Source organism: Lissotriton vulgaris, chromosome 2_1 (assembly GCF_964263255.1).
Source record: "Lissotriton vulgaris chromosome 2_1, aLisVul1.2, whole genome shotgun sequence".
Lineage (NCBI taxonomy): Eukaryota > Metazoa > Chordata > Amphibia > Caudata > Salamandridae > Lissotriton > Lissotriton vulgaris.
This window is the reverse complement of record NC_141687.1, coordinates 762,070,332-762,142,420: the sequence shown is the minus strand read 5'-3', so window position 1 is coordinate 762,142,420 and position 72,089 is coordinate 762,070,332. Positions and strand designations below refer to the sequence as shown.

Genomic DNA, 72,089 nt, shown 5'->3' with positions numbered 1-72,089 from the left:
ATAGAGGGAGTGTCTCAAAATACCCTGGTGCTCATTTGTGCTTTATGGAGGGATGTGATCACACTGTCTTCCACGTTGGCGATTTCACACCTAACCTTAAGCTCTTACATCACCCAAAGAATCACTTGTTATCTCCCAAGTCAAGCTGAAAGTGAGACTGCAGGCTCATGCTTCAGTAAATACCACCCCATCTCTCTGCTCACCTTCCCAGCCAAAGTCCTCGAGAAGGACATCAGCCGCTAACTTACAGAGCACCTGGAGTTTCACTGTCTGCTGGACACTACCCAATATGGATTCCACACCAACCACAGCACCGAACCCACACTGATTGCAGCCACAGGTGACATGAGATCCATCCTCGACCAAGATAAAATGGTGGCCCTGATCGTCCTTAACGTCTCAGCAGCTTTCAACACAGTATCACATCATACCCTGAACAGAAGGCTCCACAATATCAGAATCCAAGGAGACGCCCGCAATTGGATCGCCTAATTCCACACAGGCAGAACACAGAGTATCAACCTCCTGCACTTCACCTCAGAACCTAAGAACAACATTTAGAGCTTCCTTCAAGGCTCATCCCTCAGCTCAACCCTGTTTAACACCTAGATGAAGCCCCTAGACAACATTGTAAGATCACATGGTCTAAACACCATATCCATGCCAACGAAACCCAGCTCATCATCGCCTTATCAGCAGACGCCTCCAGTACGCTTAATAAACTTCCACATGTGCATGACTAACATTGATAATTGGATGAGGAATAACTGCCTACAACTCAACATAGACTAGACGGAAGTGCTGATCTTTGGAAGCACCTCCCCATGGAATGACGCATGGGGGGCCCCCAAACTAGGACATGCACCAACATTTACCGACCACACCTGCAACCTCAGTATCATTCTGGACAGCAAGCTCACCATGCAAAAACAAATCAATGTAGTCCGATCTACCTGCTTCCTTATCCTCTGCATGCGCAGCAAGATTTTCAGATGGAGAACATTTATAGTTCAGCAAAGCTTTCGCCCAGCTGAGCTTGTAGTTACCCTGCTTCATTTAGAGGCAAGGGATCCCCTGGGTTTCCAACAGTGAAGTCTCCACAGGTTCTCCTGTCAGAAACCTTTGACCCAGTGGGACTTTCAGTACAGAACCACCAGGTCACAGAGGCAGCCATGTTGAACTATTTAGTAATGTGTGTCTTTTAGCTAATGTGTGAGGCATGGAGGACTCCTACAGAAAATTCAAGAAAGGACCTTAATTAAGCACAGAGATAAAACTTACTGTACAAAAGAGCCTTTGTCATTTTGCTGTTCAGAAATACAGCTACTTCGTTGGGTCTGTCTCTGTAAATCGAAATGGAGTGCTAAGTGGGTCAAGAAACATAGAACCTCCCCTTCTCAGCATCCGCTGCACTGGCATTTGCAGTGCAGGCACAGAGATCCCTGTCAGGCCTGGAGGAGATCTAAATATGACGGGCGGTCCTCTGCCAGTGCCAGCGCCGGGGAAGGCATAGGACCTGGTTGGCTGCAGGACCTGCACAATGTGCTAAATCAACACACCGTTGGAAGAGCGCAAGGTTGAAAGGCTGTCAGGAAATTGTCTTCCGAGAAGAAGAATAAAGGAAGACTGCTCCAAGAGGAAAAGCATTGATAGTGGAATCAGCCATCAAACTGTAGTATCTTGACAGCTTCACAGGTTGGCAGGACGTGATGAGGATGCAGTTTCTACAAGAGGAGACCAGGGTCAACATTTGTTTTATGAAAGGCGCATTTTCTTAATATGGATGGACACACAATGGGGAAATGTTGACGAAAAGATTTGAGACAAATTTACCATTGTGCAGGGGATGTTTTTTTAATCATAGTGTGCTACTGCTGGTCTTTGATTCAAGTGGAGATACTACTCGCTGCTCTGTGTTTTAGATTGTTTGAAATTACCTTTTAATTATTAACTTTAGCATCAAGGTTGACTCTGTCTTTTCAAGGCATCATGCCCAGATGGTCCAGTGTCAGGTTAGGAAAGACCGGGGAGATACTAAAAGTCTGATAACTCCCTACCTATGTAGGGTGTTCTTCACAAATGCCTGTTGGTTTGTGATGTGATGTGGGTGGCACCTACTTATGAACGCATGTTCCAGCATTGTTCCAAAACAAAAAGCATTGTCCCAGCCTTTGAAATCTGATTGCTTTCAATGTGAGGAAATCCTATGTTACAGGCACAATGGCCATCTGTACAACTTGGGCCTGAGCAGTGCTTAATTTCTAAAAGAATGAGTGCTGGCGCCCAAATCTCAGCTCAGAAGCTTGCGGCCAGCACCGGCACGCAGGATTCCAAGGCTGGGCAGCCTTGAATACACCCTAGGCCTTTTTAATCCACTACCAGACACTCTCTGTCCCTTTATCTCACTCTTGTGAGTTCCTGCTTGCGTTCACCCTTTGTGATGTTTTTTTTTCCTGTCTTTCTCTTTCTCCTTTCGGTTCTGCATGATTTTCCCTCCTTTGCATTCTGTAAATGGCAGAAAAGTGAAAATAAATGCTGGTCTCCAAAAATGAGTGCAGATGACCAACCACCGGCTCAAATTAAGCATTGGGCCTAAGACTTAGGAATTTAAAGCTTGACAGCCAGCATGTGAAATGCAGGCACATGATGAAGACTGACCTCAAAAGTAGGATGTATGGCATTATATAGTTAACACAGAGTGTCAGCATTTTAGGGCCTGCTTGGGATTAATAAGTATCTGGGCATGTATGGTGCACCACCGGCCACTTCGGTGCAGCTCCATTTATGATCGTCCATCATGGGCTTTATTTCTAGCCCAGGCCTTCATATAACTTGAAGGCAGGCAGCCAAAGTCACATCTTATATGTGCTCCTCGCAGGTTTCGCAGGGGGGATCAGTTTGTATCATGCTACTGCATAGATTCTATGCCATAGAATGTAGATGGGTAACATGGAGTTTACCGAGAATTCACAAGTGAACTCGACAACAGGAGTCCGTCAGGCTCCGCCTCAAAGTACTCTCCACCAAGAACAGCCAGACCCAGGTGAACTAAGGCTTTGAGTCGTTGCAAATTGATGCAAATCAGCGCAAACCGACGCACAGCTATTTAATAGTCAGCGCAAGAGGTATTTGTAGTAGGTTTGGCTCTGCACTGTTTTCCTTTTACTGCAGACCAGTGTAGCCAATTTATTTGCCTCTCTGAATCAAAAATTATTATCTTTGCCCCTAAGGTATTAAAGGTCGTTATAGTGCAACCCTGGCAGGTTTAGGAATGGGAAGGCAGGGAGTCAAGAAGAACCACACATTATGAGCACCTCGGGCTGTATCACTAAAGCATCTGCTTGTAGCTGAGGCAATCATTGGCCTCAGTTACATTGAGGAATTCCTGCCTTTCCAGGAACAAAAAAAAGTTGCAATATCTTAAACCACAGAACACCCATGACCGGATGTTGCCTGTTTGAAAGAGAGGCAGGGTTGTCCCTCGGCTCGTGCTGGTGCCGCGCGCCTGGGATATAGTTGCAAAGACTGCACAGAGGCCTTTGCCGGGCACGGACAGGATGCGGTGGGCGGCGGAGGCATTGCATGGAGGCCACGAGGCAAGCAATGAACAGGGCGCGGCGCCGCTAGAGCTGTGAAATGGATTTATCCGACGTGACACGCGTTTGTGTCGCAAACCACGAAACAGCGCACTGCGATTGGTCAGCATGAATGAATCTCGAAAAGTCGGAAAGACCCACGCCCCCCTCCACCCTCTATACAGGTCGATGAAAGGCCAGAAGCGCATATTAATGTCCAAACGTTGGTTTCCGCAACTTAGATTGTACTGTACGCCCACATTTCTTATATGGATGTTTCCCTACAGAAGGCATCTTTCTAGCAGCATTTGTTTTAAGAGGAGAAATAGATTAGCTTTTCACTAACTCTGTCAGGGGCGGCCTTAGGCATATGCAAGCTGTGCACCTGCACAGGGCCGCCAAACCCCAGGGGCCGCCACGCCAATACATATCCTTAATATAATAATCCTCTGAGGATGGATACATATTTGCGTGGCGGACCCTGGCAGGGATTTGGCGGCCTCGTGCTCTGTTCCACTTCCAAACACTGTGCCCCCCCCCCCCCCCCTCTTCCAGGGCCCTTCCCGGACCCCCTCTTCCGGGGCCCCCTACCTACGCTCCCTGCCCAGGGCCGCCATGAGCCTAGAGCTGCCCCTGACTATGTGGAAGAGCACCTTATCTAAGTGTTCTTTGTAGATCATAAACCTTTAAGTAGCAAAAAGGGCTTAATTGTATTTAAAAAGAGAAATACATGTCTCCAATACTGAAATCTGAGCAGCGATCAGCTCAGAAAATGCATTTGTTTTTTTGGGTAGAAATATGTGGACAGATTTATTAAGAATCCCGGAGACAGCAAGAATATGCCATATTTACAAAGATATGGTGCATTTCTGCTGTCTCATAATGCTGGCTATGTGCTACCTCGCGCCAATGGGTTAAGACAATATCATTCTTAATGTAAAACCCATATATAGTATTAATTTGACACTAACTAGTATATGTCAAATTACAGTACATTGCAAATCTCAAGCCATTCTCTGGAGATAATAATTCCATATGTAAAAGCACAAATAAAAATAATAACAACTTTACTAAAAAGGACAACCTATGTGTATTAATAAAATGTCCTTTAATACCTTTTTTAAACAAGCATTTACAATGCAATAGGTTTCGCAGCATTAAAGTTTGATGGATAAGAAGCAAGCAAATGAAATAGACAAGAACGCCACTGAATGCTAATCAATGAGCGGACCTAAACCCCAATCTAAATTTTGGTATTGTCCACAATATGTCCTGACAACAGACCGCTACAAGCTGGATCTTAACACACATACATACCTCTGTTACAAACCAAATTTAAACATGTTTGTGTAACAAGATGGTGTACTAACCAACCAGCTGGACCAGTAATGCAAATTGCTAATTTACTAAGGAAGGATAGCAAGACGGGCATATAAAGACATGGATTTAAGATTAATTGCTGACTAAGCGGAGGTTAAGGGAGTAAAAAAAACGAAATCATTATTATTAGATATCAGTTCATGAACCTGATATTTTCGATCAGCTCAGGTAAGCTGCGAGGAGTAGCATTAAGTGTCACAATGAGATTCAAAAGGAAGTCGAAGCAAGAGTTTTGTTTAGCCTCTCTACCTTACTGAGCTTCTTCTACTCTCTTCCTTACTGAGCCACTGCTGCTCTCTGCCGTACCGAAATTCGGCTACTGTCTACATTAGCGAGTCTCTGCTACTCTCTACCTTACTGATCCTCTGCTACTCTCTACCATACCAAGCCTCTGCTACTCTCCACCTTTCTGAGCCTCTGCTGCTCCCTACCTTACTGAGCCTCTGCTACTCTCTAATTTAGCAAGCCTCTGCTAATCTCGACCTTAGTGACCCTCTGTTACTCTCTATCTTACTGAGTCTCTGCTACTCTCTACCTTACCGAGCCTCTTCCAAATAAACAGTGGTGTCATGGAATTTGAAAAGCCTACAGTTGTTTAGAACGTGGTGAAATGTAACTGTCATAGATGTAGCATCCTGCTACAATAAACACAGACACGTGTGTTTCTCTAAACTGGAGCTTTATTCATTGCCTCTTACTCCTGCCCTGTCCCTACTCTAACTGACCAGTTCCTTTCCCCCGGCTCCTCCTGTTCCTGCTCCTCCTATGACTCCGCCCCCCAACCACTAGACTACCTCACACAGCTCTACATCTCCCCCTTTCTTAACAAAGTGAGCTTAATGTCCTCAGTGTTCGCAGTTCTTCAATCCACCACACGGGTTGGCGGACGGTCTGTTCTTCAAGCCTCAGTAGCGTCGAGTCAGTGGTGGGTTTGGCTTTGGTCACTCTTTCCGGTATCTTGATCAGGGCGTTCTTGACCACAATGCGGGTGAGCTGTTCACTCTCACGGTCTGCAGTCCTCATGTTTCTTTCTAGTGGTGTAACAGTTGGTTCGGGTGCTCGGTCCCTTTCATGAGTGGACAATGTTCTAGTCCTTTTATGGGCACCTGCGCCTACCCTTGCCCCCTCTTGTCTTGTCCGGCCGAGGGCGACACTGTCGTTCACCTCTGGGTCATGCACATCAGACAGTACGGTATTATCTGACGAGACTGTCTTGGTTCGGTTCGGTAACTCATGCACAACCTCGGATTGTCTGACGAACTCGTTGTCTATCTGTGCATGGGCATGTTTTTCACTCATCCGATGATCTCTCTCTACTGACATGTCCGGCTTTCTCTGCGGACTGGCTGGCAGGTCCCTTCCCGTCCGGTGACTAAGGTCCACTGTCTCTGTTTTCCTTTTATAGGTCCTTTGAGTCAGCCTTTCGGACCCCTTCAGGGGTGACGGTGTCTGGTCCATGTCCGGATATGTTTGTGATTGACATGACAGATTGCCTTGTGGCGTGGCTGAGTAATCAGAGACCTTAGTGTGTGTTACGTTACTCTTGACAGGAAGGGTGCCCTTTGGTTCTATGGCGCGTTCGGGTGGTTGACGCCATGGCTGTTGTCGGGACCATGACTTGGTCGACTCACGGGATCGGACAGCTGTGCTCTCTGGGTCAGAGAAGTCTCTTGTTGACCTCCAGGATCGGACGGACGCACTCTCTGAGTCAGAGGAGTTCCTGGACATGGACGTGCTTTCTGGGTCAGAGAAGTCTTTTGTCGACCTCCAGGATCGGATAGATGTGCACTCAGTGTCAGAGAGATTCTTCTCCCCTTTCCTTCTCCAACGTTTCTCTGAAACTGTCTTTGGTAATGGATTTTTGAAGTCCGTAATCCATGGCGAATTGTTCTTCCCCTTTGAGTTGTCGTTGAGATGTTTCTCCGTGTTCCTTTGTTGGAACGTCTTCAATGCCGTCCCATTTGGGAGGTTGTTTGATGATCCTGTGCTTGTTCCTTGTGCTTGATCCCAAGCTTTTGCCTCATTGTCTTCTTGTTTGGTTCGTTGCAATGGAGGATCAGTCCGTCTTGTGCGACCTGTTTCTCCTTCTCTCTTGTTGGATGCTCCAACACTTCTGATTTGAGTTGTATGTGTTCTTCGGCCAGATGTTTCCTTGGACTCGTCTTCACTGCTTGTCGACTGATGTTTCTGCGCCGACTTCCGGTGTTGACCAGTGCGACCCCTTCTTCTCTGGTTATTCTCTCTCTCCCACTTGCTGTGCCGGATGCCCTCTTGTCCAGGGGTGCGATCTGCACTTGATGCTCTTTCCCCATCAGAGCATTGTGTGTCATACCTTGAGTGACTCCTTGAGGAACTCCTGGGAGGTGAATGACTTCTTGGAACGGTCTTTTGGATGGTCGCCTCTGGGTCATCTGACTCCGGGTAATCCTTGGTTGACTTCGAGTGGTCGGATGTTGAGGAGTCTGACCCTGAATAATCTGTGTCACTTTCTTTGTCACTGTATCTTTCCCGTTGTCTTTTTGCTGGTCTGCCTTCCCTCTCTCTCCTTTCAGTTCTGTTTGTTTTCTGAGTTCTATCTTCCTCGGTATCTTGATGATTTGCGCTTAGGTGCACGTCCTTCAATCCTTCTCTTGCTTTGATTTGCATTCCAATTTCGGCCTTCTTGATGATCTCCTTTAACGACCAATGACCTTGCAGGATCTTACGCTTTGTGTCAGGGTTTGTGCACCCTTCAACGATCCGAAGTCGAACCGCATCCTCATTTGTGAAAGTGTTGAAGTGGCAACCTCGTACCATACTTTGCAAATGAGTGATGAAGTTTGGCAGCGGTTCGCCTGGTTCCTGCCGTGCTGTATTGAAAGCCATGCAATTATGGTCCACATCTGTCTGTGCGTTGAGATGAGCACAGAGCTCCCTTTGGAGTCTTTTATAGATTTCGGTGTCCTCCTTGGAAAATGTCCTGATTGGGCATCGGCCCTCCGGACCCACCAAATGGAGGAGTAGTAGTAGACACTTCCTCTCTCTTTGTTCACCATTGGCTTTTAAGAAATCTTCTAGTGCTTCGAGCCACCGGTGTCGTTTGAGACCCGAGATCCAATCATCAGTCTGCATCGCCGGGGGCGGTACTTCACTGCATGGAGTGACCCGCCGTGCTGTGTCTCCACCCGCCATGAGAGAGGGAGATTCTGGTCAGGGTCTTTGGTTTGGTCGTTTGCTTGGAGATTGATGGTCTTTGTAGCCAACGAAGTATGCGTCGGCGAATGAACTTGGATGGTACTGCTCTCTCCGGGGTCCTCTGTAGGACTGCCCTCCTCTGGGTCTGCTGCAGTACAGTCCAGCCGCTCTTGTCTCTTCGGTGCTCTTCAGTTTGCGCTCAGTGTCGTCGTTATCTGTCTCTTGCATTTGCTAATGCTTATTCCATTGTGCCGTTGTCGTTGCTTGGTTCTTGTGTTCGCTTGTGCCTCTTGTTGTACAGACACGTGTTGCTTCAGTGCCTTCACCACTGCGCATTCGTTTGCGTTGCTCAATGTCCACGTTGCCACCCGTGCTGACATTCGTTTTTGTCAACGCATGTGTGGTAAGTAACTCTTGTGGTTGCCCGTGCTTGTTAGTTGGTTTATTCTCGTGTGTGCACGTGCTTGTTCTGTTTCAGTTGCCAATCCGTGTTCATTGTTGTTCACGCGCCGTTATCCACGTTTGTGTGTTTGCCTTGCCACTGCCTCTTTCTTGGCATTTACCAGTGTATGTTTATTGTCATGTACCAAGGCTTGTCGACTGCATGTGTTTGTTTCCTTTCGTCACTGCTTGTTGTTTCTATTCGCCACGACTCGTCTGTGGGCTCTTGACAGTATTTGTTTGTTCCTTGCCAATGCTTGTTAATTTACTTTCGCTGATGCTTGTTTGCATGCAACTGCCAATGCTTGTCTGTGTGTCTCTTGCCTTCGCCAATGCTTGTTTGCATGCATCTGCCAGTGCTTGTCTGTATGTCTCTTGCCTTTGCCAATGCTTGTTTGCCTTTACACTTGCCAAAGGTTGTTTGCTGTCTTTAGTGCATTTCCCAGTGCTTCATTGATGTTTCAGGCTCTTTGCCTGACTTCAAAATGGCCGCCGATGATCCCTCGCAGGGGATTGGCCAATGCTGCCTGACTTCAAGATGGCCGCCGGGAATCTCGTTTTCAACGAGATTTTGGTCGTCTCTGCTCCTTCCTTCGACCGGAGCCACACATTCACTCGGGGCTGCAGTTTTCCACTCAGCACTCGTCGTTTTCGGCCGCGATCCACCGCCAGAGTCACTGCTGCAGGTGAGATTTCTTTCCTTCGTCTCTTGCCGCCGGAGTGGGCTCCCGGTTGGCTTTTGGTTGTCTCTTGTCCACTCCTCACACGTGGGGTGATCTTCACTGCTACTGCCGCCGGGTGGGCTCCGGTGGGCACGCTCGAGCCTCCAGGCAAGTGGCGAGCTCCGCTCTGTTCGCCGCCGAGGTGGGCACTCGGTGGGCGTTTTCACTTGCGCTTCTGCCGCCGAGGTGGGCACTCTGTAGGCGCTTTTAGCTCCACGCTCCAGCCCCACACGCAGGGCGAGCTTCAGGCTAGTTGCCGCCGGGGTAAGCTCCCGGTGGGCACTTCTGTTCTTGTGCTCCAGCCCCACACACGGGCGAGCTCCGACCCTCCTACGCGCGACGGCGCTCCCACGCTCATTCACGGCATTTACCGCTCCACGCGGTCATGGAGGTTCAGGGCCGGCTTATCACTCACGCTGACGGGGAACAGGGTCACAGGGTCGGGCAGCGTCACAGGATCAGCACATGTCACACAGGGTGCTCAATCCCATCCTCGTCGCCAGCTGTAGCATCCTGCTACAATAAACACAGACACGTGTGTTTCTCTAAACTGGAGCTTTATTCATTGCCTCTTACTCCTGCCCTGTCCCTACTCTAACTGACCAGTTCCTTTCCCCCGGCTCCTCCTGTTCCTGCTCCGCCTACAACTCCGCCCCCCAACCACTAGACTACCTCACACAGCTCTACAATAGATACAAAACTCACCACATGCAAAATGGCACTGATTACATGTGTTCTGTTTGTGTACTAATAAGCTGAACATGGATCAAAAATACACCAGTCACACTGTGCATGAAACTACAATTCCCAGAATGCCAAGAGCATTTGGCCACAAAAAAAACAGAGGTAGCTGATTTATTCACTCTTGACAAGGGAACAAACATTAACTAAAACCATTGAGTTGTGAAATATCCCCATGCATGGTCACGTTCATTCACTGGTAGGCGAGCTAGTACCACTAAACGTTATAGCACAATATTTCTTATAGCAGGTATGAAGGGAATTCTGCTGTTCAGACCAGGCGTTGCGGCAGCTACACAGTTTATAAAATGAAGGTGCGGGGCCCCTGCACCAGGTGATCTTGGGAAGCAAGGGGAGGGTCTGTCTTAGAGAGGAGCGTGATCTCACGTTGTATTTTTAGCAGTCTTTTGCTTTTATTCTTCGCCGCTTCTCCCGCCCTGTCTTCTCCCTATCTGGCCGGTGCTTGCAGGAGGCTGCTGTAGCCCGAGGGGACTCTCCTCACGCATACCTCTGTTGACACAGTTCCTGCGCAGTGCGCGATCTGAAACGCCACATGCTTAGGGACTGCTGGGCTCGCGCTGAACCTCGGGAGACCCCAGGACTGCCGCTTCTCACCTTCATTCTTCAATGGAAAACCGCTGAAAACTATGGGTTCCCCCGAAAAGCAGGTACAGCTATCCCCAAAAATACCTTCATAAATAGTTTCCTTCTTTGTTATCTTTAAAACTCGTCTTGCGAAGGGGTTTCCTGGTGCAGAGAATTTTTTTTAGCAAGTCCTTTCCACTGTGGTTTCCTACAAGACAAAATCCTAACAAGTCAGGTCCCGGGCCGCGCTGTGATTGGCTGACGTCACGGGGGTGTCCCGGGCCGGCAGCCAATCGCAGCGCGGCCCGGGACAAAGGGGCGGGGCTTACAAAAAGCACCAGAAACGCCCCCGAATCGCGTTTTCAAGAGAAAGCGCGATTGACAGCCTCTGTCTCCCAATGGCTAGCCTCCATTTATGGAGCTAGCCAATGAGAGGCAGAGGCTGTGCCGACATCCATACTGAAGACAAAAGTTTTCAAACTGGGAGGGGCACTTCGTGCCCCTCGCCAGGTCGAAACCTAAAAAGTGCAAAGGCATGCACGCATCTTCAATCGTGCTTATGAGTCATGATGCTACATCAGCCTAGAGTGATCACGGATGCACGCACAAGTCTCCAGCCATTTTCCCCCCACTTAGTATTCAAAATGGCAGATGCCAATCTTGGAGCGCTAATTCAAACAAGGAGAACACAAGCAAGTGTGTGTTCTTAAAAAGGAACTGCCTGGCAGCAAGATGCAGCTCTTGGGCCTAGCAAAAACACAAAAGGCATGTTTTTATTGTGTCTGACAGGAGTGGCGGGTCAACAACAGAGGAGTGGGGGCATGGGGGAGAGCAACTGGTGAGTGAAGGGGCAGGCGAGCAAGAGAGTAGCTTTAGGTATAGGGAAAGTGTAAAAAAGAGCTGGGAGGTATAGGTAGAGTAACTAGAAGGGGAGGAGCAGAAGGGAGTAACGATGCACATGGGAGGGAGGTGTACTTGGAGGAGAAGGAGCAGTAGAGGGATACATACCAGAAAATGAAGGGACGCCATCAAAAAAGAAGCAAGCAAATGAAATTGCCTGGAAAGCCAGCCCGTCTTAAGCAATAGACTGGCCCAAAGTCCACTGTAAGCATGAGTGTTGTCCCAATATATATTTTTGACAAGAATGACACCTAAAAAGGGCAAGCATGTGGGAGGAATGCTTTACGTATTTGCACTTTCTAGGAAGAAGTGTTTTGGCAGGTTAACATGGGCTTGATTCTATTATCTTACTGGTCCTGACACTTTTGGGGTGCCCCGGGTGTTGGAGTTGCGAGTAATGCCGTTAAACGTAAATGTGTAAACACAGGGGTGTATGATCTGGAGTCCTGTTGTGCAGTGCAATGAGTATGCCGATGCCGCATACACTGAGGTACATTCTCAGACAGTTCGAAAATAGCCCCGGTGTCAATACCAGGCATTAATTCCAACCCACACCACTCTGTGGGGAAGAGGTTGGCCTACACCTCAGAGTTCAGTCAGTTTGATTGTGGCCTCCACTACAATATCTACTCAAATGGCTGGGTGCTATTCAATCCATATATTTCCTATCGTCAGCGTTTCACCTGGCCACCCTAGTACTGTACAGCGACTGTAAAATGGCAGGTGGGCACTGAACTGCGAAACTTGTGAAAATAGGAGTATAACTTTAGTGTAGGGGTGCGATCACTGTTGCGGGGGAAAGAAAGTGGACCTGACTGAGTCAATGCTTTTAAATGAAGAGACTGGAAATGTGAAATAAAAGGATGGTTTCCAAAACGCTGGCTCGCCCTTTTCTGGCCTCCACCGCCACTAAAATGGCAGCCAGGCTCGCAGTCCCTGCACCTACTATATATTCAAATGAAAACAAGCAATTTAAAACCTGAAACTTCAGCGTTTACAGCACGTGCAGCAGAATCTCTATATTCTGTTTATAAAACAGTTGAGCGTGATCTGCGTCGGACTAATGAGGAGGTGCAGTATAGAGGTGCCTATATGCCGCCGCGTAATTAGTGCCTAGGGAAATCAGGAGGGTGTGCAGATAGCACTTCGAGTTGCGGCTTAACATTTTCTGAGCAATTATGGTAATACGCAAAAATATGTTTCTGTTTAAACAAATACAACATATGCAGAGAGAAATAATTCTGTGTGGGCGCTCCCTGCTGCAAGGCTGCCAACACGCTCGGTCTATGGTTACACGACTGTGTTCAGATTCCTCGGCGAAGTATGCCAAGGCAGAATTAAAGAGTGTTTATGTCAACAGTGTGCCACGGGCTGCGCGGGGACTGTATATTGTGGCACTGCGAGCAGCTCTGACGGGGATCCCTGGTGAGTGAATCCTACGGAAAGGGAGCCGGCAGGTCAAACACCTGCTGCCGCGATCTGGCCCGGGCCCGAGATCGAACCGGGAGAAAAACGGCTCGGCTCGTCCACGGTCCCTAAAATGAGCACACTGAGAGGTGGATATAACTAAAGCTCCAAGTGTACCTTGTCTTTGTTTTTACACATAATTATGCAGGGAAACCCAACTCTTTCCGTCTGTACTTTTGAACAAGAAAATAGAACACAAAAACATGGTAATACGCAAAAATATGTTTCTGTTTAAACAAATACAACATATGCAGAGAGAAATAATTCTGTGTGGGCGCGCCCTGCTGCAAGGCTGCCAACACGCTCGGTCTATGGTTACACGACTGTGTTCAGATTCCTCGGCGAAGTATGCCAAGGCAGAATTAAAGAGTGTTTATGTCAACAGTGTGCCACGGGCTGCGCGGGGACTGTATATTGTGGCACTGCGAGCAGCTCTGACGGGGATCCCTGGTGAGTGAATCCTACGGAAAGGGAGCCGGCAGGTCAAACACCTGCTGCCGCGATCTGGCCCGGGCCCGAGATCGAACCGGGAGAAAAACGGCTCGGCTCGTCCACGGTCCCTAAAATGAGCACACTGAGAGGTGGATATAACTAAAGCTCCGGGCCGCGCTGTGATTGGCTGACGTCACGGGGGTGTCCCGGGCCGGCAGCCAATCGCAGCGCGGCCCGGGACAAAGGGGCGGGGCTTAAAAAAAGCACCAGAAACGCCCCGAATCGCGTTTTCAAGAGAAAGCGCGATTGACAGCCTCTGTCTCCCAATGGCTAGCCTCCATTTATGGAGCTAGCCAATGAGAGGCAGAGGCTGTGCCGACATCCATACTGAAGACAAAAGTTTTCAAACTGGGAGGGGCACTTCGTGCCCCTCGCCAGGTCGAAACCTAAAAAAGAAGAAAAAAACATCTTGGGTATCAAATCTATGACATCTTATTAATAATGCTGTTAAAAGCTCATTGCCCACTCTTGCGTATTAGCGATTCCGAATGCGAGAGAGATTTCCTTCTGGAGATGGCGGATAAAATAAAAGTAGAAATCATGTAGCATATATCCAGACTATCTAATGCCCATATTTGCTTAAAAGCCTCCTGGTAATAGACGTATCTTCCAACTTTAAATAGCGGTCATAAAAAAGTTTTTCCTACCTCGTTATAGAATTTACAAAACAAGATAAGATGCATAGTGGATTGATTTGATATGCCATCCCAGGGCACGTAGGAAGCATCTGCGACCATTCATTAATTTTTAGGAATTCAACCAAAATGTGTCAAATGCCTAGATGTAGGTCTGGTCAGATATACTCTATGTTGCACATTTCGCACGAGTCGTAAGTAATTTGGTATTCCTTCATGTATTGACCCTGAGGTAGCTACGGACTGCGTTCTTATTGCTCTCCCGGTTATTCCTTTCTACTTCTTTTCTTCCCATTAAAATAATTTTTATCAGGACTTGCCTACACAGCGCGCATGCGCTGCATAGGAGGTGACCTCTTGGAATTGTTCAGCTTTTTTGGCCAAAAACGTGCACATTTTGCATTGCTTTCAAATGGAACGTGTGCACGTTTGGCATTTCCCTTGCGGGGGCGAACTTTGGCGACATCTGTTTGTAATTATCTTGCAAACACATGGTGCTCCTGCTCGCTCCCCCAAGGGAAACGCTGTGTGTTTCTGGCACGCCATGTCAGTTGCCTTATAATTTGATCCCACACCGCACGCTCCCTGGAAGCAGTAATCATTTTTTTTTCTAAGCAAGAATGAAATGTGGCGACCTCGTTGTGTGTGCCCGTCTTGACATTGACATCAATGCTCTGCCCGGAGCAGGTGGGGGCGGGCAGAGTATTCCTGCACATCACAGGAGCAGCTGCTCGGATCAGGCCTGCCGCTTTGTGGGTGGGTGAGGGAGGCTGCGGCTTCAACTAGTGTGTGTAGGACGCAGGGTTTCTCCTATCTGACGCTTCGGCACCCTGTCAGGTGCATGAAACGATATATAAATGCACTTACTCTTCAATACAGAGGTAACGCTGGCACAGAGTGGCAAAATGTACCTCATACGCATCCCTCCTACTCTCTGTTCCCCTCAGCAGCCCTTGGGTTGCTGAAGGCACCCTGTCAGCCAGCCATGCCAAGGGGGCTATTTTGGTGAGCAGACTTCTGGACTTCTGGCCCCTTCCAGTACACAGTGGCTTTGGTGACTAAACTTCCATCGATAAAAGCCTCCTGACCTGTACCTACGTCACTAATAAGTTCCTACCCGTGTCCTCATTCTGAGGTCCTTCGTTCTCGTGCACCACGGACCTTCCCGTGAGTGCGTCCTCATCGAGGACAGCCGCTTGGCCTAGATCTGTGTCATCGGTATTTCGATTCTGGTGGCTCCGTTCAATGATCGCGTATCATCCCTATTACAAGAAGAACGGTCACGTTGGACACCGTAGCAACCACGCTGTATCACGTGACCACCATATCATGCCACCGCGTCCTGTTTTCGTATGTATTTCGATACCCCATGGGAGACGAGGCATAGAAATACTACTGCATATCGAATTTTAGGATAATACATATTTCGATGTCTTTCCAAAATAGATATGAGGGAGGCATAGACATATTGTATGTGCTATATTTTATGGGCTGAGAATATTTCTTTGCTGCTTTAAGTAAGCGAACGGTGGTGTACAAACAGTTTAAGCTTAATAAAAGTTGGATTTTTGTGCCGCCTAATAACCGGCAGTACAAAAGGGGGTGATGTCTGAACTGGGGTGGCAGAGTGGGCTAAAGAACGGTGATGGATTAAACCCAGATCTTTTGACTGGATGTGAGTGTTTGATTGGTTCAGATGCTCCGTCCATTACCACCCCCTTTTGTATCGCCTAATAACCGGCAGCATTGAAAAACTGGATACTCTACTAATCTGACTCAAGTCCTGGAATATTGGGGTACAGTATATTTTGAATACAAAATAATACGCGTTCCTTACAAATTAGGGCCAGAGATGGAATTGCAAATCATCCTGGTGTTCCATGGTTGGTGGTAATTAGGTTGTTTTTGCTTTCGAGAAGAAGCACAGAAATACAGCCTTTGACACGGTGCTCCACCTTACTCTCTTGACCGACTGAAATACAGAAGACAGCGGTGTTAACCCCTTAGCAGATTTTGGTCCTCCTGTTGGAACTGTTTCTGTATAAAACATTCTAAATGATGATTTAAATTTAGACGTTATGAACAAATTTGATACTACGGAAAGGACAGACCTAGAAAGTTTAAATTATAACAGGTTATTTTTTACTTATAAATCATACAGTAATCGGTTAATATAGTCATAATGAGTGAATCAGTGTTTCATAGTGCAATGCTCATTTAAACTACAGAATCAGTCAAGTAACAAAGTAAAGTTTAGATCAGCAAAATACAGCTTATAAAATGGGAGAGCAATCCAACATGGATTTGCCTCCTAAGGTCATTGGGAAAGTGGTCGCTAACGCACCCAAAAAGTCTGTATTTTTTAGGGTACTGAACAAAGGATTTCATACATTCATCACAGTTGTACACAAATTAAATCAATCAGAATTAACCAGAGTGAAACAGTTGCAAGAAAATATATTTCAAAAGTCTCACAGACACCACCTGTATTAAAACAAACATTGCTACATTTTGTTAGCAATTTTGTTTGGCATTGTTATTTGCAATGTCAAAAATGCATGGCTAAGCTTATAAGGTCCCAAATGCGAGATCTATTGGCTATCCCAATGCTTGTTTCCTTCTTACTATCACACAGAATGATGATAGGATCCTCAACTCTATTATTCTTCATCCACCATTTTCAGTAGGCTTTCAATATGAGGCAGCCATGGGATCCTTTTCCCAAACTCCAATGCCAAGCAATCTGTTTTGATATCTTTGGTAAATTTTGTTCCCACTCTACCCCATCATCTGTGCCAGAGCAAAACAGGGATTATTTAAACGGCAACCTCCAAAAAAGGTACAGCTATAATTCCTTATGCACAATACAGGATGAACTAGACTTTGGGACCCCCAAAAGTCTATCTAGAAAAAGGTTCTCTTGGGTCTGTAGAGGGGCACTATTTACCCATCCCCACAGCGGGCCCCATAGCGAACACCTGGGAGACATTTGTGTTTGTATAAAAAAAAGTAATTCTCTTATAGGTTTATTGCCTACTTTGGCCGAGAATCTAAAAAGAGCTTCTATACATCTTAAAATTGTCAATTTTCAACGCTTATTCACATATTCTGCGAATGCGACCAACTAATACTTATTAAAAAAATGATCTGTGAATTCTGGGAGGAAGTGTTTGCCCATAAAATACCCGACTCCCCTACTCTATATCTGCTAGGTACTGATAATACACTAAGCCTGTGCAGGGAAGAAGAGGACATGCTTTTTATAAGCTCGGCAGTCCTCAGGGTAATACTAGCAGCACGGTGGAAAACTCAGATCCACCGAGTTTTCAAATGTGGTTAGCACGCCTTCTCGGGGTCTTCAATCAGGAAAGTGCTATCTATGCCACTAGAGGGCCAAGATCCGCTATGCGTGGTATGGCGATCTGGCAACCTATCACTAATTGGAAAAGGAGGCTTAGCACAGTATGATTGTATGATAATGACTTACCCTAATATCTCATTTTATATGCCTTTTTTATTATTATTCTTTTTTATTGTTTTCTTCATTTTTATTTCACTTTCCCTCTCAATATGAGAATGAAAACAAATCAAACATGAAAGCCATTGTTTATTGTATAATATTATTGTATTTCGACTACTTTTTCTTTTGTATGTACCTGTTTTATCTGGTTCTGAAAAAAAATGTTATAAAAAAAAAAATCCATTTTCCTGTTTGAAAATGCGTCCCGCCAGGCGCGCAACACCCATTTGCCTCAAAGGGCTTCAGCCCCCCCTGTTGTGTGTGGCAGCCCGGGATGAGACACTTCCCTGGCCTGCTCACAGCCGCACCCGACCTTGTGCATGTTAATGGGGCTTTGTTGTTGTTTCACCCCTTCTAAGAGCCCCTGCAGCTCGACTCTGCCGATTGCCTAAAGATTCAGCCGCCCCAAAATTATTTCTTAGCCCCCCCCCCCCTGAAATTTGACTCTAGTTGCACCTCTGTGTCCCGCATCTTCCATTGCTGGTAAATTGTATACTAAGAAATGAGAAAGTTTAGGTTTCAACCAGGCCCTCTCCTTTAATATGGTGATGCCTCTTTTTTACCTTCCCCTTTCCACACACCATGGTAAAAGTTTTCTTTAAATTAATGTTTATGTCTTTTCCTTCCATATAAGTCGTAAAGGCGTCCATCAAAAGTTGAAGCCCATTTGCGGTTGTAAAAATCAATACTGCTTCATTGGCATATAGTAGGATTGGAATTTAACAATGTTTTACCCTTAGTGCATCAGCCTTCACTTTTTGTAGTGTCTCATCTACCCCCTTCATATATAATGAAAATAGAAGAGGGGCAAAAACACAACTGTGCCGTATCACACAAGAAACCTTAAAACTGAAAGTGCATTCCCCTTTTGTTCTGTAAGGTACTCGAGTATTCAATTGTGCATATAATTGTGAAATGAAGGTAATAATCCCACGTGGTGCGTCTAACTCTATCAAAGGTTTCCAGACATTAGCGTGGTTCACAAAATCAAATGCACTACTTAAATCTGCGAAGTATAGGTGTACATGGCCCTCTTTGAACTCTAGATTAAAGCAGAGACTAGACCACTTACCAGGAAGTGCTTGATTCCACAGCCATATATTTCCTGTTCATAGAGTCTTATGTCTCGGTGTGGTGGTAAGAAGACTGGAGTTTTTTTAATCTCTTTCAGCTGTGCTGGGAATAGCACTGTATACTTCATTTATTTTTAAGGTTCTCTGACTTTGGCCTTGGTGAATGATCTCTAAATATGTTGCATCAGAAAGGCGAGATCAGTAAACAAAATTAAAGTTTTTGTGTTGATAACCATTGCCCTTTTTCCTCAGCACGGGCAGGATAAAGTCCGGGTCATGGTAGTTTAATATTTGAATAATGAATGATCGAAGGCCCTACCAACGTGTTTGGAGAAAACATCCCATCTACAATTAGAAAACACAGAGCCTGGTTAGTGTCCTCTAATCTGCAATTAAGTGCTGTGTGCAAGCTAGTCACTCCCACTCGCTTCCTCTGCTATGTGCTGAATCCCAAGGTTTTCAGTGACACCCCACACTGACCTCAGCTAGAACTCTGGTCCCCTGTGGTGCAACCCACATCCTTTTTTTTATTTTCATTTTTTATTTTTTTTATTGACAAACTGCTGAGAAAAACATGCCAAATTATATTAACGGAATAGAGCTTGTTACATTTTCGTATTCAGTTTTCAGTTTCCACTTGGAATACATTAAACAGTAATAATTCATGTTAAACCAACAGCTAGGCAAAAACAACAGAGATAGACAATAAATAAATAAAGCAGCCAGACTTTAACCAGATAAGCATTGTTACAATAAATATACATACTTCAAATAAAGTTTCCCCATATTTTCTCAATTTTTTTTAGCGAACAAGCTCCTCTTAGTTTTGCCAGGGCTGACTCCATAGAGTGAATTTCAATTACTAAAGACCACCATTCTGAGATATCAGGAGGTTTAGGGCAAGTCCAGGCTCTGGCTAGTGTTAGTTTAGCACAGGATAAAAGGATCGTGACCAGAGCTGGAAAAAGTACGGGGGAGGAATGCATATCAAGCAGAGCTGTAACCGCAGCAATGGAAGGTAAATAAATCTTCTTGATTTCCAAAACTTTATGTACTTCCCCCCAAAAATCCCTCAGAGTTGGACAAGAGAACAACATGTGTTCCAGGTCTGCTGCATACATTAAGCATTTAGGACATTTGGTGTGGTCACTATGACTACTATTAAGAGACCACTTCGAGATCTTTTCTGGTGTATAATATAGCATGCATGTTGCTCTAAACTGTTGCAGCCTTAAACTGGATGATCTTACTGAGTTGTTAATATTGGATAAATATTGAGTTATCTGTTTTGGAGTGATATTTAAGCCAATTTTATTGCTCCATTTCCTTGCCAGTATTAAACAGTCATCAGATGTAAAAGCACAGAGATTTCTATAAGCATCGCTTATAATCAATTTATTTTTGGTTGCATATAAACATTTCCTAATATCACAGTCTAAGATGTCATAAATTTGTTTTTTTTCGTACCAGAAAGTTGTGAATTTGAAGATATTTAAACCTGAATGTTTCCGGCAAACCATACAAGATTTTAAGTGTTTGGAAGTCTAGGAACCCTTGTGCACCGTATAAGTCCCCCAAAACATTAACTCCCTGCATGGACCATCTTAGGGCCACGCCATCGTTAAAGATTCCAGGAAAACCCGGGTTACCCCATAACTGTAGTTTCGGATGATAGATGGTGGTCTTACAGAATGCTAGCATATTCGTCCAAATCCTCACTATCAGCCTGATTCATCAAGCTGAATAGCGCTCGCAAAGGGCCAGATTCTGAGAATCTGGCCCTTTACGAGTGGGATTTTTGCATTTGGGATTCATCATCCCAAATGCAAAAATCGGTAATAGCGATTTCTCTATTTTGCGAGGAATTACATTTAAGGAATCTCTATTTGAGATTCCTTAAATGCAATTCATCATCCATTTTTAAATAGCGAATTCGCAATTTCGGCCCGCTATTTACCGCAAGGTCAAACCTCGTGGTAAATAGCGAAAACTTGGAAAAATGCTTTTAAAAGCATTTTTCTTAGTTGCATGTTGCAAACACACATGTCCTTTGGACATGTGTGTGCGCAACACCTGTTTAAATTTGCATTTAAGGGGTGCTACAGGGTGTCCTTTGGACACCCTTGGCACCCTTTAAATCGCTATCTTATTTGCGATTAGCAAAATGCTAATCGCAAATAAGGAGTACTCCCCATTCATTCCTATAGGTTGGCCCATAGGACTGAATGGGGAGTATTCCTTATTTGCGATTAGCAATTTGCTAATCGCAAATAATGAATATGTAGGAATCGCATTTTTTTGTTGCGATTCCTACATGAATCCCATTTTGCGAGCCTGTAATAGCGATTCCTTATGAATCGCTATTATAGACTCGCAAAACGGGTCGTTGATGAATCAGGCTGTATGTCCCTTGCAGTCTTAAATTTAACCCTTTTAAAGTAATTGGGGTCGTTCACTCGAAATAAGAAAAAGTTTGAGTCAGCTTTTAGCATGAATAAATGAAAAAAAAATGTATCTTCTCTGTTAATCAGGGAACGAAGACGCCTGATAAATGAGGACCAAAAATATAACTTAAAATCAGGGAAATTGAGACCACCCTTGTCAGTTCCATTCTTGAGAAGTTTCAACGATCTTCTGGCTTTTTTGTAGCCCCAGATAAAGTTACTGAATATTCCGTCCAGTTGTTTGAAAAAAGAATTATTTAGTGCCAAAGGAATGGAGCGGAATAGATACAAAAATTTTGGTAGTACCTTCATTTTAATTAAATTGATTCTACCGATTAAGTTCAGGGGCAGTCTGTGCCATTTCTTCAAAATTAGAGTAGTAGATTTAATCGGTTCGTTATAGTTAATGTTGTTGATTTCCCGTATTTTAGATGTGATTTTTATGCCTAGATATGTAGCGACTTTACAGATCTCCGGGGTTGCTACCACAGGTGCATAACTAGCTATAATTTGCGTCTTGTTTATGTTTAACCTATAGCCAGATACTGTCCCGTATTTACAGGTCTCAATGGAAATCCCTTTCAATGCCTCTGTGACATCAGATGAATAGATGGCAATATCGTCAGCGTATGCCGTAATTTTCAATGCCTGTGTGTTAGACTTAAAGGGTATAATTTGTGATTGTGCCTGAAGTGCATGTAACAAAGGCTCAAGTGAGAGGGCAAATAGTAAAGGTGACAAGGGGCAGCCTTGGCGGGTGCCCTGAGAAATCAGAAAATCTGACAAAGTCAGCCCCCCGTAACTGATACAGGCAAAGGGGTTGTCATACAGTGCCTGTATCCCCGTTAAAAAGTTCCCTCCGAACCCCATTTTTATCATAGCGTGCCAGAGGTAGTCCCACCCCACTCGATCAAAAGCCTTCTCGGCATCCAGCAAAATCATAGCGAGTGGGGTGGACTCTGTCTCTGCCACGTCAAAAGCCGTTATGGCCATATTAACATGGGTGGTGGTATCTCTCCCGGTCACAAACCCATGTTGCTGCTGGTTCACAATTTTGGGCATCAGAGGAGCCAGCCTTGTTGCTAAAATTTTCGCAATAATTTTAGCGTCAGAATTAATCAGTGAGATGGGTCTGTAAGACCCCCTCTCCTCCTTCGGTTTTCCCTTTTTAAGGAAGAATATTATTTTGGCCCTATTCCATGAGCGGGGAGCTATTCCAGTTAGCCCAATAGTTTGTATAACTTGCAGTAGAAGGGGTGCGAGTTCCTCTAAGCAGATTTTATAGATCTCGAGAGGGATAGTATCCTCCCCTGCAGCCTTCCCTCTGGGCAGAGATGTAATAGCTTGACAGAGTTCAAGCTTGGTTATATCTTCAGACAGTAAATCGATTTCTGTAGAGTTACTGAAGTTAATTGAGTTCTCTTCTATGTAGTTTTGTATTGAGGCAACACTAGGTGTACATTCCGGAGTATATAAGGAACTGTAGAAATCAACAAACTGTTCTAATATATCGCATGGTTGGTCATAAAGCTTGTTATCAGAGCCTCGGATATTCGTGATCATAGTGTTGGCTCTGTCCTCAGCGACTTTCTATGCCAATATTTTTCCGATTTTGTCCCCTCCCTCGTATTGCGCAATCTTAAATTTATGTATGTTGGCACTATTTTTTTGAATAAATTTGGCCTTGGTTTTAAACTTTAATTGGCTTAGCTTAGTACATATTTCCGTTACCGTTGGCAGATCTGCTTGTAATGCTGACGCTAGCAGTGCTTCCTGAGCAGCAATATCAGATATCAAGGTTGCATCAATTTTACGTCACTCAGCATTTTGTCTGAGCACATAAGCCTGAGTAAAACCCCGTATGCTGGCTTTACAGGCGTCCCAGACCATATTGCATGTAGTAGAATTCTGATTATGTTCTATGAAGTCAGTAAGATGGATTTTTAACTGAACAATATAAGCTGAGTCTGACACTAAATACCTGGGAAAAGAAAATGGTCTGGGACCAGTACGAGTGTGTGAGGTAGAGAATATCATCATTATAGGGTTATGGTACGAGGAGATTCGAGGGCATACCACCATTGAGCTAGAGTTCAGTAAATTATCATTAACTAGAGCTAAATCCAACTGGGAACATGACTTATGAGGTGCTGAATAGTATGTGTACCCGGGGATATTTGGATATAGACACCGCCAAACATCTTTGATATTATGGATGCAACACAGGTCTAAGATAGAAATTCTAGTTTTACGCATCCGCTGGAAGCTTCCGGGCCTAGTGGTGTCTTGATGATAATCTAGGATGCAATTGAAGTCTTCCATTATGATTAGCTCCTTTTCCCAATCCAGGAGTTTTATATTTATTTAATCAAAGACCTTCGGTTCATCTTGTTTAGAGGGATGTATGACATTACAACGCATGCCTTTACCACGCATGCCTTTACAACCCGGTTTTTACAACGAAAACCTTTACAACGCATAGCGCTTTGGGGTGCTGGATAGTGAATAGTTTAATTTACTATTCCAACTCCAGTCCCCGTGGACACTAGGGAAGGTGTTGGATAGTAAATTACACTTATTCCCTATCCTAGAGCGCCCCCCAGCGCAATGCGTTGTAATGGTTTGCGTTGTAAATGTTGCGTGGTAAAGGCACTGCGTGGTAAAAGTTGCGTTGTAAAGGATGTTTCCCTGTTTGGAGCCATACACCGCACATATGACATATTTTTTGTTATCAATAAGCATTTGAACAATAGCCCATCTACCATCCTTGTCGCAAGCAGATTGTAAAGTTTCTGCCCTTAGTCGTTTGTCCTTAAGAATAGCTACCCCTCTAATAGAGGCCCCAATTGTGGTACAAGTTAGAGTATCGTAACCCAGTTGGCTCAGCAGTTTTTTATCCTTGCCAGCAATATGCGTTTCTGATAGTAACACTAGATGAGGATTATGTAGTCTCAACTCCTCTGATACAAGACGTCTTTTATTTTTGCTATTTAGCCCCAAAACATTCCATGCCAAGCACCTTAGTTTATACATTCATAAAAAAAGAAATTCGTCAAGTGAAAAACATCTGTCCAAAAACCACATAGAAGTGAACATTTACTTAGTACTTTATCTTTGATAGCATGCTCCCCCATCAGGTTGACAATCCAGTTTTTCAATTTTTTATCCCCCAGCACCTCCAACACCCCCCACCCTGCGGAGAACATAGAACCCCCTCCCTCCACCCCCCAATCTCCCACCCCTCCCGGGAGGAGACCCCTTGAGCTTCCGCTGCCGCTGAGGTGGCAGCACCTACGATAGGGTACCTGGTGTTACCCCCCCCTCTGAAAGAAAAATAAAAAAACAAAAGGAAAAAAAAAAAACCTCCCATAGCATTTCTTGTTGTTATGTAAGCCTAATGGTGTTTCAATCTAGTATACTATCATAGTTAGAGATTAGCTCTTACTTAAACTAGATAGGAACGACTCAGCCTCTCGGGTATCACTAAAAAATACGCGCGACCACTTTTGATGACCTTAAGACGGGCGGGTTCCTGAAGAAAATCCTGCCCCCCAGTGGATTTAATAGGATCCATCAATTTACGCATTTCCCACCGTCTATCCATAGTGGATTTGCTGAGATCAGATCGTGTAAACAAAGAGAGATTCCCTATGGTTATAGGGGTGTTAGGCGGAGAGGGGTAGGACAAATGCCACAGACACAGGAGACTTGAGCCTTATACACAGAGGTCTCATCCCTGATGTTCGACAAGCCGGGCATTGATGTTGCATTTAAATCTTGACCTTTAGGCAAGGAACAGTGCAACAGAGGTACTACATTCCCATAACCGGTAATGAGCATATGATGCTGATATAGGTTTAACTGTTTGTAGACTTCACCATATAGGTCCTGATGAATCGCGTGTCAATGTACCATAGCGAGAAACATGTTGACCGATTTTTACACTTCCTAGTCTAGTCTAGAGCCAGGAAACATTATTTTCCAGCAGACCCAGACTAGCTTCCACTTTTAATTGAAGCAAGGGACCGCCCGAATAAAGTTGTTTCTGGTACCCTTTGCTTCATTTTAATTCACGTTTTGTCTACAACCTCCTGGCCCCACACCCGCACTTCACCCATAGGCAGTTGGATTAAAAGATCTCCGCAAAAGAGCCCCTCTTTGAGGTGTGCCCGTCGGGGATTGCACCGCCTACCCGACGAGGAGCACTGCCTATGATGAAGCATGACACCTGCAAAGGTGTGTGAGGCAACTATATCCAACATAATGGATACCCAGTGGTAGGGTTACACATTTTAACTTCCACGTTCCCACTTCCTTGTGACCAGCACACTAATACTTATACTCACCCTTACTAGGAACAGCCTTGTCCATCTTTTTTGATACAAAAGAGTGCTTTTCCACATACAAAAGACCATCGATTAAAAGCAGGTGGAAACCATGAGCAAAATATAGAAATCTTTCGAAATGGCAGCACTCTATGCTGTGGTGACATAAATGTGCATCCTAGGTGCATAACAGGGGCAAAGGAGAAGAAAGGAAAATGTTTGTTTGAACAGACAGAGGAGAACGGGTACACTATGGACAGGTTGAACAGGCAGTTCTTTATGGATATTATAGAAGAACTCAACAAAATTATTAGGTGTCCAACAAACGCCATACCCACACATATAATGCTACTTTGTTGCCTTCACCTTCTAGCCTCAGGTAGCTACTATGGGACAGTAGCAGATGTTCAAGAGGATATCTCAAAGTGTACTTTCTTGTATTTGTGATAACTTCTTAGATGCCATGTTATCAAAAATACATTTCAATATTTCTTTTCCAAGCACCCCACCAGAAGTTAATACAGCAAAGGTTGGCTTTTATGCCATAGCTCAGTTCCCACATGTATTAGGATGTGTTGATGCCACTCACATTCAAATATGCAAACCATCAGCACCAGAGTATTTATTTGAGAATAGAAAATATCACCAGTCTCTAAATATTCAAGTAGTTTGCAATTCTGCATGCATCATAACAAATTTAGTGGGCAAATACCCATTGAGTTCACATGACATTTTCATCTTTCGTCATTAAAGCCTTTATAACGGGCTGGCAAGGGGGTAATTTGGAGATGGATATCTTCATGGTAAGTATTATTATACGGAACTGTTTATTTGTAGGGTGCACTATGCGGTTACAAACCTAAATTTTATATTTTTCTAAATGCAAGCCACAGTGGTTATTCCATTCAGCCCTGGATTATGACACCCTTACCTAAATGACAGAAGTGCAAAGGAGAACAGATACACAGAAGCATACAAGATCAGTAAAGGAGCACACATTTGGGATTTTGAAGAGGAGGTTTAGTTGCCTTTATAAAAGTGGTGGAGCATTGCAGTACACGCCTGAAAAAACATGTAGAATCATAGCTATGTGTGTTATTCTTCACAATATGGCAATGAGAAAGGGACTACTAGTTGAACCTGATGATGACAGTGCAGATGATGATGAAGAACCAAACCCACAACCAGCCAGGACAAGAGTCAACTATGGCAGTTGAAGGCAAAGCACGACAAAGTGACATTAAAAATAATTATTTCTAAGGTAAGGACTAAATAATTAAATCGACAAATATTTGAATGCTCATAATTTATTTTATTGTACTTATTATATATTTTTTATTTTGCAGATAACCAATATGAAGACATTATCTTTTTGATGTAGCCTTTATCATTATTATGTCATGATAATTGTTTTTATAACACAAATGCAACTAAATACCAAATGAAAGTGGTGTGATGTCAAATTAAAACACATTCCTCTTTCTTTTAACAGTGGTTTCATGTGCTTATCACTACTTCTGCTTCTGTGAGGCTTTTTAACAGTATGCCCGGATACTGGTGAAGTATCCTTATTAGACAACTCCTCTCTTTCACCTGGTTTAATTGGACTTTCAGTGGTGACATTAGTGCTATTTAAATCCATAACCACATTATGGATATGGGTTAAACAACCTTTCACAACATTGCTGTAATTTTCAAAAGGATCCTACAGTTTTGTTGTAGGTCTGCACAAAATATGTGTTGCATTTGCAAGCCTAGCCACAGAGCGACATATGGACTGTTGTTGCTGTCTTGAATGGCACAGCTCTTGTGTCATTAGAGCAAAACCCTGTTTAATTGTATTCAAAATACTGCTTATGGCCTTTGACATGCAATCAATGCTTTCTGACATTGCAGGAAATCCGTCATACATAGTGTTTTTTGATCCACCAAGTTTTCATTTTATTTGACATAGGGCCTTATGTTGTTTCTCCTGAACCTGAAGCATCTTATTTTCCACTCTTTGGAAATCAGCTGGAGAAGGTTTGCCAACTACCACTTGGGTAGATCTTGTGCTACTCAGACTTCTTTGGAATCAAGTACTTCCAACTGTTGTGACAGTTGTTGAAATTGATGCTGTGGCTGGTGTCAAAATATTAGGTAAACTAGTGGCAAAAAATGCAAATTGAACATTTAATTTAGTTATTGTGCTCTTGCTAGCTCATCTTGTAATACAACTCCACTTTCACACCTTGTTACATGTGAGAGGCTTGTCTCAGGAGCAGAGCTGTTTCCTTCCTCTGTTAGGGGCATTTTATCAAGCACTGCGTTAAAATTATCGCCACTTTAGTGGCAGAAAAAAGCTAAAGCGATGATAATGGGCTTGATAATATGCCCTTGAGAATTCCAATAGAAGCCCATATCCACACCAGAACATGGGCTTCTATGGGAATTCACAAGGGCATCGGCGATCATTTTATTCTTAATAATATGCCCCTTAGTGCTTTCCAGGGGTGCATCAGGAATAGTATGATCTGAAATGATTGACAGGAAAGACATCATTGAACTGTGTAAGGACATACACTTGAAGTACACATTAACAATGAGTAACATGTCTGTTCAAATGTACCATTATTGAATGATGTGAAAGAGCTATACTCTATTACTAATGTTGACTCATAACTGGAACAGGTCTTCGATACGTCAAGTTTCAGCACTGTCTACATTGACCCTAAGTGTTTGAAATATATAGTTTGAAAAGCAGGCCTTAATATGCAATTTGAGTTATAAAAATAGAAACTACATGTCACAATTAAACCTACCATGGAGTAAAACTGTAAAACAAAGTATCGCTGAAAAAAATTGAAAAACTGCTTTATCTATATGTATTTAAAGTCTTTCTAGTAAACATGGACCTTTGGCTAAAATTACACAAACCCCATATAGAAATTAAAACTTACCTTCTGAACTTATAGTGTGTTCAGATCTGTCAATGTTATTGAGACCTATCATGGCCTCGGACTGCAGAGTTGTTTCAGTTAGCTGTTCAAGTGTTGTTGCTGGTGGTTCTGTACATGGTCCACTTCCAGTACATGCTGCATCTTATGTTCTAGTCACAAATGTTTCCTAAGTGCGTGCCCGTAGGTCGTATCACTGTTTTCTTAATCTCCTACACTCCTGTTTGTCACACCAACTGCATTTATCCTCTGCTAGATGCATAAACGTATTAGCATTTTGGTTGATGCTGGAATAGTAGTAGATGATTTATCAAATAATTTATCATTTTCTTAAACACATTCTTCTGTTAATATTTCCAATTCCTGGTCACTAAATTTCCTTTTTCACTTCCTACTGTTTTTTTCCTGTGAATTGTGCCATGAGGCAGGATGACAATGGATTCTATCTTCAAACTCCAACAACCAATCAATCAACCTTGGGGCCTGATGAACTCCTCCATTCTGGAATATATATATCTGTGATGGAATTAGTGTGAGCCAGAGCACCATTCACAATTAGAGAATGTTAATGAATCCTTATCTGCAATTCACAGTTCTTAAATAGCTAACCATAATGAATCGCTATTATAGGCAACGGCCAAATTGTACATGCTATTTTGCGAACTCTTAATACCGATTCAATACTAATCAGTATTACGAAATCTCAAAATGAATAATAGGCCCCAGATATCTACTATCCCACTTCTGGAAGGATCTGTAAAATAAATACATGTACTACATGTAACTCTTAAGGAATGAAATCAACAATGTACACATCTGTAAATATATCCACTCACATGAACCAGCGTGTTGTCTGTCTGTGGCACATAGGACCAACGAAACCATGGTGGATGTATTCCTATAAAAGCCACTTCTTACCATCTTAAGGATATGGACCTACATTCACTATCACATGTTCTGGTTAGATATGCCCAAGCATCATGTACATCCATTGCCCTGGCGTTATGTCTTAAGTCTCATTTAAGTGTGGAACGTCATGGTGTGCCAATAGGCATAACTTCTATGACAGGCACAGTGACAATGCTTTCATATTCACACAAATGCCTACCTGCACAAAATGGATGCTGTGAGCAATGTAATCTACCAACACAGTTTCACATATCCACACGCCTTTCTCTGCAATCCTGACAGCAAGATCAACCAGGTATGATAGACTCAAGTACTTACACTTAAGAACTACAAAGGTGCCCAAATTATGCATGCACTGACAAAATGCAGATATTGATGCCCAGAGTCCTCCTGATTTAGCATCATACCTGTTAGAAATGGGGGTCTCTAGTTAGTAATGGTTTGCACCTTTCTCCAAATAGGGACCCATCTTCCTAGACAGGGTAAGGGGAATACACTTCTAAAATAACCCCTGCTCACCCCCTTGGTATTTTGGCATGAGCTGAGGAGGTGCCTTACTGGAGAAGAGATGATGCATTGGTTTCTTACTCCATGTGGAGGTGATGAGTCGTCATCTTACTACATCCCCAACGATGCGACAGACTTGACGCTTCGATGCGATGTGGGATGATCCGGTACGATAGAATGCGTGAGAACCCAGGATGTGCTGCGATAACTTCAGCCACGTCCCCTCGATGCGTCGGTTTTTCCACAACAGGGCCTGTGTCAGAATTGATGCGGTGATCTCGGACGGTGGAGATCGGTGCATGGGATTCGTCGCATGGCAGATACTTCAGCCGCGAGCAGGCACTGCCTTGATTCTTCACAGAAAAAAGGAATCCAGCGCAAGATTCATTCGCGCCCCCCTGAAGTGCCATCGTTGAGACATTTTTCCAAAAACTGAGCCCTGACACCACGCTCCAAAACATTGTCTGACCGTCCGGCGCTCTGTCCTCTAAAGTGCAAATGGTGCACATGCATACTATAGTTGTGAGGTCCTGATGAGAACCCCTGCACCTAATAGGGGTTCGAAACGCGTAGACCGTTTATGCACACCATAAGGACTCTATTCACTAAACAGTTGTTTTATAACAGACCAAAACACTAAATTAAGCAAACATTTGCCCTTGGTGTTTATAAAAATTGATTTCTGTGAATTTCTAATCATGTTTGCATGTATGTATGGTATGGTTGATGAGAGAGAGTGAGATTTGTATGTGAAAACATTTTTTTTGATTGTTATTCTTTTCACTGTTGTGCACCATTTCTTGTAAATACCAATTTTATGTGAATTGTATTTGTAATGCTTGTCTTTTGACAAATTGTTTAATGTTTGGTGAATTATAACCAACAAATTGCTCTTAAAAACAGTGTGATAAATAAAGAAGATTTATTCTTGACAAAACTGTCCCCCTGTGCACTCAGTTCAGCTCTTTGTGTCGAGTGACTCCTCTTGAAATAATTTGCAGTATTGGCTTCCATGTTGTTGTTTGATGCTTAGGAGGCTTGGCCTTACTGTGGGAAGCCCACACCCAGTGTTGTTTTCTCGTTGATTCTTCAGCGGCGGCTATGGATCAGAAAATTCTTTTCGCACCACTGCGATGCGTTGATTTTCACAGTTCCTGTAGTTTCCAGTCCCAAAACAACCTCCAGATATCCAGGACACTGGCAGTCACCTCTCAGCAGGTCAGAACTCCCAGCAAAGGAGTTCAGCGGGGCGCTGGGGGGTGACGTCTTTTTGTCCCTGTGACTTCCGAACAGGAGGCAAGCTCTATTTCAAGCCCTTGGAGATCTTCCTCAAGCAGGGGACACAGCACACAGCAAAGTCCTTCTCCTTTCCTTGGCAGAATGTAGCCACTGCAGGCCAACCCCAGACAGCAAACAGCACAGGGGCAGTATTCCTCCTCAGTTTCCCCAGCTCTTCTCCTTGGCAAAGGTTCCTCTTGATTCCCGGAAGTGATCTAAAAGTCTGGGGTCTGGGTCCATCTTTTTATAATACAAAATCATGTGTTCTCTCTGGCAGAGAATCTTTGTGCCCAGCCAAAACCAGTTCTGTCCTCTCTGGTGCAGCTACCTGGTAGGAGGCGGAGAAAGCATTGTCTAAGGCAGACTAAACCCATTCAGGTGTGAAAGAAATCTCCTCTCCCTACTCTGAATGCAGCCCAGGTCTATTCAGCCTAGCCATGGCCTGACTCCCCCTGGAAAGGCAGGACACACCCAACCCCCCCCCCCTCAAGTGGCTGTCTGAACAGAATGTACATCCCCAGAGTCTGTCACTCCAAAGCCAGACAGTCAATACACAACCTGGCAGAGGCACCCTGAATGGCCAGGCAAGAAAATACCTACTTTCTATAAGTGGTATTTTCAAATCCAGAATGTAAAAATCACCCTCACTAAAAGATGCATCTTAACATTCTGAGTTCAGGCATATCAAGCTTTTTTTCCTACCTTGTTCCCATGGTCAGTTATGCTTATAAGATGTTATAAGCAAACACCCCATTCTATCCTATGGGACAGATAGCCTTACAATAGCGAAAAACGAAATTGTCAGTATTTCACTAAGAGGGCATGCCACACACATCAGGGCATGTCCAGCCTTTCACATACACTGCACCCTGCCCACAGGGGTGCCTTGGGCCTACCTTAGGAGTGACTAACATGTAAGAAAAGGGAAGGTTAGGGCCTGGCAAGTGGGTGCACTTGTCAGGTCGACATGGCAGTACCAAACTGCACACAGACAATGCAGTGGCAGGTCTGAGTTACATTTAAAGGCTGCTTATCTGGGTGGCACAATCAGTGCTGAAAGCCAACGTGGAGCATTTGGTTTACAGGCCATGGGCACACACAGTGCAGGGTTCTAGGGACTGACTAGTACATCTAATATGCCAATCATGGAATCACCAATCCATAACAACAATTTACAGGGAGCACTTGCACTTTGGTACTGAACAGCAGTGTCAAAGTGCCCAAAGTATCTAGACCAGCAAAAACGAAGTGCAACACACAACAAAATAACAATAGGTGAAGGCAAAAATACAGGAGAAACCCACACCAATGATGCCAGGGCTAACACGTCCCCCCTCCAGCTGAAATGTGGGGAGAACTACTCACCTTTTTGGGAGTTCACTTCACTAAGACTGAAAAATCTGGACGGACCATCAGCATTGGCGTGTTCTGTATCAGGGTGGTGTTCCACTGTGAAGTCCATTCCCTGTAGAGAAATGGAACACCTCAACAACTTTGGATTCTCACCCCTCATCTACATCAACCATCTGAGGGGCCTGTGGTTGCTCTGAACCTGGAAGTGAGTCGCAAACAACTAGAGCCTCAGCTTCTTTAGTGTTCAGACCACAGAAAAAGCCTTGTGCCTAATCGCACTCCTCCTCTGTGCCTGTGGAAGTAACCTCCTGCTAATGAAAGCTACAGGTTGGTCTAGGCTCTACTCATTCAGCCGAGAGAGCACAGCCCCCACACCATGCTATGAAGCATCTGTCTGCACCATGAATTCCTTTGAGAAGTTGGGTACCTTGAGCGTGGGCGCTATGTACATGGCAGATTTCAGGGCATCAAAAGTTTTGGGCAGGTGTCAGTCCAGTTCACCATCCTTGGCTGCTTCCTAGAAGTCAGCTCTGTCAAGGGGGCAATAATGGCTCCATACCCCTTGACAAATCTCCTGTAATATCCTGAGGGGCCTAAAAAGGCTCTCACCTCTCTTTGTGTCTTGAGGAGTTCCCAAGCCAGAATGGTTTCAATATTGGGATGTAGGGGTGCCACCTGGCCGCTCCCTACCTGGTGTCTTAAGTACACCACTGAACACTGCCCGATCTGGCACTTGCTTGCCTTGATCATGAGGCCTGCCCTCTGCAGAGCCTTCAACACTTCCCAGAGGTGGGGCAGATGTTCCACCCAAGTGGCACTGAACATTGCGATGTCATTGAGGTAGGTGGCACTGAAATCTTCCTGTCCAGCCAACACCTGGTTGACCAACCTCTTAAAGGTGGCAGGGGCATTCTTCAACCCAAAGGGCATCACTTAGAATTGGTAGTGCCCCTCTAGGGTTGAAAGCGTAGACCTCTCCTTGGCTCCATCGGTTAAGTCAATCTGCCAGTAACCAGACGTTAAGTCAAACATACTGAGGTACTTGGCAGCTCCCAACCAATCTATGAGCTTATCAGCTCTGGGAATGGGTGTGCATCAGTCCTGGTGACTGAATTGAGGCCTCGGTAGTCCACACAGAACCAGAGTTGTGGTGTGGCACTGGGTGCGGCAGTCTTTAGGACCAGAACCACTGTTCTGGCCCAAGGGCTGTTTGGGGGCTCAATCATCCCTAGTGCTAACATCTTGGAGACCTCCTCCTTGATGTAAGCCTCGACCCTGTCAGTTACTCCGTAAATGTTTGTGCTTCACAGGAGGATTGTCCCCAGTGTCCACATCATGGACACATCACTGAGTGACACCAGGGATTAGGGAGAACAGATAAGCAAACTGTCCCAACTGTTGGCGGCAGCCACTCTGCTGTTCAGGGGTCAAGGTGGGGGAGAAGGTTACACCGTCCACTGACCCATCATGTTCCTTATTAGACAGGAAGAGGTTCATTCTCCCCCTCCATTCCGGCATCTGTTGCTAGGAACATGCCACTTCGGACCTCTCCAAGTGGGGTTTAAGGCGGTTCACGTGTTGGAGACTGCAACTCCACCAGGTAGGTGACTTCACTCTTACACTCCACCTCCTCAAATGGCCCGTCCATTTATCTTGGAGCGCACAAGGCTCCACTGGGGCCATGACCCACACTTTTTGACCAGGCTGAAACTCGATCAGAGTGGCATTCTGATCATACAACTGTTTCATCTCTTCCTGGCTGGCTTCCAGATTCACCTGAGAGAGTTGCCTGAAGCATTTAGCTTGGTTCCTGAAGGCCAGCATGTAGGTATATATATCCTGGGGAGATTTTTACTGGTGTGGAAACCATCTTTTATTAGTGATAACTAATGTTTAAGGCTCCAGGCCCTGCGAAACATTATATAGATGCTTGCTATTTTCTGTGACTTACAAATAAAGCTGCTTTTATAACGCAAGGCTTGCCCAGGAAAGATACAAGAACTGAGCAGGATACTAGCTTAGCCACAAGTATTTCAGCATAGCACATTTAGAAATATTTCTGGTATGTGCTATGTTATTGCAAATTAATACATGGAAAAGTATCAATTCTAATACATTGCATTACAGTAGAAAGTCCCAAGACTGCCACGTACTCAAAACACATGGTCAGCAGCAGTATATCTCGGACCATAAATGGTATAAAGCAGTCTAGGCCTTTCTTGATTGGACAAGTATTCATATGGTTAATTTGTGCTATGCGCATTATGACGCTGTTTCCTTTGTGGTTTTTCTCAATTAAAGCTGTCAGAAACGTCACATCTTCGGACACTCAGCGGCTATGCTGACTGTCTCAGTGCTGCACGCATTTGCATTATCTTTTTGGTTTCAAATAAATTCTGTTAATCGTATGTGCTGACAGAGATTTTGATTTGTAATATTATTTCTATATTCATTATTTCTACATTCTTTATTTCTGCTTCTACACTGGGAGCTTTCTCCTAGCCTTCTTTGACCAGACTTAGAGGTCCTCTTACAGGATACCCATACAGAAAGGTCAACGGGACTGAACCTTAAGGACTTCTGCAATACCTCTCTTTAAGCAAACAACAGGCACGGTAAGAGGACGTCCCACTTACGCCTCATGAGTTCACCAAGACCCATTATCATACCCTTCATGGTCCGGTTGAATCTCTCACCCAGCCCATCACCTTTGGGGTAGGTAAGGAGTGGTGAACTTGTAGGTAACACTGCACTCCTGCCATTGGGACTTCATATACTTGGATATGAAGTTGGTACCCCAGTCAGATACCACCTCTCTGGGGAACCCCACACAGGAGAAGATCCCCATAAATGCTTGACCTAACATGGGGGCCATCAAAGTCCTGGGAGGGATGGCCTTGGGGTACCAGGTGGCATGGTCTACCAAGACCAGCATGAACCTGTTGCCCATGGCTGTCTTGGGATCAGGAGGCCCTACAATGTCAATATCCACCCTCTCAAAGGGGGTGCTGACTGCAGGGAACGGTTGGAGAGGAGCCTTGTACTTCCTCCAACTCTTACCACTTGCCTGGCAAGTCTGGCAAGACCTAAAATGTGTCAGTTCTTACGCATATGGGGCCAGTAAAATAGGGTTACAAGCCTTTCAAATGTCTTGTCATGTCCCAAATGCCCTGCCAAAGGCACATCATTAGCCAGACCCAGCAGGCTGACCCAGGCTCAGCAAGCTTAGGCTCACTATACAGGAGACCATCATCTCAGTAAATCCAATGTGATCCAGACTGATCACCTGCTGCCTGTTTTGCAGCCTGCTGCCGCAAACCAAAAAAAGAAGAGCATTTCTGCTGATCCTGGCAGAATTCCTTCCTGGAGGGCCCCCCTTCCTGCTGCCAATGGGTCAGCTTAGGCAGGTCTCCCAGGCCGGCCACTTGCTCCCTAGCGGCTCCAGGGCATCCCCCTCAAGATTTGCTTCCTCCTGGACCGCAGGAATTTCTGGGGCCAGTTTCCCACACCCCCTGCATTTTCTTTTTCTGGCAGGCACCTCAGCCACTGTTTCACACTCCAGGTCCTCTTGATTGCCCTTACCGGCTGCCATAGAGCGAGTGGTCACACACACCCACTCAGGCAGAACCAACATCTCCAAATGAGACTTGCGCTCCACCTTCTCCAAAGGGGAACTCTCTGAATCATTGCCTAGCAGAAAGTCAACAGGCATGGCTGGCCTCTCAGCTACTTTCAAGGTACCTGAGACCCCCCACTCAAAGGGAACATGTGTCACTTTGTAGAGGCACTCCGAGTTGTCAGCTGCAAATACTGGGTCGAAAGTGTTGGGGACCACCTGCTCCTCAGACACTAGCTGACAACTAACAGCTGTCACACTGGCTCCAGTGTCTCTCAGAGCTTCCACACTATTGCCATTGATAGTAACCCACTGCCTGTATTTTGTAGTGTTATCAGGCAGATGAGCTCTTAGGACCATCTCACTGTCTCCTAAAGAGACCAGGGTCATTTCTGTGGGCCCCCACCACTCGTGGGTACCTGACTCCTCCTCCAAGGCTACAATAGCAATCTCCTGGGGTGGTGCACCCGTGGGTGCAGCTGTAATCTTTTTGGGACGCCTAGACCCCCCCTGGAAGTGACTCACCTGACAACAAGCATAACATGCGTGGGGGCCCCTATGGGTCTGCTACCTGCAGGGACCCATGGCTTCTTATCAGTGGGAGACTGGGAACCTTTAACTTGGTTTTTTGGTGGAATTACTTTGGGGCCCTTTTTGGAACTTCTTCTGTTTACCCTCGTCCCCCCACTCTTCTGCTGGGGATCCTGCTCAACATCGGTGGAGTCTCCCACATGACCTTTTAGGACCCTGGCACTGACCCAGTGGTCCGCCTCCACAGAAAGCTTCCTGACGTCAGTCAGCCTACAGTTAATCAAGTGCGGGCATAGCTCTGGAAAACAATTATCTGACAAGTGCTCCCATGCAACCAAATTATAGAGCCCCTGAAAATCATTCACCTGGCTACCCTTCGCTCAAGTGCTTAACTCCAGCTTCTTATAAACCCTCAACTTCTGCCTCTGTAGTTCTGGGGGTCAAACCATACATCCTTGCCAAGGCTTCCTTCATGGGTGCATAATACATCTGATCTTCCGTGGGTAATTCTAGCAACATTTCCCTCCTCACAGTTAGAAAGCGGATCCACAACCCCGCTCCCCAGTCTCTCTCACGGATTCTGTAGGACCTCATTGCTACCTTATATGCCTTGAACCACTGACCAATGTCCTCATGCTTCATAAAATCCTTAATAACCTCCTCAGGGATGTATAACTTCCCTTCTCCAGAAACCAATGGTGCGCTGCCACCATTGGAATTTGACTCTATACTTTTTGCTTTTAGATCCAGTTCCTTCAAACCTCTTAAATGCTCTAAGTGCACCTTTTTCTTTTCCGGGGCTATTTTCTCACTCTGAAATTTCTACTCCTTATCGTTTTTTCCCAGCCTGAGCTGTGTGTGCTCCAATGCATGCATCCTATTTTTCTCCCTGTCCTCCAGCTCTTCTACTGAAGACAGCCCCTTTGAAGATACATTGCTGCCCCCCTTCCCGGAAAGGTACCCTACCCCCAGGCAGACCCAAGAGACTATCCTGTTGTCCTTCTAAATTCTCCACCTCATCCATAGGTTGCTCGTCATGCTCGCTGGCATCCCTTGACTCCAACCAGGCCTTCAGTACCTTTTGGAATTCCTTCTTTCTGGAGAGGCCTCTTACAGAGATATTGAACTTTTTGCAGATAGCTTTTAATTGTGGCACAGTGTAGGTTTCAACCCTATCCTCTTCAAATTCAATATCCATAGATGCAAGTGATGCTGGCGTTGTCATGATAAAGTTTGTCAGTTCTCAGTTGCAAGAAAACAAAATAGTCTCAAAGAAAACGTTCCACCAATTGTATGTGCTTGCGTGATGGTCTGCACTCTACTACTAGTGTACACCAATTACTGTATGGAAGGCCAAATGAAAGTCCAGATCCTCATCACTGACCACCAATGTTAGAAATGGGGTCTCTAGTTGGCAATGGTTTACACATTTGTCAAAATAGGGGCCCAACTTCCTAGACAGGGTAAGGGGGATATACTTCTAAAATAACCCGCTGCTCACCCCCTTGGTAGCTTGGCACAAGCAGACAGGCTTATCTCAAAGGCAGTGTATAAAGCATTTGTGAATACAGTGAAAACACTACAAACGGACACCACACCAGTTTACAAAAATAAGCAATCTGTATCTAACCAAACAAGACCAAAGTGACAAAAATCCACAATACAGTACTAAAAATGTGAATCTTGAAAGGTAGAAAGATCAAAGATCAAAGACATTTCTGTTCTGTTCTAAAAAAATCTGGGCTGCAACACTTTTACACAAAATACCTTGGATGCGTCGAAAAAGGCAAGCAAAAAGGGTTGCAGGGAAGGTGATCCATCAGTTCCTTACACTCAGGGAAGGTGACGCATAGGTACCTCTTTCCGGAGGAGGTGATTAAGTATGGGCGGAAAATCCGTTCCGCTCGCGGATTTTGCGGATTTTCGGTAAATTCGCAATCCGCGAGATTCGCGAATTTCCCGTGAAATCCGCAAATCCGCAAGCAGCGGATTTTATGGCTTGCTCGCCCTGTTCGCGTGAGTTCGCGGCTTCCCAGTTCAACTTCGTGCCCCGCGAATAAGCGCTAAATTGCAGAAATACGATCTTAGCAAAACTGAAATTACTTACCAGGTTCAAAAGTTCAAGCTCATCATTAGTAGCCATTTCCTGTAGTGCTTCCTGTGGGGCCCCTCCAGAGTTCAGTTGCCTACTTGCAACTATTATGTGACCCTGCTCTGACCCTCAGAATAGTTACACATATGCCACAAAGGTCCTGAATTACAGCTAAGGGAGACAAGCAGGAGCCAGGCTGGAAGTTCAAATCCAACAGTGACACATTAATGGGGCCCTAATTCATTATTGTCAGTTGGGGCAGGGCAGGTGTTGTAACTAATTTTGCAACAATGAAAGCACTTAGCAAGTGCGAAAGATCACTAATCAGGAAGCACTAAGAAAGCAGGTGCCAGCTAAAAAAATATTCTGTGACACATTAATCAGCCCCAAATTAATTCAGGTCACTTGAGGCAGGGAAGGTGTGCTTTGCTTTGCCATAATAATGTACACTGGACAACCAGAGGGTGCTGTGATGAAACAGAGGGTGGCATGGGTGGGCCAGAGGGTGGCATGAGTAGTCAGAGAGTGGCAGTGGTGACAGAGGGTGGCAGTGATGAAGAAGAGTGTCCCGAACAGGCTGGACACGTAGAAACAACAAGTTCGCAAAACTTGCGACCCGACAGGTAAGTTCGCGTTTGCGAAATTGTACAAAACCCTCGCGAACTGGCAGAAACCCGCGCGAACACACAAAAAAAAATCCGCAAATTCGCGAGAATTCGCGGATTTTTGCGGATTGCGAGTTCGCAAATCCGCAAAATTCGCGAACGCGAGATTCGCAAAATTCGCCCATGCTTAGAGGTGATGAGTCAGTCACTTACTGCTGTGCAGGGGAGGTGATGCATTGTTTCCTTACCGGAGAGGAGGTGATGCATTGGTTTCTTACTGCGGGGGCAGGTGATACATCGGTTTCTTACTGCTTCCCCCAATGATGCAACAGACTTGATGCTTTGATGCGATGCATGACGATCTGGTACAATGCACAGCATGAAGACCCGGGATGGGCTGCGAAGTCTTCAGCTGCGTCCCCTTGATGCGTTGGTTCTTCTCACAACAGGGCCTGCATCAGAATCAGTGCAGTGATCTCAGATGGCGGAGATCAGTGCACAGGATTCATCACATGGCAGATACTTCAGCCGCAAGCAGGCACTGCGTCAATTCTTCGGGGGCGGCGATGCATCTGAAAATTCTTCTTTCACTGCTGTGATGCGTCAGAAACAGGCAATGCGTCGATTTTCACAGTTTTTGTACTCTCCAGTCCCAAAACAACCTCCGAGGTCCAGAACATTGGCAGGCACCTCTCAGCAGGTCAGAACTGTCAGGTTATACTCCACGGGATCCGGTCGTTGCACAAAGGGCTCCACCTCCTAATGTCACCAACACCCTGATACTGTATACAGGGTGTTCGAGCTATTAGGCGAGGGAAAATAAGGAGGAAAGACAAACAGGGAAGGGAAAGGAAGGGGTCCGCAGGGAAGGGAAAACCTGAAATGACAAAAAAATACCTTCATAAGCACCACTGTACACACAAAAGGCATAGAACGCATACTCGTAGTGCAATAATATTCCACCTTATTGCCTACGATCATCAACAATGAAAAACAGAAGCGGGACATGAAGCTGCTTGCTCCGGTGTCCCTCATCCGATGTGGACCGCTACTGAAGCGGGAGATATCCTTCAGCGCGGCTGAACCCAGCGCGCGCAAGGACACAAAACAATATCCCAGGAGTTCCTACCTTGGAACGTAGAAGTCAAGGGTTGGTTTCCGCACGGGGAAACCTCTGAAGCCGGCGTGCAGAGCAACCGCTCCCACACCAAGGCCGAGTTTAGAATAACACGCACAAAGGAAGCGTGTTCCAGCCAATGAAGTACTTCCTGGATAACCAGAGAGCAAACTGGGAAATGTAGTCTTGTTGCATTACCATTACGTAGGCGCAGCAAGCCGAGACCTGACAAGAACTGCCACAAAGGACTTCAGGGGGGGACTGGTGGTAAAATATGTGTGTCCCTGAGACTTCAGAAAAGGAGGCAAGCTTTCTTTCAAGTTCTTGGAGATCGTCCTCAAGCAGGGCACACAGTAAAGTCTTTTTCCTTTCCTTAGCAGAAAGTAGACACTACAGGCCAACCCCAGACAACAAACAGCACAGGGGCAGTATTCCTACTCAGTTTCTCCAGCTCTTCACCTTGGGTAAGGTTCCTCTTGATTCCCAGAAGTGCTCTAACAGTCTGGGCCCCTCTTTTTATAATATAAAATCCTTTGTTCTCTGTGGCAGAGAAGCTCTTTGCCAGGCAAAAACAGTTCTGTCCTTTCTGGTGTAACTTCTTGGCAGGAGGAGGAGGCAGCATTGTCTAAGGCAGACCAAGCCCATTCAGGTATGAAGGAAATCTCCTCCTCCTACTCTGAATGCAGCCCAGGTCCATTCAGCCCAGCCCTGACTCACCCTGGAAATGCAGGACCCACCTAACCCCACCTAACCCACCCTCCCCAAGGGGCTGTCTGAACAGAATGCACATCTCTAGCCCCTGTCACTCCTATGCCAGACAGTCAATACACAACCTAGCAGAGGCACACTGGAAGGGTAGGCAAGATAATACCTACTTTCTAAAAGTGGTATTTTCAAACCCAGAATGTAAAAATCACCCTCACTAAAAGATGCATCTTAACATTCTGAGTTCAGGCACATCTAACTTAATTTTCCGATCTTGTTATCATGGGCAGTTATGCCTATAAGATGTTATAAGCACACTCCCCATTCCATCCTATGGGACAGATAGCCTTACAATAGTGACAAATGAAATTGGCAGTATTTCACTATCAGGGAGTGCATGCATATTCATTCCCAAAAGAAAGACCTAGATTAAACTAGAGGGGACAGCAGCTATAACTAATGTTACCTCCTCTGGCTTTCTTCCAATAGCATTGCAGCATCAGAGACAAAAGGAAAGCCAAACTCTTAGATTCAAAACCCTACACCTAGGAGGGGCCCTAATAGTCATTATGTGGACCTCATCTTGGCATGTGAGTGTTAAGATGAGATCGATTGCAATATCCCCAGAGTGCTAAGTTTGGACATGTGTCTGTCTTGAGACTTAATAGGGAAACAAACATTCGGAAGCACTCAGTTAAATTGGGAAACTGATGTCATTACTTGGCAGACGTATCACATTCTGTATGTCCCTTCTAAGGTGTAATCATCTACACTATCCCTAAGGTATCACATTCTCGTCTATCGAGCCCTACCAGTAGCATTGCAACAGACATTTCAATTTAAAAGAATAGAAATTACTGAATGCCCATAACAATGGGATTTGATAGAAATGTGATAAGACGATGTACTGTCAACAATGTCGTTGTATGGTTATTACAGGAATAATCAGTTTGAGTGTGAAGGTAAAAACTTGGTGTGTGGATTGCAACATGCTTTGCTTTGTGACTGAAATTGTAGTGACACGTGTGTGTTAAAGGGTTTGGTGTGTATATGTATTGGAGAAAAACTTTCAAGTTATAATCAAGTTCAAATAGTGTAACGATATACCAATTGGGGGGGGGGGGTGAGTCTCTAAAGTTTGGAGTGATAAAATGCTAATCTTATCAAAGCATGTAACAACTACTGACTAAAATGGTTGGTCCCCCAGGTGAGAGCTAATATTCTGAATTTCTCTTCTGCCCTGAAAAACTTGCAATTCAACTGTAAGGATTGAAGTATGTGTTGTAGTAGCCTCATGAGAACTAAAACCTTCATGAGTTCGGGCCAAATGAAATTGGAGGAATAGTCTGTGTGCACAGTGATTACGTCATTTTAGGATAAGAACTAGGGGCCAGATGTAGGTAACTAAATACCGGTCGGTAACGGCCGAAAATACCGAATTTCGGCTGTTACCAACCGGTTTTTGGATATTGAGATGTAGGGGTCAAAAAAAACTTCTGATTCAGTAAATTTACCGAATCGGTAAATTTACCGAATCGGTAAATATGAAATGGAAAAAATGACTTTTGAGATGTAGGTAACCTCTAAAATACCGAATTTGCATGAAATTCGGTATTTAAGAGTCTGTATTTATCATGGATTGAAAGCAGGTGGTAACCAGGTGCAGGCTATAAAAAAAGCCCCCAAAATGCAACAGTTTTACCAGAATGGCAGCATTCTACATGATAGCAAGGCGTCAACGGCTACAGGCAGAAGGAGAGAGGGTCTGGAGAAGGGAGGAGCAGGTCTACTGGCAGAGGATCACCCTATTCCAACTAACTGAGGCAGAGATCCTACAAAGGTATAGGCTACACCCCCAAACCATCCTGGACTTGATCAGGCACCTGCACCCACTTTTGGAGCACCCAACCCCAAGGGCGCACGCCATCCCACCCCATGTGCAGGTGCTGTGCAGCTTACACCTGCTTGCCTCTTGGAGTTACCAGACTGTGATTGCTGCGGTAGGTGGGGTTTCCCAGAGCTGCCTGTCCTGTTTCTTTAGGAAGTTCCTAGAGGCCATGATGCAGAGAATGCATCATTACATCAGCTTCCCTGAAATACACACAGACCTGCTCAGGACCAAGACAGACTTCTATCAAATAGCACATTTCCCCAAACATCATCGGCTGTATTGATGGCACCCACATCCCAATTTGCCCACCTGCTGCCACAGAGTACATTTACAGAAACAGGAAGTCAACCCACACAGTAAATGTGCAGGTAATCTGTGATGCAAACTACATCATCACCGATATAGTAGGCAAGTTCCCAGGAAGTACCCATGACTCCTACATCTTTCAGAACAGTGGGATCTACACACGCCTGACAGCGGGGGAATTTTGTCGAAGGATACCTGCTAGTTAAAACACTGTGAAACACCCTGATAGATATCGCAGATGTATGTGTATGTGTGCATGTGAGTAATGTCTTTTTCATTTTCAAATAGGGGATAGTGCATATGCCATCCGCTCCTTCATCCTGACACACCCTACCTCAACCCTTCAACCCCCAGCAAGAGGCGATACAACAGAGCACACAAATCAACGAGGAACATTGTGGAGCGCACCTTTGGGCTGTTGAAAAGCAGGTTCCGCTGCCTCCACAAAAGTGGAGGGGCACGCCAGTATACACCAATAACCTGCAGTAAGATGATTGCAACTTGTGCAATGTTGCACAACCTGGCGACTAAGAAGGGCACCGAGGTGGAATTGAGCGACTATGAGGACCATGATGATGAACATGCTCTGCCTGACCCCAACACAGCAGGAGTTGCTACACCAACAGATGGCAGACACAGAAGGGCAGAGATCACACGCAACTACTTTTAAGTAAGTAAAGAGACACAGACAGGTGGAGTATGCACCCAACGTAGTTTAATATTTGACACTACGCAGGTATTCAAAAGCACAAATGTGCAACACAAATGTCATCCATGTAATAATGGTAGTCCTGGGTCACTTCCCCATTAACTGAAAAAGTCATTTCCGCCCACGCCTACCAGTGCCAGATGTAAGTGGCTGGCTTTCTTCACTGTGCGTTTGGGCTGGTGGCTCACCATGGCACCTGCTGCTCCTTCGTGTCTCCACAAGGGGGCTTGTCATGCTGCTCCTACTGGTGCTCTCCTCACTTTCTGGGACGTCCAGGGCAGCAGTTTGAGCTGTCTGTGCATTCATCATCAGCTCTACAGCACTGGTCAAACTAGCAATGCCCCTAGATACCTCATTGCTGTTGTGGGTGAGTCCCTCTTGCATGTTAATGCATCGTCTGCATAGCAGGGAAGTGGCTGTGGCCAGGCGGTTTATTGCTTTACTTTTCTGCTGCGCACGCTGCCTCTCCTCGCACCTTGCTAACATGTCCTGGTCCAGTTTGCTGCACAGAAGCTGCACTGATTGTGTCATGTCTCGCATCCCTGCAGCCATCTCCTTGTTAACATCGACCAGTTCTCTAATGCCCTTCCCTATATCTTCCACATTTGTGTTCAGGTTCCTCATCTGGCGTTGCACAGACAGGATTGCCTTCCCCGGCATCCTTTGGATTTTCACCATGCTACCCTCAAGCCCACGGAAGACACTGGGACCCTCCACATGAGCTGCTACAATGCTTTCTCTGTGCCTGCGGCGTCTGCTACCTGTACGGACAACCTCTGCACTGGACTGCTGTGTGGCAGGGCTACCTTCCCCAGGCAAGGTTGGTGTGGCATCCCCCTCTATGTCTCCCGCTGATGTCTCCATTTGGACAAGTGGGGCAACTACATGCCTCCTGCTCTTTTGTGATGCAGGAGTTGTTAGAGGCAGTGATGTAGGCAGTTCAGGTGAGGACAGTAGCAGAGGGGAACCTGAACGTTCTGGGGACGCCTGCAGATGTGGAGACCTTTCTGGGTCTTGGGATGGTGGCTGTGTAGTTGGTGCACCTGTGTCCTCTGTGACATTCTCTGCACTTGGCCCTGGCTCCTGGCTGTCATCCCTCTCTGGTGCTGTGCCTTCCGTCTCCCTGGTATGCCTGCGAGATGTCTCGCCTGTGGACAGATAAGCGTACATTAGCTTGCTGCAACTGCCTCACAGCCACTACAATTAAATAATTTTCACTTGTACAATGTACATGTTGCCTGCGCTTCACTATGTCTGAAATGATTTGCCTAACTTGTTGCTTGCTGTGCTGTATGACATGGTCCTTCATTTACTGACTACATGTCCCATAATGCATTGCTCCTGAATAGTACTACCTCTACTGGGCAGTAGTTAACTTTGCCACATAGGGTAAAGGGAAGGCTGATGGGGTGGGGGTGATTGCTGTGCATGCGTCTTACCTTTTCTGGTGGCAGCTCTGGCTGAGCCCTCTGCATCTCCCAGTTCACAGACACTCTCTGGTTCAATGGTGGACCCCACAAGCTCCTCCAGGTCAGTCAGGGGGGGGTGCACGGTTCTTCCCTCCTCCAGTTTTGTTTGCCTGTTTCTGGAGCTCAGCAATTTTCTTCTTTGTCAGGCTCCTGAGGTCATACCACCTCTTTTTCAGGTCGTCTATGTCCCTTGGAGTCACTCCTACAGCATTCACCTTTGCTTGAATGTCCATCCAAATCTTCCTTTTGGCAGATTCATCCACAGTCAGGGACAGCTTGCCAAACAATTTCTGGTGTTCCTTCACCACCTCCTCCACAAGGACCTGCAGCTCCATGTTGCTAAATTTAATTTTCCTCTTCCTCTCTGGCTGTTCCTTTTCACTGCTGCTTGCCATTTTCACAGTTTAAAAGTGCAAAACTTTTTCTGTGGCTCAGGGACTCAGCGCAGCTCCAACTGCCTCTCTAGAAGCTTCTAATTACTTGCAGCTACCTGTGTAGCCACTTCCCGGTAGGGAGGGGGAGGGTGGTAGCACCTGATTGGCTGCCTGATTCAGTTTCACTTTTATTTGCTTTCCGATTCGGTATTTACCGAATCAGTATTTACCGAATCGGTAATTACCTAATCGATAATTTACTGAATCGGTATTTCCCATTCATTCCTATGGGCCAAAAGGCCCATAGGAATGAATGGGAAATACCGATTCGGTAAATACCGATTCTGTAAATACCGATTCGGTAAATACCGAATAGCAGATTCCGATTTTTACTGATTCGGTAAAAAATACAGATGTTTTACCTACATTACATTTACCGATTCTAAAATACTGAATCGGTAAAATTCGGTATTTTAGTGTCGGTAAAATCCATTTACCTACATTTAGCCCTTGGTTGTTTGTTATTGTATAGCATTTTTACTGCATGTCACTGTAACTTGAAACATATGTACTATTTTTTACAATACATTGGTTTTCACATGAATTTGTTTTACTGTAACTTGTAGGGGATTGTTTACCAGTATGCCATAATTATATCACCATTGCTGTGGCAAATGAATGTTGAGATACCTAACTAAGTAAACTGTGGTGCCTTGCCCAGGTTCCATTCAATTGCATTTTGATGACTGATGTACGCCATGTTTGCCAGCATTGTGTTGGACTTTGTCAATTTCACATTGCAGTATTTATATGCTTTTTATTTAGACAAGTTACACCAGAGAACAAGTGAGTCATAACATTGGTTGCATCTGTCAATGTGGCTACAAACCTAAAAGTATCAGCCAGATTCATCAATGTCACATTCTGCGATTTCTAAATTGCGAGAAAAAGCGAATCGCAATTTAGAAATCACAGAACGGCATTCATGAACATTTGCGATAAAAAAATGCGATTCGCAACCGTCCGCAATCGCCGATTGCGAGCCCCCAGAATTCGGTAAATAATCGCAGAATCCGCCGATACCCATGTTGAAATTGCGATTTCGCAATTACCGAAATCGCAAAAACGGGAAGTCGCATCCTGAGCACAGTGATGACATCACAACCAGGAAGTAGGCAGGTTCCACCTCCATTCAGCAGTGAGAGGCTGAAGTACAGGCAGCAGTGTCAGAGCTCCCCTCCAGTGTTCCTAGAGGAGTACAGCAGGAGACACCACAGTGGCAAGCATGTCACAGGATGCAGCAGGAGGTTCTACCAGTGGGAGAAAGCGCAAAATCAAGTTTTCAGAGCAGGAGCTTGAACACCTCATAGAAGGAGTTTCAAAGGACCACAACCGGCTATTTGGCAAAGACTCCCGAAGGGTGCCAGAGGCCGACAAAAGGCGCATATGGCTGCGCATCCGCGCCAAAGTGAACTCCGTGGGGGTGACCCAGCGCTCGGTGGACGAGCTGAAAAAGCGCTGGTATGACTTAAGAGGGCAGGCAAAGGAAAAGATTGCTGAGAGGCTGGGGGAGCAAGTGGCGACAGGTGGAGGGGAGCCCACTGTCCCACCGAACACACCACTGGAGGACCGAGTGGAGGAGACCATCAATCCACAGGCCTGCGTGGGTGTGACCCAGCTTGACTCCTCCCGACTCACCGAAGACACACCAGGTAAGTGCCATGCGACTGCGACCCCCTGTCCCCTAACAATGTCCATGACTCCAGTGCATCCCATATCAAACCCCAATCATGCAGCCAAAGCACACCACTATAGCGCTATTGCATTGTGGGACATGTAGTCTGCCCACAATTACCATCCTGTAGCATTAAGCCTGACATGTCCAGTGAGAGTCAATCCTGCAGCGAGTCAGGGAATGGTAGTCTGCATGCATGTAGCAAGCCTAACTGTGTACCGAACATGTCACTAATCAACGTCCACTTTACATCACAGGTGGCGCTGATGTCCCCAGCACAGACAGCGAGGCCCTGGTGATTGAGGACAACATGGAGGACACGGAGGGGGACACACATCATACCCCACAGCCCGGACCATCAGGGCAAGCTGCCGCAACAGCGGTCATCCCACCACCCGCCCCTGTGGCCCGTGCCACCCCTGTGACAACAGGCGCTGCTGTACCACCATGCAGCACACAGCCACCAGTGGGGCCTGCAACACCAGCAGCAGGTCGCCAACCAACCCGCCGCCCTGCGGCTGTGAGGAGCCAGACAAGCGGACTGGTCAGGGAACCGCGCACCAACACATCCCGCGCTGGCAGGGGCCGAAACGTACGTGCAGGTGGGCTCTCCATTGAGCGCAGGATGCTACGTGTGCACCAGACTCAGGCCCGACATCTAGCCGACATCCACCTCCAACTGGACAAGACCGCACGTAATGTGGCACATATGTCTGACCATATGGACAGGATGACAGCAGCTCTGGAGGCCAACACACAGGCAATGTCCAGCCAGCGGGATCTCAATCGCCGCAGACACCGCCAACTGTTGACACGCCTGTCGGCGTACACGGGGTCCAACCATATAATTGGGAACGCCACCTCCCAGCTCTCGAGACGCTCCCTGGCCATGCAGGTCCAAATGGTCTAGTGCTGCCAGGAAGTCGCGAGAGCCCTGGAGAACATTTCAACAGCCATGCAGGGCATGCAGACTACCGGCCATGGCCAGGCGGGGGGGCAGACGACACCTGTGAGGCTACATCAAGCCATAGCAGCCAGTCCCTTCCACCGGTCGTAGCACCCCGCTGCAGCAGCAGGCCCTCTGCTGCCTCATGGCAGAATCAGGAGGAGGACGTTGAGAGGAGGTCAGGGGCAACTACCCGGAGGCGCCACTGAACTGTTGTACATTACCATGAGGGTACATGCTGACGCTACAAGCATGCCCTACAGACTAATAGAGACATATGACGCAATATGTCATTCATTTCCCAGTTATCAGAATGCCCGGTTTATTGTGCAGTAACAATTACTAAAATTCTGAATAACTTAATCTGACTCATGTCATTATTTATGTTGTCATGCATGAGTTGAGTAATGGGTGTGGGTGCACTAGAAATAGTTCATGCAGATTTGGTTGCAGCGCCTGTATCCTTCTGCAGGATTCTCGCCGTGTGCGTGACGCACATGTGCAGGTGGTCGATTGTCCCCTTCTGACTCACTGCCAGAGATGTCTACAGGTATCCTGCTCTTGGTAGCAATGTTGTGGAGGATAGCACACACGGCCACGATGCGGCAGCAGACCCCAGGCTCGTATTTGATGGCCCCACCAGTCTTGTGCAGTATGCGGAATCTGCTCTTCAAAAGGCCAAATGTCCTCTCAATGCAATTTCTTGTGCGTATGTGTGCTGCATTGTAACGCCGTTGCTGTGGTGTTGCAGGGTTGAGGTATGGGGTGAGGAGGTACTCACGGAGAGCGTTGCCGCTGTCACCTGAATGATATGAGCAGAGGGTGAGTGCCTGTGCCGCGCAGCATCATTATCACATTGTATTGTTGTGTGGCATGTGTACTTACCCAGTAGGTGTCCTTCACCAAAGTCTCCCCTGGCCAGTCGTGTGTGAATGCCACTGTGCCGGAATATGAAGGAGTCATGTGTGCTCCCCGGGTACTGTGCCACTATGTCTGTGATGAATGTCTTTGCATTGCATACCATCTGGATATTGAGGGAGTGGTAGGACTTGCGGTTACGATACATGTATTCCGTTTGTGCTGGTGGGCAGATGTGGATGTGGCTACAGTCAATGCATCCTATGATGTGTGGGAATTGTGCTACATTGTAAAATTGCAGCTTGGTGTCATTCAAGTCTTGTTGGCTGGTGGGGAATGATATGTAGTGGTGTAGGCAGGTCAGCATGGCCTCCAGGAAACTCCTTAGGCAGCGGGACATGGTGGGCTGGGATATTCCCCCTGCAACAGCGACTATACCCTGGAAGCTTCCGGAGGCAAGTAGGTGCAGGCTGCACAATACCTACACATGGGTGGAAACGGCATTGGTCCTCCTTGTTGGGTGCTGCAGGAGGGGGTCTAGGTCCCGGATCAGCTTGATGATCATTGCCCCATTTAGCCGGTACTTGGCGTAGATTTGCTCCCTGGTTTGGCCCAGTAGGGTGACCCGCTGACGGAATATCCGCTCCTGGATACGTCATCTGTGCCGTGCTGCTCGCTGTAGCCTTCGCCGCCTGACCACCATGTAGAGTCCTGGCATTGTGTGAATCCTCAGGCTCCAGCTGCATGTCCTTAAGTGTGTTTGGTCAAGCCTGCTCCTGTTGGTAGTTTGCTAGAGTTTATTTCAGATGTGAATATTTTTTTTTACTGGTTACCACCTGGTTTGGGTTCTCCTTAATTTGCGCATGCGCATTTTTCCCTATTTGCGATTTTTCATGAATTGCGATTGCGATTTATTTGCGATATCGCAGTTTTATTCGCAGAATCCATGGTTTCTCGCAATTACAGATTCGCTAATGGACTTCTTCATGGATTCTCCGAATTTAATTGCGATATCGCAAAAAAAATTGCGATTTCGCTATTTTTGGATTTCAACTTTCTTGAATTCCTTTTCTTCAAATTGCGATCGCAATTTCTTTTTCACAGCTATTGCAATCGCAATTTGGCTTCATGAATCTAGCTGTATGTCTGTTAATGAACTGCTAGTATGGCTGAGACATTTGTATATTTTGTGCTGTTGATGTCACATTATTATCCAGTATTATCATTTACCCATGTCTGTGGCCTACACTGACATTGCATGTAACACATGGCCTTTCAAAAAACTTCTTCCTGTTCTGCTCCTGACATTTTCAGCAACATACAAATATAATGGCATGTGTGACACACGTACACGTTTCCACAATACTTGTTCACACTTCCTTGAAAGTGATGAACCTTGACTGATACGGAGAGTAGGTATGGAATTGAGGAGACATTTATCTCCCACTTTTTTCTTGTGTTGCCTTTGCACTCATATTGGCTTTTCAGGCCTACCTCATGGTTTAATCGTGATTCATGACCCAGTGCAGAAGATGTGGTTCCATTCATACACACAGAGTGAAATGGCACATTAATAGTCACTGATGCTCTATAGCTACTGCCATTAGCAGATTAGTGAGTGTATGTTAATGTGGGACATCACTGACTATATGCTGCAATGTGTTGGGCTCCCTATATGAACATGACACAAGGGCCCATATATTTGGGAATGTGGTACTGTACAGTGCAGCAAGTCACCTATGAGCATTCCACTGGGTCACTGAGAAAGGACAGTGGTGGACAGTATTCAGGCCAAACAACACATCAAGACTTTTAAACCTGCACTGACACACACTGGGCTACCTAGCACAGAGACAAGCACTTTTGCAACATGGTTCTTGTATGCCTGCATTTCATATGGGATTGACTTTGTGCAGGAGGGGCCACCATCCTACACAGGATGAACCCTTGGAGGCCTGATAGTCTATGTATGTGTGCCGAGGAATGCAGCACACATAGGTTGCCGGAGTGTCTTGGTTGACTTAAGTTCTGTTTGTCTTGCTACACATGACCTGGGAAGAGCAACTGATTTGACACATTTTACAGTTTACCTGGTGTGAGATAGAAGATTTGCCTCATAAACCATGGGAGTTGCATGGGGACACACAAACAATGGCCATGGAACCCCTACCTTGTACACAGTGATGCAATACTGTATTTTTCACAGCGTTGCTTTGCTCTGAATCTTTAAGCCATTCAAAGGCACACACAGTGACTTTGCCTGTCTTAGCATGTGTCACTTGGAACTTTGCATTGCATATGTGCCATAATGTATGGTGCAAGTATAAGGCACTCCCCTCCTACATATGGCCCTATCTCGGTCGACAGACACAGAGATGGCTATTTTTGTCATACATCATTTAATTTTAGTAGGTCTGTTATGTACTTCAGATTTACTTACCAACAAGTAGGACATTCCCACATTTCCAGTCCTGGGAGCACTCATTGATGATAGAGTGCCTGAAGATGTAGGCATCATGAGCACTACCAGGGTACTTGGCCAGTGTATTTGTAAACATCACGACTAATGAAGAGATGCCCAGTCTAGCTTGAAAGGCATTGAAAACAACTGAATGCTACAGGAATGCAAAGATCCAGTTCAAATATTTGACCCATCACCTGGCTAGATTCAAGAGTCCATCGGCCCACCCTTACTGGCGGAACATCGTCATTTGGAGCTCAAGGAGATTCAGGTCTAGGACCACAGCCCTGAGCCAATCTGGCCCTGCTGGGTACCTGACCTCATGCTCCTAAACGACTCGTGCCAAGGTGAAAGTTCAAACCGTATGTCCTCTGGTGTGGTGCAGTGCTAAAGTGTGTGAAAATTAAAAATAGCTACTTGGACAAAAATGTATATTTATTAGCACCATATTAAAATAACCTGATAGTATGTGAAATAATGACTATCTCCTGGCTATAACTATTGAGGTCGACATGTTTCAGCCGCTGCGGTAAACTAACCCGGCTTTCTTCAGGACCTAGATGTTTGTGTGATACACGCTACTGCAGGAAAAGTTTGTGCCCCTACCGGTCTGATTGTGACCAACTGCCCAAGACTTTTTCTCACGGACAAACAATTCTTACGAGACTGGTCACTGATTGCCTGGCGGTGTACCCGTGACTGGTTGATCTTGATAATCAGCACGGCGAAACGCCACTCTGACAAAATGCTCGTTGAAATACAGACCCTTGAGGGACAAATTAAAACTAATAAATATTTGAACTGGATCTTTGCATTCCTGTAGCATTCAGTTGTTTTCAATGCCTTTCAAGCTAGACTGGGCATCTCTTCATTAGTCGTGGTAACCTTGATTGGGAAGCAGAGTTGTTTTCAGTCTTTAATCTATTCCCCCTAGACCCTTCTTCAAAAAAAATTTCGTCCTTAGAGCAGTTTACAGCTGCGGGTCTTTTTAGACTGAGGACTTTGTTCCTTTAGTCTCCAAACGCTCACCAGGATCATTGACCCTTCTATGCTCGCTCCATGATGGCCGACTTTACAGGTTTGGCCTTTGATGATGAAACCCTTAGCTCAATACTATCTGATAACCCCAGTATTCTGGATGCTCTGCCTGAACCCACAGGGGGGACTAAAGATGATTGGGTGACTTTACTTAACCTCAAGAAAACACATGCACGTACAGCAGTGCATGGTGTTATAATGGCTGAGTGCCTACAGGGAAAATGTGCCCCTACCGGTCTGATTGTGACAAACTGCCCAAGACTTTTTCTCACGGACAAACAATTCTTACGAGACTGGTCACTGATTGCCTGGCGGTGTACCCGTGACTGGTTGATCTTGATAATCAGCACGGCGAAACGCCAAGCTGACGAAATGCTCGTTGAAATACAGACCCTTGAGGGACAAATTAAAACTACCATTACTACAACTCTATATAAGAAACATATGGAGGAGACTAACAAAACCACCAAAGAGTATAGAGACAACATCGTGATCAATAAAATAGACAAGTTTAAGAAGGATCTGGCCCGTTTCTCTCTGGAAAAAATGTATCCCTATACGAGCGAGACCTATGTGGCACCGGAATATAATAACAGAGGCAGACGTTTTGGGTCCAATTACTCGTCATCCGGATCCAGTACCGGGTCGAATGACCCTGATTCCTCTAATACTGGTGGATTTTACACGAGAGGAAGGGGTCAATCTCGAAGATCTAACAGAAGGCGAGGCCAACAAGGATTCTATCAGAATCAGGGTCAATGGTGGCCTCCGATGCCTTGGGGCTACCCACAATTCGCACCACATATGCAACCATTTCCTCTACAACAACAACCCTACCCTAACAAATCTTTTTTAGATCAGGGCCGAGGCCGTACCAGGGGGAAACGGAGAGGTATGACCACCGTCCATTGGCAACCAGACCAAACCTTTCCGAATACCAGGAGCGGGGGGTGGCAACCAACAGCAGACCCCCAACGCAACCAGGGAGTGAAAGACCTGGTAGTAAATTTGAGCTCAAGGGCATTATCAGTAGACGAGCATAATGTCCTTAACAAAGGTCTTGGATTTGTTCCTACCCACTCAGGTGCTCCATTTACCCTAAGATGTGAAATAGAACACTTCTTTAGGAAGGTTCGACTCCACTTTTTCTTCAAAGATAAGGAGCAGGATGCGAATAGCTCTTCTATAGGTATCACTAATACCGGTCTCCGACCTAAATCTAGTTTTACACCTCTGGCACACCAGGTCCCTTCTCAAGTGACCACCTTTGAGAAAGCAGTCACCCATGACGTAATGGCGTTATGTGAGACTCGGCCTTCTAACTATAACAACTTTACTAAAAAGGACAGGCTGGCGCTCCAGAATCTAATGCGGGACGAATCAATTACCATTAAGCCCGCGGACAAGGGGGGGCGCAACTGTCGTCCTGGACACTGCTACCTACCGGACAGAATGTCTCCGTCAGCTGAACAACACCAACTCTTATCAGGTGCTGGACATTGATCCCACACCAAGACTAACAATGGAGATTAAACATCTAGTTGAGGAAGGAGAAGCTGAGGGGTGGATCACATCACACGAGGCAAAATTTTTGGTAACTGACAAGCCTGTGATGCCATATTTTTATTGCCTCCCTAAAATCCATAAGAGTCAACGCCCTCCTCCTGGGTGACCCATTATCTCCGGGATTGGCTCATTGCTCGAGCCATTATCCAAGTTTGTTGATTTCTTCCTACGACCGTTGCTCACCATCATGCCAACGTATCTTAAGGATACAGCAGATGTATTGCGCATCTTGCCCGAGATTGAATTCAACAGCTCCACTGACATCTTGGCAAGCTTCGATGTGGAGTCATTGTACACGTGCATCCCACAGCAAGAAACCCTGGACTCCATTAGGAGTCTTCTAGAGGCGCGTGATCTGGACAGTATCACCCCGGTGTCTTTCATCATGGAGTGTGCCAGGTTGTCCATGATGGAGAACTTCTTCAGATTTGAGGATCAAATCTTTCTCTAGGTCTCTGGCACCTCAATGGGCAGCGTTTTCGCGCCTAGCCTGGCCAACCTTTACGTCCACCAGTTTGAACAGAACTATGTACTTCACCACAGCAACCCATACCAACAACATTTGGTGCTGTGCAAGAGGTACATAGACGACGTCTTGGTGGTATGGCGTGGCTCAGTAGAGGAAATCAAGACCTTCCACTCATGGCTCAATCAATAAAACACCTTTCTTAAATTCACAATCGATGTTAGCCAGGAATAACTATCTTTTCTTGTCATCTTGATCTTCCCCTGTGACGGGAAGTTACAGTGTGAACTTTTCAAGAAATCGATGTCGAGAAACTCTCTTCTGTCATTTGACAGCCACCACCCGAGAGCCTTAAGGGAGAATCTCCCAGTGGGCCAGTTCCTTCGTATTCGAAGGAACTGTTCTACAAGGGACCTCTTTGACAAACATGCAAACGATTTGGCCTCCCAGCTACAGGCACGTGCCTACCCGAAGCGTCTTATACGCCAGGCATGGAAGAGGGCAGCAAATAACAATCATGAAGCAATGCTCGAAGTTGATATCCCTAAACCTCCAAACGACAGGCTAAGTTTTGTGACCACTTTTTGTACATTATCTAACCAACTACAGAAAACAGTGCGCAAGCATTGGCCTATCCTTAACATTGCTTCATCAAGGGCTTTGCCTCCTCTGTTTGCCTTTAAAAAGAGTCCCAGCCTACGAGATAGTCTAGTCCACACGCGTCCTTTAACCCAGCCTGTGAAGGAGACCAACACACTTTGGTGTCTACCCCCTGTGCGAGGCCACCATCCGTGTGGCTCGTGCAGTGTTTGCCCCCAAACTACCAAAATGACCTCAGTGGACATAGGTACCAATTGTCCCTGGATACTTCGTAATCATACCAATTGTAATTCAGAAGATGTAATATATATGATCACATGTCCATGCTCTCTGAAATACATAGGTCATACTACACGAAAAGTGAAGTTGCGTATCAGTGAGCACAAAAGTACAATTCACTGTAGAAAGCAATCTACTTGTCTCACTGATCACTTTCTGCTCAAACATCATAAGGCTGATGATCTGAGGTGGTTTGTGCTGGAGAAACCTTTCATCCCTCCACATGTCTCTGACATCTCCCGTTTCCTGTTCATTAAGGAGCAGAAAAGGATCTTCCGTTTAAAAACAGACACTGAGGGCCTCAATGACCACATTCCTTGGGTATCGATCTGATGATCCACTACTTGAACATGAGCCGCCATGAAGAACTTATGACTTGATGTCAAAAGTTCTCTCCAGTCTATACTCTGCTCTGTTGTTGTGGTCGATTGACAAATTCACTGTTAGCTCACCACGCAGTTGTAAGAATATTCAATACTATAGACAAGTTTTGTCTCCTTTGTCCTATACTAGCCATTCTTTAGGGACAAACCAGTACTATCTTAACTAGCTGGGTAACAATACCATGTATATTGCAATTGTGCTCTTAATTTTACGAGGTCCTAGCGCTACATTCATACTAATACTGGTTTTCCTCAAATAAGTGGGACACGAGACACACATTGGGTTTAGGTTCAATACGGGCCAATCACCATCTGTGCTGACCCTGCCCCATTGTACGTGGGCGGACCGAATTGGGATGGCAGCACTTAACTGTGTATGCGCAACTTGTTCTGACTCTGCCCCACGATCCTAGCTGTTTCGGCAGTGTTCAGCACACTGCACACGCGTCTCCTTAATAGTTTATTCCGAGGCCCGCAGCTTATACTGGATCTGACATATGATCGTACTTGATAAGTTCGTGTTTCAATTCTTACATATGTACCTTACCATAAGCTTACACTTAGTCTTGAATCCCCGAGCACACATCAGTTTTCCCTCAATAGTGGACAGTGAGCACAGAACACAGTGTACGCGAGTCTTACTAACGCGTCTGCGCGGTGTGAAGTGTCTCGGGTAGGAGTGCTTGATAAGAGCGTGACGCTTAATTCATTCATTTGCGCATGCGTGCCATGTAGCGTCCCGCTAGAGAGTCTGCCCGCTTTGAACATGGCTATGTTTTATCTATCGGCAACTGCGACCATTTAGCGTGATTGCAGTCAATCAGGGCGACTATATAAACAGTATCGGTCTCCCCAATCTCTACCTCCCAGACTGCTTGCAGTCTAGTTTGGAGCACCGATGGACAGGTAAAGAGGAGAGGATCGCTCTGAGGGATTTTTGACTAATACTGGAACCTCTGTCCTTCATCTTTCTCTCTGGTACTGGCAGGGGGGGTCTTATTTATCTTTTCTCTGCCTTTTCTTGACAGCCTACTAATCTTATGAATAAGTAAGGAGGATTTTGTATGGAGAGGGATCCACTTTGCATCTTATAAGAAAGATCTAACTGTAAGACAAGGGGCTTTTCTGCCTTCCTGTATTTTTAACTCTATCTGGAGCAGAGTACTTTTGGGTTCGATGATCTTGGTTTCTACATTGTTTAACATTACACAAAGTATTTAGACAGAGTGGCATCACTGAGCAAGCTCATTGTCTTACTTTGTCTGTAAACAGAGCGGGCTTCCTTCTCCGAGCAGTCAGTCGGGTGAGGTGAGGCCTTCCTCCCACATAAAGCTGGGTAAGTGAAGAATCAGTCTTTACAAAAATGATAAAAGTGACTGGTTTCTAATTAAGTACGTTTTGGGTTGTTTTTGTGTGGTGCACAACAGCACCACGGCGTGTGAATATCTGATGCTACACTATGTTGCACTCCTTTTCTTGTATTTTTTAGCATACTTTTGACCCACACTTTTTTCTTCTAGGAAAGAAGAGGCAGCTCTTATATGCAAATACATATTTTGCATGTCGGGTAGGGTGGCGAAGGCCACAACTTTACCTTAATATTCTTTAAATATATAGTTTTTCACTTGTTACAAACTTTTCCTGCAGTAGCGTGTATCACACAAACATCTAGGTCCTGAAGAAAGCCGGGTTAGTTTACCGCAGCGGCTGAAACATGTCGACCTCAATAGTTAAAGCCAGGAGATAGTCATTATTTCACATACTATCAGGTTATTTTAATATGGTGCTTGGACAATTCCTAATAAATATACATTTTTGTCCAAGTAGCTATTTTTAATTTCCACACACTTTAGCACTGCACCACACCAGAGGACATACGGTTTGAACTTTCACCTTGGCACGAGTCGTTTAGGAGCATGAGGCCAGGTACCCAGCAGGGCCAGATTGGCTCAGGGCTGTGGTCCTAGACCTGAATCTCCTTGAGCTCCAAATGACGATGTTCCGCCAGTAAGGGTGGACCGATGGACTCTTGAATCTAGCCAGGTGATGGGTCAAATATTTGAACTGGATCTTTGCATTCCTGTAGCATTCAGTTGTTTTCAATGCCTTTCAAGCTAGACTGGGCATCTCTTCATTAGTCGTGGTAACCTTGATTGGGGAGCAGAGTTGTTTTCAGTCTTTAATCTATTCCCCCTGGACCCTTCTTCAAAAAAGAATTTCGTATTTGTAAACATCCCCAGATTGTCCACTAATGCCTGGACATTGATGGAGTATGTGTGCTTTCTATTGCGGATCAGGTATGATGTTGCTGCAAGAGGAACCAGTTACACATGTGTGTAGTCCATAGCCCTCAAAACATGTGCAAACCCTGCATTGGCATAGAAGCCTTGCTTTGTGTCCAGCTGTTGTTGTATCTTGGGGAAAAGGAGGTAATGGAGTATGAGGCTGAGGGTGGCATCCAGGACGGAAGGTAGGAATGCAGAAAAAGATGACTGCAATATTTCTGCCACTCTGGTTGTACTCTGGAATGAACCAGATGCCAGGACGTGGTGGACTTCCATCAGCTGGACCTGTGGAGGAATGTTAGTTGGCCTGGCAGTTAGTGGCTGCCTCCTTGGTGCAATCTGGTTCAACAGTTTGATAATGGACTCCCTCCTGAGTCTGTAATATGTGATTACCTCATCCTACTTGAGGCCAATGAGGGAAATCTGCATGTAAAAAACACTTTCCCTTCTCCGTATAGCCTACGTGGTGGTTGTGGTGGTGGTGTTAGTGGTCTCCTCACAACTCTGAGCTGAAGAATGAGCACCCCATGGCATAGTTGAGCTTGCCAAACTGCTTTGTGTGTGCTCTCTTTATGTACCAGAGCCACTGCATAATTTCTTATGCGTGGGTTGCAGATGCGCATGAATTTTGAAGCGTTTGAAGCTAGGTGCACTGCTACCTGATGATGCGTCACATATTCAAAAAGCCATAAATATCACTGTGTCAGTTTTTCTGTGAAATGAATTAGGGAACGCCTACCTTGCATATTTGAACCTCTGCATGGCGCAGCCTGTTCGGGAGCAGATATTTTTCTAAGCCTGACACATTGGGCCACATACTTCGACTTGTAAATATGAAGTACTGCCTGCTCTGCCGTCACGTCCCAAAAAATTATGCAACAATGGCTCTCATTAATATGCCCCATCATGTATTATGTTTCAGTGCAATTTTGAAGTGTAAATTAGCCCCTTGGTCATTGTCATGCAGGCTGAATGATACAACAAGAGCCAACAACATGAGGTGAGAGAGGTATACTCCTTTGGATGGAGATAAACCCAGTCTATGTATATTTTGAAAGAATTGTTAATAATAGGCAATGTGGACAGCTGCGCTGTCAAACCTAACTTACAAATGTTACCTACGGTCCATTTGCTCTTGGTGCCGGAGATAGGTCCTTAATAAATTGCTGAATTTCTTCTAGGTACAAATTGGCTTCTAGAACCTCGACTTGCTCAGCAGATGCATTTTAAATAAATTCAAAACATGCTGCTCCCTTAGAGCACTTGCAGGTTTACCCTAATTTCATAAGCTTCCTTTTAGGAAGTCACTTATTTCCTTTTGCTGTTCCTAAGGGTAGTACTTTTCAGTTGCAATGACGTTCTCACCCTTCTGACCCATTTCTCAACATTCAACTTTGAATTCCAAGTATAGCCAAAAGATGACTACAATGTATTGAATGCAGCTTAATTCCTATCAGCCCAACGTTGTCATGAACCTCTTGCCATAGTTTATTCGTCCTCTTCTGTTGTAGGTGTTAGTTGCATTTGGAAAGATTGGGTACCTGCATAGAGCCGAAGACGGCAGACAGAACTGTTTCCCCATCTGTCTTCAGGATTAAAATCAAGCTGAGCATCTTTGTCACACAGGCACTATCTATTGCAAACAAGAACACCCCTTCACCTTTCTCTGATCCCGACGTATCAAGTGTAAACAAATTTGGAATTTCTAAATTTAGAATGAAGTTTGCTGGAATCCTAACATTTCCTAAATGGAAGAAAGTCTTGGCCAGATAATCCGGCCCAAGAGAGGAAAATGTGAAGACACTTTGCTTCATCCATACTTTTTATTGCCTTCTTTATTTTCTCACAGCCCATTACAGTGTCTACTTGTTTTATATATTGTGTTGGAGGTTGATATGCGGTTGGTTGCTTACTAGAATATTTGTTGAGCCAAACATGAGCTCTGACACTGATGAAAACATTTAAAATCGCCAAAAACGTGCTAAAATAGCGTTATAAATGTATGAACCATATTTTAAACAACATTACAATAAGCAATTATTTGGGCGTCTGGAGAAATGTTTACTTTAATGTTCTGATTTGAAAAGCAGGTGACATACTAATCTAAATAAAGTATTCACTCTTTTTTGTTTATTTCAACCAGATTTCCTTGAATCAAAGCTTTATGCTCATCAGCCCCATTTGAAATGCATGTTTCCAGCGCATTCCACTCTCATGTTCGGTTTACAGATGTTTGGTGGATTAGCTGCTCTCCCACTCACCAGCAGATAGCACTTGCCAGGAAGGCGAGTAGAGCAAACAACCAGGATGTGTTCCCGGAGGAAGGTCAACAATGAAGCTAAAGGGGAGGCACTGGGCCACAATGATGCCTGACCACGCTCCGGACTGGGTGTGGAATATGTCTCTTGGGCGAGGTTGGTTTGTGTCTGTGTCACATTGATGGCTTTAGTGAACAAAGCACAACAGATCAATTGCTTTAACCATTTCGCCACAGCGAACATTCCACCGGGGTGTGGAAAAAAATGACGCATGCGCAGTTTGGCCGGCCGCCAGCAGTCCTCCTCACATGCCCACCGTGACGTTGGATGACCGGTGGCCGTCCGCAGGGGCGTAGGAGACACTAAAATTCTGGGGGGGACAGGGACAACCTTGGGGATTTTCCATTGACCCTATACAAATCACCACCCGTTAAACAAATACATTTGCATCGTTTTGAAGTGAAATATTGAGAAAAGCAGGCATGTAGTCACAGTTTGCATGTATGCCTTATTGTTGTTTACATTCACATAGTAATCAGTCCAAATGTTAAAAAAAAAATTATATGAATCTTGCATCTTCATGCACCAAGCAAAAAAGGATGCTGACTTCGGGTGAGGGCGTCATGGTTGCAAGTGCATTATGGCTTGAAAAGTACCTGCTACTGCATTCCTGGTCTCCAGAAATTTTCAGGCAAAAATAAAAATGTGAAGATAACTTCGGTGATTAATGATCTTTATTGAGAGAGATCAGAGGTCTGAGTACTGGAAGTTTTGACTCATGGTAAGGTAGCCACAGTGGGGTAATATGCCCGCTACAAAGATCGTGTACCACGCAGATCACAAAATGCATATAATAGAAATAGGTCAGTGAGTTACTGCTTTTGTCTGAGAGATTCTTTTGATATTTGCAGTTTATAAGTTAGAATCCTAACACTGAACAGTGAGCTATTACCCTTCATCAAAGAGCTGCATGAAAACTAAACTGCAAGGTATAGATTAGAACTTTATGATTTTTACCCAGTCTTTCATTATCCTAAAGTTTGAAAATGGGTTCATTAGGATGGAAATCAATTCTGATTATTAAAGAGAACCCCCAACCATGGTGTTATGTTTCAAATTCTGGGTTTGTGCTTCTATAGTATTGCAAAGCCATCTGTGCCCTGGGCACTCCCCAACTTTTTGCTGACTGGTACTGGTGGTACCTGACTCTGACTGACCCTGGCCTCTGACTAACCAGGCTCAGGGCCAGTGCTATGTTGAAAGAGACACTTACAAATACAGTAAAAACACCTACATACACTAGGGGGCACTATGGGTTAGGGTACCTCCATGATTGACATGACCTCCCCTATACGGCCCTAGTACATAATAGGGCATGGGGATTGAAACTACATTTAAGTCCCTAGTGTATATTAGGGCATAGTGGTTTAGAGGCCAGCACCCCTTCCTGCTCTTGCATGTGTGCACTGCTGTAGCCTGAGGTCAGTTTAAAAGCAGACCCATGTTGGAGGACTGCTTTTAAAATGCAAATTGTGCCAAATCTTAACATTTGGGTTTAGGGCAGTTACAAATTGATAAACTACAATGTTGGGGCATATTAGGTATCCCAAGGGGTTCCCCTAGGTGTCCTAGGGGTTAGAGGTCAGGTATCTACAAGGAGGGCCCTTATAAAATGAGTGTTATATGCCCTGGGTTTAGTGAAATTGCACATTTCACTCCCTACATTGTAGTATAGTGCTTCCCAAAATCGGCTTTTGTGCTAGGAGCACTGTGAAGTGAGGATCTGCAATATTTTGATATAATCAGAACCCCAAAAGTCTTTCCTATGTATTCTAGGGGTGGGGGTCCTGTAGGTATAAGGAGGATCCGTATACAGGCCCTGGTATTGGAGAAATTGGCCAGTTAATGTTTCCATTGCAGATCCCCAGCCCATAGGTTAACATTGCAAGAGGTTATTAATTAATAACTGGAGAAAGGAAAGCCATACAACTAGGATTAACCCCTTCCATGCTCATGACGGAACGGTTCCGTCATGAGCATAAGGTGGCCTGTGCTTATGACGGAACCGTTCCGTCATGGTTCCATAGGCCCAATGGAACTTTCAGCCCTGGGGGAAAATTCGCGCAGCACAGAAGGGGTTAAAGGACTCAGAAGAATGTTAATGATAAATGCAACAATGTGGTATTGTTGAATTTATTCTAAAATATACAGACAAGAAGTTATAAGATTTTCTTGTCTGCAAGCCACAATTCAGCCCTCTAGTGCCCTTCCTTGATTTGTCAGAGGTAAATGGATTGGACTGGCTGTTTGAAGAGGTGATAAATGACACCTGGAGTTAGGTGGCCTGTCTGAGAGTAGAGGTTGCTGGGCATAGGAACGCCAGAGCCAGGGGGAGTGGTAGTAAACAATGCTCTTCAAGAGAAGGAGACAAGCTGGAAAAATCACTTTCATTTACACCTCTCCCATAGCCGGATGGGGGGATTAAGGAGGGATTCCCAGATGTAAGGGGAGTGGACCTAGGTATATGAAGCCATCCTGTAGGCTGGTTGAGTTAGTTCTGCTCCCTCTGCTGGAAAATCAGCCATGATGAATTTTGGAGAAATTATGCTCTCTTTGGGAAAATAATGCCCCACTTTAGAGGTTGTGGTCATACCCTGGAACATTGCCCTGCACCTCATTGGACAGGAGTGTCCTTCTTCTTGACCCAGAGAACTTGGAATCTGTATCTGAAAGGGACAAAGCCTCTCAGATGATGCTGCTTCAAACTTGGGAGAAGAAGGGTCCCTGCTGAGGAGTTTGATTTGAACCAACCAGGCTCTGGACTGAAGGTTACGCCTGTTGCACAATCTGGAATTACAGTCCTATGGACTACCTTGCTTCAAAAGGACTAAAGAGTGGACTCCCTGCAAGCTGAAGGTTAACAGAGCTAACCTGGCCCACCAAGAATCCCCAGCCTGGAGAACTACCAGTGAATTTGAAGGGGTTTTGTCCAAGTGGATTGTGGTAACTGAAGTCCATTTCAAGGACCATCTTGGAGATTCCAGACCCGTGGAGTAAGTTTTGGACACTTTGAGACCCTTTGGAAAACTTCAGGAAGAAGTTCCAGAGGTTTGGAGAAGTTTGGAGCAACGTTGGTAAAAAGCTCTATAAGTGGACCGACTCACTCTGACCAGCCAAGCCGACAACCATCAACCATGAGTTGGCCTGCTGCCCAAGTTCTTCCGGCTGAAAAGCTCCAGGGGTCTGACTTCCAGAGTTTGATCGGGCGTAGGTAGAATCCCAAGCTGGCAAACTCTCACCGAATCTGGCCTAGTGAAAAGCATTGAGGGACCCTGCAAGAAAAAGCTCTGCAAACATTTCTAATTCTGAACTTAGAAAAGGTGACCGGGCCAACCAGGAGAGTCAAGCCACCCACCATCAACTGTGTGCCAGCCTGCATCCCTAGCTCGTACCGCTGGAAAGCTCCGCAGGTTGGACTTCCATAAGTTTGATTGGGAGTTTGTTGCAAGGCAAGCTGGCGAACCCTCACTGAATCAGGGGTGGCTGAGAGCTTCGATGGACCCCGTGAAGAAAAGCTCCAGAAAAGTTTCTATGTCAGAAGGTAAAAACTTTGACCGACACCTACTGCAAGGAGTAGCCCCTGCAGGGCTTCATCATGGTCGGCCTGAAACTTTGACTTTGAGCAGGTCCAGCATGACCAGATGTACCAAAAGGGGATATACGTTTCTATGTGCTATATCGTGCAACAAATGTTAAAAGTCATATTCCCGTTTCCCTGCATTGGATTTTTTTCATTTTAAAGAAAAAAATATTTTTTAATTTTATAAATCGGTGTTGGATTTTTATTGTGTTGTGTCTTAATTATTTACTGAATTGGTGTTTTCAAATGCTTTACATACCTGCTAACAGCCAAGCTAGCAAGGGTTGAGCATGAGAATAATTTTCAAAGACTGGTATGGAGCTATATATTGAGGTAGTGTCCTTATTGCCGGGGACAGATATACATTTGCCCCTACTATTAACCCACTTTCCAACATCCAGACCAAGCACTCTTAAACAATACTGTCTACAAGTATGGATGACATGTGACTCCTACACCCTTTAGTTTTATTTAACATTTCCTATACACAGATTTACACACCTATGATTGACTGCCTCTGTGTAGTGTGAATGATGTAAAGTGTTGATACCCTGCACTGGTATGAGTGGCGCTATATAACTAATTGAATGCTTCTGAGAGAGTAGGTATGGAGACTTGGGCAGCACTATTAAAGGGTGGTAGTGAGGGAATCTGTGTCGGAGCTGAGTTGTTGAATACCAAGGCTGTCTATCTGATTTCATCTCTTGCCTCCTTTATCCACCAACATACTCTCCCTCCACATTATCTCACTCTTCCATGTTCTTTCTCATCTTTGCTTTCTCTTTATTCTCTGTTTTCCATATTTCCCTTCCTCCTTCTGCCAACAACTCTTGATGCCTTTCTCTTGTTCAGTTTTACAGTCTGATGGTTTAAATAATGTACCGGTCTCTAACAAAGAATACAGTTCGCCTCACCTGCAGACACCAACTTAAATTAAGCATCATTAGCTTGCAGCCCACAAAGTAAATGCCAGAGTGGCTATTCCGGCCCTTTCTGCATTGTATATCCTTCCTGAAAAGCAGATACACCCTTTTCTCTCCTTTCTGCAAGACACAAGGATCCTAGCCTTCTCCCTTCCCTATGGAAGGCAGAAGTGTGCGTGGCGATCGGTCTCTCCGAGTGCCAGGGAACCGCCCGCCATTGGAATATAGCGGGCAGTAATACAGTCATCAATGGTGGTGGGACTGTCAACGATGCGGTGATGTGGCAGTCTCACCACCATTATAATCACCCCCTGAGTTTAATGTGCATGCAAATCCAACATTACCAACCCCTGGTAAGTTGCACTACTAGTGCTGAAAAAGTCCAATGGAGGTACCAATGACAAGGTGGACTGACCTCAAGGGTCTGGTGACCTCAGTGACAGAGTCACTGTCGCTCTAGTGTGTGCTTCTTTGTATGCCTGCTCCCAAGACTGGAGATGAACTGCATGGATTGTGGTGGACAGGCCTTCAAGGTTAACCCACACTTGCCACCGTTAGGGTCAACCTGCTGGTGCTAAGACACCAGGGCTTCTACGGTCTATCGGGCCTTCTAATGTGTAGCATCGGAATGAGCTCTGTCAGGAGTGTGGACTGGTGGACTGGTCATGAAGGCTAAAAATGGTGCTCCAGTTCCAAATTTGGCAGCTCTGACCAGAGTGCCACATCCTGTCCCCCACTGAACACCATAATGCCCCACTGGGTTAAACTGGCACTGCCTTCAGCTACAATCCAATTGTGCTGAGACTCAATTCAAATTATGCATTGGACAAGAGTAAAATGCTGCCTGAAAAAAAGTAACAACACACTGTAAAAAGCAAACACTGAATGCAAGGATGAGCAAAGCATGTGAAATGTAAGCAGGAACAACAAGGTTACCTTAAATGTTTTAAACTCATTTTTCAGAAATCAGTAAGTGATTTTGCCGGAAAAGTTCTGGACATGACTACAGGACTAGGAAGGGCTGTTTCAATGTCCATTGCTTATATCATTATAAAATATAAGCAGTTTGGTTTAAAAAAAGACCAAATCCCTCAACACAGAGCTGTGGTACACATTTTATAGGCTAAAATAATTAAAACAGTTGAAACGCTCATATTAAACGTTTTCCAGTCCACCCCTCAACCAGGTATTGCAGTCCCTTTATGAATGGTGCACTTCCCCACCCTGGGAAAACAATGTTGTTCAAAGAAAGAAGATAAAAAGAAAGTAGCGCTTCACTGAAAAACTCTGTAAAGCAGCGCTAAGGTGCATGGGTGTAAAGAACAAGCTGGCCTATCTGCTGACCACTCTGCATTGCTTTATTTGGTTAGTTAATAATTTTTCTTATTTTGATACTTTGTTCTCTCCGTCCCGAGGTTGTACTCTGGAATAGAAACCCTGTCAGAAAATTAGGACATTTCCAGCTAAAGTGTTCTGCTCATTTTTGGATCCATTTCACGGGGGAACAAATAAAGAAAATGAGAGGCAAGAGAGAGTATGTAACAGCTGTCTTTTGAAATCCGCACATAAAGATAAGCGAGACAGCGACAGAAAGAGATGGAGGAATGAGGAGAGAGAGGGGGGGGAGGAGGGAAGCTACCAGAGGCTGAGCAGGAGAAGCGGACACTGCCCTTGCCTTCTCTGGGAATGACGGAAAAGAGACAAGAGTTTTTTTCCCTTCTATGCCCTTCCCAGACTGGCCAAGCCTTACGGCAGAATAACAAAGGACAGAGGGTGGGTGGCCTCTTTGACTGCAGGCTGGTGAATCACACGTCAAGTACAGGGCCATTAGGTAGCGCTTTCGCGCACTAATGGCCCTGTGCATAACAGAAGGGAGAGGGGAAATTCTTTTGTCCCCTTGTCCCCCCCACCCTTGTCCCCGTGTCCCCCCCACTCCAAATTCTGGGGGGGGATATGTCCCCTACGTCCCCCACAGTTCCTATGCCCATGGCCAACGACACATGGAAAAGGTTATGAGAGACTCCTTTTTGGGACATCTATGAGCTATAATATAATACGTAATATTATGAAGTCAGAAATCTCTGTCTGTTAAAGCTCTTCCTGGTGTTAAGTCGGCAGAAACCCAAGGAACTTTTAGTGCCCTTAAAACTCAATTTCCTCTTCCAATCCACATAATTAACAACATAACTGTTACAGTAGTTCCTGACTTGAGGGCTCACTTGGATTCAGGAGCTACACACACACACAAACGCCACGTGCCTGATTCCTCCTGCTCCAGTCAAAAATAGCTCAGGAAGTTCTTAAATGTGTGACTTCACGGAAATACAGATACCACTCCAGACAAAAAGACTGGGAGCCTGATTTAGATCTCGGCAGACAGGTTACGCCGTCACAACGGTAACTGATATCTTGCACGCCAAAATATACATGCCATATGATATATTGGGATTTATATTTCAGCTGACGGGATATCTGTTACTGTTGTGACGGAATAACCCGTCTGCTGATATCTAAATAAGGCCCCAAATCTTTGAGTACCTATCTTTTGGGTCCGTTCAACCTTCCTCTTTCCCAAAGGTTATCAGTCACTGAGGTCCCCATACCATTTCCTTGCTCTTTCTCCCAGATCTATCAGTTACATGATGCTCCCAGCACACTCATATCGAACAATATCATAAATCAATCAAAAATGAACAGTAGTCTTCTTCTTTTCCTGTTCTTTACTGTTCTTTTTGTTTGACCGTGTCACTTCTTAGCCTTACAAAGCCAACACGTGTTGGCTTTGTAAGGCTAAGAAGTAACACGGTCGAACAAAAAGAACAATAAAGAACAGGAAAAGAAGAAGACTACTGTTAATTATTGATTGATTTATGATATTGGATGATATGCGTGTGCTGGAGGACATCATGTACTTGGATTTGTTGTCCTTGACCACATATTAGGGAGTAGGGTGGTTCTCCCTACCTCTTTACTACCACTGTTCTATATAACAACTTAAACATATAATTTGTGGACTATCATTTGGGGCACCACTTCCCTACGATTCCACTGCACACCTTTTTCATGCAGATCTATTAGTTGTCTGGTGCATCCCAATTGTATGTGCACCCTCATCGCTGCATATTCAGTATCCAGCCACTAGAACTTTGCTTTTTGTCTTCTCACCTAAATACGATAGGACAGATACCCAAAATGTTTCGCAGATGTGTAAAAAACAGATTTTGTACATTTTCCAATTCACGAAAAGAATAGAGTATGAAGGAATGTGCTGTAGATGTGAACTTTCTATTTTTGTGAAAATGGAGCATGGTTGCATGCCAGGGGATGTTGCGGATGCAAAATCCATGGTGTCCTTCATTTACAGTGTAAGAAATTGGGTTATTAGTTGATCGGTGGAAGCCCCACTCAAATAGTAAGCACAATCCTTGTCAAGCTGAACCACAAAAGTCACTAAATTTACCTGTGCTTAACCCTGGTAGCTTGTTATGAACAGAGGGGTCCCTCACTTATAAGAGTTAGTAAAGAAAGAAGACCGGAGATAAATAAATATTTCAAAGGTTAAGGAAAAACAAAATCAAAAAAGTTTTAGGAATGCATTGTTTTATTCACTATGCATCCGTATCATCACAGTAACGTAATTCTTTAGGAATGTCAGAATACACATATTAAATTTTCATGCGTTTATGTGCCCATAGGGAGAAGGAGAAGGGAAAGGAAGGTAGATAAAGTTAGCATAAAGTTGTGACTTACTTTACATTTAATAGAAACACACATACATTGAAATTCATGTACGGATTCTAAATGATCCCTATCCGCAACAGGGTCATATATAGTGTCCACAATGTCTGGTATTTGTTCAGAAAAAATTCAAGCTCCTATAAAGCCGTATATATCATGCTGGTACATAGGAGTTGAAGGTAAGTAGATGAACAGTCTACGTTTCGACCCAGGAATCGATGTAGGATAGTTGGTCCTTACAGGGAGGGTCTTCTTCAGGACGTACGGGGGTAGGGAAATGGGCAAACCTCCTAGGGTTAAGGGAGAACATAGTCAGACTTTACTTTATGTAGGGCAAAATTGTCCCTAAGCTAACCGTGGCGGGGAAATGTCCAACCGCCCGGGAACAACGTTTAAAAGCATACTGAGGACTGTAAAGGTAGGCTGCAAGGGCTATTACCTGCTCTGAATTGCAGGTCAGAGTATGACCGGCACGGTCATGAACAGGTAGTGGCGTTACGGTTTTTGAGTATTAAAACTAGATCCATGAAGTAAGATCCATTATCTGAGGAGGAACATAAGAATTTTAAGAATTTTGAATTGATCACAAATAGGAACAACACACTATTCACTATTATCTACAAACAACAAACCCTGTTATTCACTCGTATCCCGTTATATTCGGTCAACTGTTTGTTTACAAATGAAACAATTTTGTATTTTTTAAGAACAGATCAGTTGGTTACCTAATCCGTGAGACACAAGACCGTATCTAAATTGAACACGGGGTACTGATATAATACAATGAAAATAATAATAAATAATAGACTCAACCACCGCGATCACTATACACGACAGGGAGCGGTCTTACCCGTGAGGAACTGTCCTCGGTTTGGGACGCGTGTTTCAGCAGAGCGTCTCTCATATGCTCGTGGCTGGAGGGGGCGGGGTAGGGGAAGGCTCAAATACTTTCGCCGTAGTATCTATGTTAAAAAAGGGGGGGATTGGTGGTTGGTATACAAGCGGTTTTGTTAAAGTAGTGTGCGCGTGATAATTGATTACCTTAGGGTACGTATCCCCAGTGATCCAGTCTGGACGGGTGATAGTTGCTTGCCTATGGGTACGTATCCCCAGTGATCAAGTCTGGAGGGGGCAGAAATGGGCCGGTCTCAATTTCATTCGCCGTATATCTAGGTCGATAAAGGGAGACGGCGGTTAGGTAGAAATGAATACAAAATTAAATAAAGGGCTTCACATGGAGGCATGGGTGTTTGAAGTATTTACCTCCCACTGCAATCCTCGCTGCCGTGACCGGCGGGAACCTTCGCGGACAGGCACCGCTCCGTAACCAGGAAGTATCCTGGCGGGGGGCGTGGCAACGCGATTTATACGAAGTTCTAAAGGTAGAGGAAGGACTGGGAATCAGTAACCTAGCAACCTGCTGGACGTAAACAAATAGCGGACCATCGCGCTAAACAGTGGGTGTACTCAGAAAGTATTCCTAACTTAGTGCGTGTAAACATGGTGCATATCAACAAAGTTTACAATGTGGCATATCATACAATGCAAAATGTTGATCATACGCATGTTCATAATGTATATTTAACTCGCTTGAAGCGGATGGGACACATGGCTCAATTACCCCTTATGAGCATGGACCTGCTCACAGAGCGGTCAGATGCATTGCCAGGGGATTGGGTCGATCCAGTATATTCAATGGTAGGGACAAATAAGCTATGATAACACACTGATGATACAAAATATGACAAGTATAGAAGTTACTACTCTTGGACAATTCGACGGTTCGCATGAACCTGCCAACATGGCGGTTAGATGCTTTGGATCAGATTTACAATCAGTGAGGGTATCATAAGTTGTTTGATGTGCATGTACCTACGCACATGGTGGTAAAAATGCACATTACTAACCAAATTTCTGAACGTTATCATAAATTAGCCAGTTGGGCAAAGGTATTCTCAGATTCATTTAACCCATTGTTTACTGAGTTGAAAAAGGTGATCCATTTCAATTCCCTGACGTTCAGGATCGGGGCTATACTACCTCCCCTAGGACCCAGTTTGACCTGTTCAAGGATGACCCATCTCAGGCTTTCCGGTAAGTGGTTCATTGTAGTGCAATGTTCTACCATCGGGGCCCCCTGTACCCTGCATTTGATCCTACTGCAGTGTTGGAGAAACCTGACTTTTGCCCGTTGTTGTGTCTGACCTACATAGGGTAACTCACATGGACATATGATGCAGTATATCACATTAGTTGTGTTGCAATTAGTATGTGATTTGAGAGGTACTCGTAGCTGTTTGTGAATGAATTCTTTTGTTTGAATAGTCGCGGGGCACGCTTTACAGGAGCCACATCTGAAGTGTCCCACGATTGGAGCAAGATTCCACATAGCAGTGATCGTGGGTTCCGCAATGGTGTCCAAGAGTGAGCAGACCACATGGTCCCGAATGTTCTTCGCCTTCTTAAAGGAATGTAATGGAAGTTCTTTACTGTCTAGGTCCTCCGAGACCAAATCCCAATGTTTATTGATCACTTTCTTTATAGAATTACTCTGGGTAGAGAAAGTCATTACACAAATTAGGCGTTCTTCTGTATTGCTTTTGTGCTTCTTCGGTTGTAAAAGGACATCTCGGTGGTTGAACCAAGCTCTTTTTCTAGCCTTTGTTGTTAGTCGTTTTGGATAGCCCCGTTCTATTAGCCGCGTTTTTAGGACTTCAGATTGTTCCATGTAGTCTTCTTGCTTGCTGCAGTTTCGGCGTATTCGCAAAAATTACCTGGTAGCTTGGCACAAAAGCAGTCAGGCTTAGCTTAGAGACAATGAGTGAAGTATTTATGCAGTAATAAAGTGAAAACACAACACAGTAAAATCCCAAACTAACTCAGAAAAGTAAAATATAATAAATAAAATGATTCCAAAATGACCAAAATTCAGTCACTAGAATTTTGGTCTGCGGCAGTTTCATCAGCTACGGTCCATGCAGGTTACAGCGGGGAGGTGGTGGGGCCAGGCAAGTGGGGATTTCGAGGGACGCTGCGGAGGG

At 45.2% G+C, this 72,089-nt stretch overlaps 1 protein-coding gene across 1 annotated transcript; it reads right to left on the bottom strand.

Annotated features, from left to right (window-relative positions):
* Positions 1-44,140: 44,140 nt before the first annotated feature.
* On the bottom strand, positions 44,141-45,199 carry LOC147731113 (uncharacterized). The gene has a single exon (XM_086954151.1). The coding sequence runs from the start codon at positions 45,197-45,199 to the stop codon at positions 44,141-44,143; it is 1,059 nt and encodes a 352-aa protein (XP_086810277.1).
* Between the last annotated feature and the right edge of the window lie 26,890 nt (positions 45,200-72,089).

Excerpts from the sequence above, each read along its gene's own strand:
- LOC147731113 (XM_086954151.1), bottom strand. The coding sequence starts at position 45,199 with ATGTACGCTTATCTGTCCACAGGCGAGACATCTCGCAGGCATACCAGG.